Here is a 72089-nt window from a genome sequence, read left to right as displayed (position 1 = left end):
AAATGGCATCTTATTCAGTGGATATGCTGAATGATAAAATTTTATATTACGAGAATGAAATTGCAGATGATGATAGTGCCCTTGTTCAACCATTGTTGAATAAAATTACTCAACTATAGATAGATAAAGCTGTTGTAGAACGCAAGGCATTAAAAAGCAAGAAGTTGGTTCAATCCTTACAGTCTTATTATGATGAAGAAATGATTCATTTAGAAGATATTGTGTTTCAAACTGAGAATTTTTCTAAGTAAATATTGCAAGAAAAGCAAAACCTGGAGTAAGTACAATCCCGACGATTGAACTAACTATGCAGATTGCTGTGATTAGTGCCTTGTAGGGGGGAATGAATTTGATATTAAAACATGAAAGAGTTGTGATACCCACTAATAGGGGGTAGGGGGTTACTAATGTCCCTTGGCTTTATCATCAACTCCGTCAAGTAAATTACTTTGATAGAAGCATGTCTTTACTATCGACGGTGGGACGTTCATCTACACATGTAAATGGTGTGTGTAGTATAAAAAGGGCTTTACCTCATCCTAGTGAAAAGGTTATGGATTTCACAAATTATGGTGATGGGATTGAACCGCCTCTTTTAGGGTATGGACCAGTGACTCCAACTAATTTTATTGAGCTTAAGAGGATTATTCATTATTTAGGTTGTCGTATACAAGGTGAAATAAATGAAAATCTTCATTTGTTGATACTCAAGTTGAAATGCAAGAAACGAAGATGGACTTATCAAGATCAATAGTGTCTTAAACATCATAATCAGATTTTATGATGTTACCGTCAAAAGTTGCATGATAAAAATAAAAATAAGCATATAAGTATACAATATGGATCTAAGGATTGGCAGTTATCCATGGGGGACCACGATGTGTTAGACCATTATATGGTTGAGATTATTGAGTTTACACAATGGGAAGAGTCTTCCAAAGCACTAGTTGTGTATCAAACATCTTTTAAACCTCCATCTCAGAACTTATCATCTGATATTAATGATGGACAACCTAAGGGAGTGAGTAATCGATTAGGTCATGTATCTATGAAGAAATCCGCTAAGGTGCCACTCATTAAACCTAACAAGGTTCAAACAGCTTATGTGCACAATTCTAAAATTGAAATTACCCATTTTGAAGTGGCACCAAATAAGTTTCTCTTATTGGGTAGTCAGTTGCAAGGTGCTGCTTTGGAGAAATTACAGAATGTTCTTAAGAAATATGCACATGTGTTTGCTTGGAGCTATGTGGATTTGAAAGGTATCTAACCTGAATTATGTCAACATTATATTGATATTAAACTAGGTGTCGGACCTATACGTCAGCATCAATGGCGCACAAATCCTAACTATGCAGATAAGGTGCATGCTGAAATTTCTAAATTATTAGACGTGGATTTTATCTATCATGTTGCGTACAGTGACTGGGTTTCACCTATAGTCATTGTTCCCAAAAAGAATTCTAATAAAATTTGCATCTTTGTGGATTATCATGCATTGAATAAGCACACTCGTAAGGATCATTTTCCTTTACCTTTCTCCAATCAATTATTAGATAGAGTGGTAGGACATCAAACTATATTCTTTTATGGATGGGTTTAGCAGTTATAATCAAATTTTGATTAACCTTGAAGATCAGCCCAAAACTACATTTACTACTGAATGGGGGACTTTTGCCTATAAAGTAATGCCATTTGGTTTGTGTAATGCACATGCTACTTTTCAGAGAGCAATGATGGCAATTTTTCAAGATTTTCTAATTAAGTGGATGGAAGTCTTTTTGGATGACTTCTGTGTGCATGGCAATGAAGAAAATATGGCTGATCAATTGGAAGAGATATTCCAGCATTGTGAAAGTACAAGAGTTTCCTTGAATCCAAAAAAATGTGTTTTTGGAGTACCACGGGGTATATTATTAGGTCATATAGTTTTGAGTGATGGTATTGCAATGGATATGGCTAAAGTACAGAAAACTATTGATTTACTTGCACCCCAAAATTTGAAACAATTGTGTGGGTTTTTGGGTCATTTAAATTTTTATCGACGCTTTATTGAATCATTTGTAGTGATGGCTTCTCCCTTGACTGCTTTACTTAAGAAAAATCAACCTTATGATTGGGATTCAGTATGCCAAGCTACATTTGAGAAATTAAAACTTCGGTTGGTGGAAGGACCAACTTTGGTTTCACCAAATTGGTCTAAAGAGTTTCATATTCATGCTGATGCTTCTATAGATACAGTGGGAGTGGTTTTATGCCAAACAGATGATAAGAACATTGATCATCCAATTTATTATGCTAGTCGTAATTTAAGTGACGCCGAGAAAAACTATACCACAACGGAGAAAGAGTGTTTATCGATGGTGTTTGCTATTACCAAGTTTAGGCATTATTTGTTGGGCAATAAGTTTATTTTTTATGTGGATCATGAAGCACTAAAATACTTATTGAATAAACCCGAGATTAGTGGTCGAGTTACTTGGTGGATGTTGCTTTTTCAAGAATTTGATTTTGAAGTTATTACTCGTGCGGGCCGATCCCATGTTCTTGCAGACCATATGTCTCGATTAATTACAGATGATGCAGAAAGGTGTAGATGATGACTTGCCTGATGCTCAATTATTTGACATCTATACTACATTACCTTGGTATGCGGATATTGCTAATTTTCTTAGTACAGCTAAGTGTCCATCGACTGCACCTAAGCATGAACGCTGTCGTATTTTGTTGCAATCACGCTCCTATGTTTAAATGTCAAGTTATTTATATAAATATTTTCCTTGTGAGGAGATATTTTGAAGGTGTGTTCGTGAAGATGAGGTACCACGAATTTTAACTGCATTACATGATGAACCTTGTGGGGGTCATTTTGTAGGAGATCTGACAGCACGGAAAGTCTTATTTGCTGGTTATTGGTGGCCTACCTTATACAAAGATGCATATGAACATTGTCGCAAGTGTGATAAATGCCAACATATTGGGCAACCAACTAAGCGCTCTACCATGCCATTGTCTCCTGTATTGGCCTTGGCACCTTTTGAAAAATGGGGTGTAGATTTTGTTGGTCCCATTGATCCACCTACACAATATTGTTCTAATCGTTATATTTTAGTGTGTATGGACTATGTCACCAAATGGGTGGAGGCGAAAGCACTCAAAACTGATTGAGGCAAGGATGTGGCTCTCTTTCTTTATGAGAATATTATTGGTGGTTTTGGCTACCCACTAGAATTAGTCAATGATCATGGATCCCATTTTTTGAATAATTTCATTTCAGAATTGATGGATCTTTATAAGATTAAGCATCCTAAGTCTACCCCATATTATCCACGTGCTAATGGTGCTGTAGAGGTTACCAATCATGTTGTGATGGCAATTTTAACCAAAACAATCACCGAGAATAGATGGGATTGGGATGAGCGCTTACCAGAAGCACTCTAGGCATATCGAACTGCTTATAAAGTCACAACTAATAACACACCTTTTAGTTTGGTTTATGGGATTGAAGCTGTATTTCTTATCAAACCGGAGGTTCCTACCTTACGCGTGGCATTGCCTAATTGTCTTAGTGAGCGGGAAACTCTTACTACTCGTATGTGCAAGTTAGTTAAATTGGATGAGGATCATATGTTCGCTTTACAACGTATTGAAGCCCTTTATAAACGAAGGAAATCCTAGCATGATAGATGTTTAAAGCTTAAGGATTTTGAGCAAAATGATTTAGTTCTATTGTATGATAGTCATTATTATAAATTTCCAGGGAAACTTTGTATACGATGGTTAGGTCCCTTTCAAGTCAAAGAAGTGTATGATAATGGTTCAGTGGATCTTCACAATTTAAAGGCAGTTCATGCACCTTTTTGTGTTAATGGTCTTCGTTTGAAACCTTTTCTAATTAGTTGAATCGTTTGAGTATGGGTGGATGGTTTCTTAAATTTCTTTCTTATTTTGTTTTGTTTGGATGGGGGACATAATTTTTTATGGCATACAGGTATGGAGATTTTATGGATGGATGCTCTATGCCCTTGTTTTGATGATGATAGTCATGACCCTGCTCATGCAGGTCCTTATAGTATTCCCCAATTTCAAATGCATAACAAGTTCTTATATGCTCTGCGAGGTGAGGCCTGTTGTGGTACATCTTTTGTAGTTGTCTTTTACTTGTAGTATCATCCACCATTTGGTTGTAGGTCTTGTCAGAGGCATATATTTATGCACACTTAGTTATTGTGTTGCAGTGTCCCACATATTTTCGATGCTATGGTATCACTGCCATGCAGGATATGATAGGTTACACTTACTAGTGTCATGATTTTACTAGTGTCTTTTCTCTTGAGCATGGCGCTAGTCAATCCCAGGTGGGTAGAGAGTAGCAGGAATTTGCTCAATATCGATCTATTGTCTACCATTTTACTCCATCTTACCATGATCTACAGATTAGTGTTCCATGTCCATGTTGGGATTATATTTGTTGGTATATGGATGCGACTGAGGGGCATTCGTTAGATGCGTTACCAGTGGCCCTTATGCCTTACTATGATGATGATGCCTCAGTTCCACTCCATGACATATTGGAGACTTCTAGTGATGCGCCTGACAGTGATTCCATGATCTCTGATGTTCCCATATTAGAGGCTATTCAGGAGCATCCTATAGATGGTAGTTTAGGTGATCTATTTGATTTTGATAGTGTTCCTGATTTTGGATTAGGGTTACTATTTGCATTAGAGGATCTTAGGGAGTTTGAGGATTTCAATTTAGGGTTGTTGTTGTCTTCACGAAGTTAGGTAGTTAGTTGCACGCATAGTTGGGGACTTTCCTTCAGTGCTTCAAGTTTACGTTTTGGTTATTTGACTAAGTGCTTGGTCTGAAACGCCCATGTTTTCTTTATTTTTTGCTTGAGCTAATTTGTTAACGGGTTAGTGGTTAGTGTTGGAGTTTGGTGCAGCTTGAGTATGTATTTCACTTTGAAGACCACTACCTACTTATGTCAACTATCTTTTGGCGCTTCATTGTTCGATTGTTATGCTTGGTGGTTTCGTTACTTTTTCTTTATTTATCTTCTTCTTCTTCTATAACACAGTACTTTATGGAGTTATATTGAACTAATTAATTTAGGACTCGAGAAATTAAAAATCAAGTTATTCGTATTCAGAGTGTTTTAATAAGGGGAGTGATGTTTGTGCATAACTTAGTGAATTTCATAATATATGGTGGACTGATTAGGAATCTACTAGAGTATATTCCCTTTCTTTATCACTCTGTAGCGATGTGGAGTAGCTGAGTAACAAGGTTCTCTCCACGAAATTTTGACTAGGAGTCGTGCGGAAGAGAGATGTTGAGCTGGTGAGTCTCTTTGCTTATCATTTGTCCCAACAATGTGACTAGTATTATGCGCTAGATTCGATTTTTCACGTGAAGTTGTTGAGCTGAAATGTTTGACCGTTCAATTAAGTGATGCATTCTTAGCCTTTTAGTTGATTCTTTAAAAAAAAAACCTTAAACTCCAATCCAAATAACAAAGTTCAAAAGAGTCTATATATTTATTCTTCGGAAAGCAAGAAAGAAATAAAGAAGAAGAAAAAAAAAAGCCTTGAGACTGCAGGGTTCTAGAAAGGAAAAAAAAAACCACCAAAAGAAGATAACCATCACCTCTGTGGTCTTGGTAGTATGTAGGGATCTCCTTGACAGGTGCACTGCATCCGATGCCTTACATCTCTTTGGGGCGGGACCTTTTGGGCCGAAGAATCAATCTATATACTCTTCTGACTTTGAGAGAGAAAAAATAAAATTCTTTAAATTAAAAAAACCAACAACAACAACAAACACTTAGGACACTTGGAAGTTAGGGACCATTGATTGGTTGTTCTAGTAAATCATGGAGGGTTAGCAACTAAACCATAAGAGTCCTATTTGGTGTTGTAGTATTAGTTTGCTTTGTTTGAGTCCTTTGTTAGGCATGGACCTTATCCGTAAGGCTATTTCTAAAGCCATATTTTTAGTAGGAAAGTAGTGTTTCAAGAGATTATTGTTGCTTAGCGGCTCTAGCTTGCTTCTTAGTTGGTTTGGTATATGCTTTGGATGCAGCTCAGTTATGCACTTTAATGAGATACGTGAGTTAGAGGGTATGGTTCCATTATTTGTCCTTTTTATCTCTTTAATGGGCATATTTTATTCTCTTTTCGATATCTACTCGTCTTTTGTGTTCTGTTTTGTAGAGTTTGTAGCATTGTTCATGGTCCCAAATGTTTGTGATCCTTGTTGTAGCTGGCAACGAGGACACTCGCAGCTTGGAGGGGGAGAGTAATTGATTTTTCCCATGAGTTGTTGCTATTGAAGATCTTCTTGAAGACTAGAGTAGCTCACAAGAGCTCACTAAAGCCAATGAGGGAGAAATGATAACTCCTTATTTTCTGCCATTTTTACACTATTTTTTTGCAAAACTGAAGAGTTTCGGCTCTATATTATGTATTGTTTTTCATAAATTTTAATTAAATATAGGGATGTAAAGCTGTATTTGAGCAATGCTGGGGGAGGATTTAGAAGTTGAGAATTAGGATATTTTTTTAGTGGAAATTTTAGGAAATGGAAAAATATTAAGTGGTAGAAGACGGATGCGGGGAATTTTTAAGTGGAAAGCGTAGACAAATTGGAGGCGGGTAGAAAGACGAGTATAATTTAGCATGCATACAAAAAATTTCGGGTCAAGAAGCTATGGGGTGGGACAAATTAGGTCCAAAGATTTTAAGAGATGCCAAAAGAAACCGGTTCAAGTGGGAAATGGACAATTTTTGAAAGGAGGTTGATCAAGAAGTTATGTAGGAAGATTCTTGTAAAGAGAGAGGTTGAGGGAAGAGAGGAGAACACCAAAAAATGGGCACCATCATGCAAGAAGATACTGATAATTTCTTTGATTTCTCTTCCTCATTTCCAGCAATGAAAGGCTGCATTTGATTCCCTTCTTGCATCTCCTTCAGCCTCATTCCATTCTTGACAACCATTCTTAAGTATTGAGAGAGAGAATTTCTACAAGATTTAGAGAGGATTAATGAATATTAGTGAGAGGAGTGGAACATTAAGAAGTTTATTGGTTTCTGGAAGTGAAGGGGTTGGAGGAGCAAGCACCATTACTTGGTTAATCAGGTATGCTTGTTTTCATTGAAATTTGATTAAGAAATGGAAAGAATTGATGTTTTGTGATCATATGCATATAGTTTCTGATTTTTGAGGATGAAATGGAATAAAAGAAACAAATTTCTTACATTAGATGCATTAAAATGATAAAGGAATGGCTGAAAACAGGGTAAAACCTACATTTTTTTACTTTAATTAGTAAAAATTAAAAATTGTGCATGATGTTAATGAGAGATGACTAAAAAAAAGTTAAATGTTTTTAAGAAGAACCTAAAAATGAAATCTCATGACTTGAAAATGAGTTTAATGAGTGATATATACATTTTAGTGTTAAAAATGGTTATTTTTTACCTTAATTAGTGATAATTAAGAGTATTAATGAAAGATTAGGGATGAAAACCAAAAATAGAGTTGAATTATATGATAATGCATTCACTCATGAAATATTAGGTGAAATGGATGTCTAAAATTTAAGTTGTTGAATTTTTAAGTGTAGAAATGGCAGTTTTTGGGTATTTTTTAGTGATGATTAGTGAATATTAAGAGGAAATGGAGGAATTTATGGTTGTAAATTGGCATATCAAGTACATGTATCATGATGGATGTATGTTTAATCGTGTTTGATGATTTATGGTCATATATAATTTTTATGAATATTTTTATTTTTTTGGATTGTAATAATAGAAAATTAATGACTCGTGATAATGAAGGAATTAAGAGATGAAGTAAAAAAGACTATAGCTTATTTTCTGTGAAGAACATGCTCCTAGATTTTTATTAAGAATGGATTCCATTTGTAGGTACTTCTTTTGTAAAACGATGTTCAAGACTGAAATGATAATTAGTGGATATTAGAGTTTATATTAAAGGATTAATAGAGATTATAGGTAAAATAAGAGTTTTAAAATAATTTCTTTCTCTAATTTAACTATTGAGTTTATTGAAGTTTATAATCTATGAGTTGTAGTTCAAATTGAGAGGTTAGATGGTAATGATAAAAGGATAGTAAATAAGTAAAGAAAGTTATTCTTGGTTGATAGTTGGATTACAGAGATAAATGAAATGATACTTTTATATGAGTAATTTAAGTGTAAAGAAAACATAATTTTCCATCCTAAAACCTTAATTAATAGAATGGCTTCACACATAGTCATTTTGCCCACATATCTGGGGGTTTCTTAAGGGGCTATCAAACAACAGTGGAGTTATCGAGCTTAACCAAACCTCAACCTCCCACCGCAGGCCTTAGACCCTCCTATAAGTAGAGATCCAACCTTACTTTGGTCTTAGACCTAGCCGCAATACGAGAGATGACCTCGTCACCTGCATCAAATGCTTGGACTCTACCTTCACCACATTTGCTAAAAGCTATGAATGGTTGGATTTAGGCCTCCTCATTGAGCCACTAGCAATGGAAGTACGCTCCTTGCCATGCATAGGAGGAATATGAGTTCATGTTCATCAAGATTCCCGAGGTGGCCAAGGCCTTGATTGCCAATGAGATTTCTCGAGAGCAAGCTTTCAAATAGAGGTTGCTCACCTCCTATAGCAAGAGCAAAGTTTCTACAACCAGCTAGGTACTAGAAGAGCCAAAATGGTTAATCAAGTTTGACTCTTCCTTTCTACAAAAATGGTATGCTCTCCATCTCCAATGGGAACAAGAGGGCTTCCAAATTACGACCAACACCAAGAAGAGATGCACAATCAAAACCTCTAAGTATGATCCAACCTATGTGGCTCCTACCTCATTCAGAGTATTGGCCATCACACGCAATTGACCTTTGGAAGAACATGTTATGGCCCATCCCTATTTGGATCGACTCCTTGCTAAGGAAGAGATGTATGTTGCTAGTAGGATGAACTCTAGAGATCTCCTAACCGACGTCCTAATCTACCTTACATACATAGGCATTAGGCCTCAAAACATGGACCATCATGTCCACTCAGAGTATAACCCACAGTTATATGCTTGGCTCATAAAGAAATAAAGGGCAACAAGCAAGTGCTTCACACTCTTAGCCTTTCACCCTCCAATCCTAGGAAGGATTTTCTGAGGGGGAGGGGGTAAAGCAGAAAAGAAAATATGGCTTGAAATTCAAAACTTCAGACAAACTTCACAAGCAAAATAGGAAAATTAAATGGAACTCGTATTTGGAAAAAATCTTTTATGGAATTCGTGTTTGGAATGTGTGGATTGCTTGAAGTATAAAAAGTTTCCATTCCTTATTGGAACATCGCATAGTCCATAATGTTTGATCTTAAACATTTTCTTTTTCACAAAAGGGACTCTCAAATAAGCTAATTATAAGTTGTGCCATAATAGGAACTCGAGATGGCATGCCAACTTCCATTCTCAGAGGAAGAGCACAATAGGTACCAACGATTGGCCATTGAAATGCAAGTCTACAACCAGCTAAAGTACCATAGCATCAGCTATTTGGGAGAGCTGGTGAACAAGGAAGGCACGATGAGACAAATAGTCGACCAATGCAATCTCCACAAGTACATAGAGAAGGTTGGCCCCAAAAGATTGACCATGGTAGGTGCATAGAGTTCTTGAGAACTTTCAATGCAAGAATAGTGGCACGGTGATTGTCGAAAGGAAGGCTCCCCCAAAAGGATAGAGGTTGTGCTTAGCCCTGAGATAGTGGAAGAGGGATGTTTATGGCATGCTAAAGATGCTGAAGACAAAGGTGCACGCTAACAATGGGATCAATCTAGCAGATATCCTTAACCCCACCGTCTAGTTGCAAGCAAAGATGGTGCATGCCCTATTCTCTAGTTATCGATACAATACCCTCATGGCTCAGATCTCAGTGTCAATGCTTAAAAGTATCACATGAGGGGCCCTAGATGAAATGAATCTGAATGTCTATGTCTACAAAACGATAGAGTCATCAGCCACCAAGGCATTATTCTTGAGTCAAAGGCCTATAAGAGGTGAGTCACTGGCCACCACAATCGAGTTGGACTGGAAAACACTTGCATCAAAAGCATCCCTAATAGGGTTTGGAGGGGTGTTGACTACCATCATCCAAGAAGCCGCAGGAGAAACAGAAAGGAAAGAAGAAGTAGGGGAGACTATGGAGAGATCTCCCATCCAAGAGCAACACCTCTCCCTTGTCCCAAATAGCACATTAGCATCTCCAAAAGCTAGAAAGGTGGGAGATAAAGAAGTGAGCGAGCCACAGAAAGAGAAGATAGAGCAAGCTGCAATGAAGATGGGAACTCAACTCCATGCATAATAGTAATAGAAGGGGTCCAATGAACGAACCATTAGCAAGGAAGGTAGGGAGGATCCAGTCCCATCAAGTTAGGAGGAGTAGAAGAAAACATTGCTCAAAATTGCAAGCAAGAAGAAGAAGCAGGAAGAAGAGGAGGAATGCCTGTGAAAGATAAAAGAAGAATCTTGAAGGATGGAGGAAGAATGAAGGAAGAAGTGACAAGAGGAGGAGGAAAGACCAAGGAGGGAAGAGAATGAACAAATGGCTCTCACTATCAGGATGTCAGCCAAGCACCTCTCACATTGAAGAGCTCGCAAGAAAAAACTTAGAGGACGTGCCTCGAACCAACTCTGCAGTAGCAGAAGTGGCTAGAGAACCCATGGTGGAAGGCAAAGGGAAGGCCTCGTTGGAACCACCCTCGCTTGTCATGGTTGCCACCACTACCACCACCCAAGAGACCATGGATGCGATAATGGACCAAAGCAACATGATGGCCTAGGTACAATACCTAGTCAACATGGTACAACAACTTGGATCATCACCCAATGGAGAAGCCCTCGTACCAAGAACAAAGAGGCCTACTGCTGTGGATGCTGAATCCAAAAAAGACCCAACGAAAGCTAGGGTGGAGGCCTCAACTATGTCCATATCCTTGGCCATTATTAGGGTCAATACAGTATGACGAGTATGTCTGAGAGCTACTAGGCCAACTACTGGAAAGAGTAAAAGAGGAGAGAAAGGTAGCAACTAGTAGAGTTGGAAACTAAAAAAGAAACATTCTCAGCCTACCAACTAAAAATAAACATGCCAAATAGCCACCCAGGAAAGGAAGATGTGCGAGTTGAGGAAAGAGCTAGAAGCCAAATGGGAAATGGAAGAGAAAATGGAGGAGAAGGTTGCAAAAGAGCCCCATGACGAGGGAAGCAAAAAATAGGTGGTATTGGAGGGGGACTTCTCAGTTCTCTTATAGAACTAGTGGATGCAAGAGTACCTTGACCAAAGATGAGCAAAGATGAGCTCATCGAAAGGGTTAGGACCCAAGCCTATGCAGAGTGCACAAAGGAGAAACAACAAAAGGAAGATCTACTCAAGGAGCTGCGTGAGGCTAAGGCACAAAGAGACAAAGTGGCAACCAAAAAATTGACAGAAAAGGAAAACCAACTCTAGGTGGTCCTTTTAGAGCAAGAATGACTGGCAGAGCAGCTGAACTGCCTCAAGCAATAGAAAGAGGAAATGCTCAAAATCTAGAAAGAGCAAGAAATGGTCATGATGTTGTCTTAGTGCTAGAATCAGGGCATAGAGAGGATGGGAAAAAGGGCCACGGCATGGGAGGAACAGACTGTTGGAAGACTTAGAGACCTCGCCAAATGCCTCGCCTTGGCAAAAAGTGAATGAATCATGGCACTAGCAAGGGCAAAAATAGTGGAGGAAGGTCTTAAGGTCCAACATCAGGTCTTTCTGAACACAATCCTACATGTGACCCAAGCTAAGGGTGAAGATACCATGGAAGGGCTGTGGAGGAAGCTAGAACTTACAAGACAATCCCTGAGATATGGTCTCCATGAAAGAGTGCCAAAAGAGAGCACTAGCCTGAGCACAAATCAACAATGACATTACTTGAGGTAGATTGGGCTCTCGATGAGAGAGCTAGAAGAATTAGAGTTTGGTGAGCTAGAATAGATAGCTCAACCACCCATTGTAGCCCCAATGGAACTGCTATAAGCAAAAAAGGGCCAGATTTTGAGTAAGGCTAAGATGAAGAAGACCAGTCGCAAGTGCCAAGCCCCCATAGTAGGTGCAAACTCAAACTAAAGAGTAGGGTAAGGAGGCTACCCTTGAGAGGGTTGTGGAAAGAAAGCGCAGGCAAAGAGAGCAGGTGGAGCTAGCACAAAGGAGACTCCAAGGCCACAACAAGTTCCTGAGATTGAGATTCCACAAAAAGAGGAATGGTACCCTATAAGCTAGGCCCAAAAATTGGTTGTTTGGGAGAAATCGAAAAACCAAAGCCAACCCTTTGAGTTTTCCTCCCACTGCCCTCATTCGTTAGACCGAGTTCTATCTCTAAGGGAGAGTAGGTGATCAAGATCGTGCAAAGGTTGGGGAATAGGTGGACAGAGGAAAGAAGAAGACATCCCACAAGGTGGCAAAGAGAGCCTGCAGATTATTGGCAAAACAAAGTTTGGGAGATTACGAAGATTGTCAGTGGATATAAAGCCCAACCACAATGGCAGCAATGCATCTGGGATACCAACCTTGATGCTTGGATGGCCTTCTACAGCACCATATCAAACGAGCGCAATGACCTTACCTACATGTCATATTTGCGGAGAATAGGGATAGATTACAACCCGAACATGCATGGCATGTATGACTTTCCAAGAATCTACAATGTGAATGTAGAAATCCCAGACGAGTGCCTACTAATCTTCATTGAGCAGGACATCCATACATCCATCATGCACTTCCTTGACTAGATCTCGTCCTACCCTGACCCCGTCTTTATTGCCACATGTAATTATCTTAGGGTACTTGGGATTTTGCTCAAACAAAAGCCCACAGTGGAAGAGGCCCGACTCCCGCTACTATTTTTAAATCTAAATGTAGGAATTGATAGTTGCGCGATGGCCCGTCTAATGATGAGGGCTGCACTCTAGCCTTCTTTTTGCATGGCCATCCTGGAAGATATGAATGATAGCCACTTCACCAGGTGTAGCCACCCCTTTCTATCAATGACCCCTCTGAATGTACGTGTTACATAAAGGGCTACTTGCAGAGTAGACCCTTCCTTACCAAATCCCTTAGGTCCTCCTGTAGTGTAGTCGTCCCTGAAGAGCATAGGGATGACGTCTAGCTATTCCCTCCTCATATATATCATGTCTCAAAAAAAAAAAGAGAGGAAACGAAGCATAGGGAAAAAACAAAAAGCAATTCTCGTGTACCATTAGAGTGTCCTAGACACTGCACCTAGGGACAATTATATCCCTAGCCGCTTTCCCCACTTCACATACTTAGGGCACACCTAGGGAGCTCCCACTCGCCTATGGTTAGACTTGTCTCCTTAAGTCATATCCACAGCACCTCCCCTTGTACATGAACTAGGTCCTCGAGTGTGGGACAACACCATGGGCTTTTGCCTGTGGTTCGACCTGACTCCCAGTTCCACTGGCATGAACACCGTGCACTGTATAGTGAGGTAGACACACCCCCAAGGAGTACACTTCCTTTTCATTTTCAGGTACGTTTGGCAACCCGCAATCAACCACCGATATCGAAGGTCCACATTCCCTACTCAATCTATCCTTGACCTCCACAACCTCTCATTTATTTTGTTATGCTTCTTCTCCATAGCCACTCTCCCCACAATCTATCCTTGACCTCCACAACCTCTCATTTATTTTGTTATGCTTCTTCTCCATAGCCAATCTCCCCAAAGCCCCATCATCGATCCACATGGTAAACCTTCAACCACTCGAGCCCTCACCAACAAGTGCCATGGGACTGGCACTTGGCTAGGAGGGGGTTATGTTAAACCTAGTTCAAATAAGGCAAAATAAAAGAAAGAAAATTAAAAAAGACACAAAGGATAGAGTAGAAAAAGGCGGCCCAATGGAAGAAACAGGAGGAAGAGAGCCAAAAGCACAAGAAGCAAACTCAAAAGTCCAAGGCAAGTGCAAAAAGGGAAATGTGCATTTTAAATATAAAAGCGCACCCTATATCCTTGTAAAATAGCACTAGGCTCCCTCTTGTGCAACTTGTAAATGTAGCAAGGGTAAATGAACCATGTGAATAGGAAGGGAATAGGGAAAGAGGACCTAGGTTACAATGGCCGGTCATGTAAAAAAGGGATGGGTGCCCAAGGAGGAGTAGGGCATGTATAAAAAGGCAAAAAGTGAATGAAGCTCTCTTCTTTTTCCTTTTCTTCTTACTCTTGCTTGTGCTTGTACTTGAGAGAGGGAATGTGAGGGAGTGAGTATGTGAGGGTGAGGGTGAGGGATTGTGGTGGAGAAGCTCTCCATCTTCTCCTCTCTTCTTCTTCTCTCTTCTCTTGTCTCACATCAATGAATCAATGGAAAAATATTCTAAACTAGACCAAAATGGGGATACATATTACTCAACATCAAATGCATATGGGAAAGACAATTGGTGTAAAGATGAGGTCCTTATCTCAAGATGTTGAGAGAATGGCAACAACAACACGAATTTGCTGCAGAAAGGATGTTGATTATAAACAAAATGCACAACAAAAAAGATAAAGAAGCATAGGCATAAGTTGAAAGAGGAAAAGAAAATGAATAAAGGAGAACTATCTAATTTATATGACACGGTTTCCATTTAAACTTTGCAAGTGTAGAAAGGAGCCTTAGGATCCATGTAGGTGCTGCCATTGCTTACCAAAATAGATGTTAGGGTTGGAACTAAGCTTGAGAGAGTGAGGTGCCATTGTAAGGAGAGATAGTTCGAGATACATGGAGAAGGAAGGTGTTGCATTCTAAAATGAAGGACTATTGGTAGTAAGTGCTTCTAAACTTTTCATAGCACCTTCTTTTTCTTTGGTGCTAATGGGGCATTTGTGGGGGAGAGCCTATTTTTTGGGTCCCGACGACCATTAGAGTGGGAAATGTGAATTACTAGTGGGGGCCCAAAACCCCCACATGCATTGGGTGGAAAGGGCTCTTTCATCCCGTTTTATTTGTGCAGAAAGAATGCCACTTATCATTGTATACATACTAGTTTTATTAGAGTGGAGGCTAGTTTTAGTGGCCAACTATCTTTGGAGACTTTATTAATAAAATTTAGCCAAAAGAAACCTCTTTCATGCCTTGCTTTTCAAGGATTTTTCAAAGGTTGCCATGTAGGATTAGCAACCTCCTAAAAATTTGGAGTGTTAGCTTTGGTGCATTCTTGTTAAAATATATAGTCAACGACCTCGAATAATTAATGTGAGAGAGACTAAGAGGGAGTGACTCACAAGTTACATGTGGGCTTGATTTAGATTTTAATATTGATGTATCATTAGACACAAGCCTACCATTGATAGAGGGTTATACGTGCTTACTCCACATGGTTGTTGTGGCAATAAATGCTTTTAATACTTGAGAGTTACGACTAACAATGAATGTTCTCATATGATTAAGGTACCATGTAGTGCCCCATATGGGTAGGCCAACCTTGAGCTGTTGTCCCTAGAGCTTAAACTCATGATCTTGTGAAACTCACACACCTTTGTGGTTGCACCCCATAAGGGTAGGCCAATGTGAGAGGGAGAAAAGAATATCACATATTTTGATAGCTTATATTGAGATGCATAATGATTTGTGCCATTAGTAAGCGAAATCTAAGGTTTGAACTCACATACCCATCGTCGACGACTATGACTCTATTGGCACACTGCAGAAGCACCAATTGCTAGGCTACAACTCTATTGGCACACTCCATTAGCGCCAATAGCTAATGTTGGAGCCTCGCACAAAATTAGTACAAATTCCAAAATCTAAAACATAAAAAGGATGCACATAATTGGTACGAATTCCAAAATCTAACTCAAACATAAAAAAGGATGGCGACGAATTTGGAGACCACAACGTACAATGGCAAGCTGGGGTCATGTCGCGGCCTCTTCTTCCATCATCGTCATCGCCATTCTTTCTTGGTCTCACAGTACTCTAGCCCGGGAGCCAGACCTCGGCTCTCTGCGCGTTGTGTTTCAGGTATGGCATTGACCTTCCTGCTTTCACACCTGACACGATCAACTTCGTCACTGTAGACACGATGATCGACTAAAAGAAAGCTTTCTCCATCCGTGTTCGTGGATCGGAAGGCATAAACCTCAGCAGATGAGTTACATACAGAGGATTCTGAAAGCCTTTTAATGCATACTTCTCTGCCAAAGCCTAGTAAATTATTTCCTTATGTCGACCCTCAGCTGGATGGTAAGGGGTATTAACCGCCAAAGCTATGGCTGCTTCGGTTTAGAGCTTCATTCAGTGGCACTATCATCAAGTTATAGCTCCGGGATGCTTATCATCCTGTCTGGTGTCTACCTGTGGGTCGAAGTCTTGCGTATTTTTTGAGAAGGTGCAGGGAGGTTTTGACAGCTTCTGAAGGTGTCTTTTGCATAATCCCAATGAAAATGCCTTCCTACAGTTTGATTTTCCCTTGCGATTCCCCTGATCGTGGCTTCTTTGGTTAGTTTTAGGAATATGCCTTTTCCATCCTTTGATTTTGCCTTGTGATTGCACTTGGTCATAGTTTGTTTGGGTCACTTTAGGATTTCTCCCCAAGTCTCCCCAATCTTGGTCACTAGGAAAACTAATTGACTTATTGTGAGTGCGCACAATGAAAGAGGAACACGAACATAAAGAGAAAAGGAGAAGGGAGAAGGGAGTAGGAATGAAAGAGAAATCTGCACTGAATGCTGATGATGGAAGCTGATTAGTCCCTACATGCAGCCCAAAGTGTTAGTGAGGACACTGGAGCAGGTTGGGAAATGATGACAGTGCCTGAGACAGTGATGAAGACAGAGTGTGCAGCCAGAAGTCCTCGCAAATGACAAAGAATAATGGCCAAGTTGGAGTATGCCCTTGCAAGAGGAAGAAAAAGAATGAACTGCCCCAAGTTGAAGGCTGGCTATATATAGCCAAAAGATCCTAAAACTATTTGATTTGCCAAAAAGGCCTCCAGATATGTGGTTGAATGGTATAAAAACAGGCCAACCAGCACATATTGCTCATGAAAATGATGATGTGGCATTGAAAAATGATTACCAGGGGTTGGGAAGGTAGATTGCACTATTTAGGGGGTGCATAGGCTGTCTGGAACCTGCACAAGGAAATACACACTAAAATGTTATAAGCGAAACAAATGCATGCTCTAAATAGAGCTTCCTTATTTGTCAAAGCACATAACAGACATGTCATAGCTTCTAATGTTCCCAACCGACTGAGATTTAGGCTCACAAGCAAGAGATGAGAGTGCATGACAAACATGATTGTTAACACATACTCCCAGTTTTGTGTCTACCATTGTATAGAGTATCTCTAAAGGTAGTTGTACTCTCTCCAACATGACTATATCATCCTCTATGTATTGACTTATCATTTGCACACTTTGAGTTGAGTAGCTTTACTTGCATCTTGACTGACAATCTTAGACTCGAATGCCAGTGGTTCTAGATGGGAGGGGATATTTTCCTAGCGAAGATTAGGAACAAGTAAGAACTTGTTGGTCTACCAATGTGTAACTTCTCTTCCTTTTGCTCTCCAATGAACACCTGATTGGTCATGGACTTATATAATGCTGAAGCTTTCTTTCTCCACTATCGAAGAAAGCCTAGATAGGCCAGGGTCCTGGATAAGAAGTTCCAAAATGACTTTGTCATGAGCCTTCTTAAAGCTAGCAAAACAAGTGCATGGCTATTGTGCTTTGCCCACTCAGTGGCCTCAAAGAATGTGAATATGTTGTTCAAGTCCGATCTTGGATAACAAAGCTTGTCTATATATCATATAGGATGTTTCGGAGTAGAAGGTGAAGTTGATGGTTAATCATTTTTGCGAAGGCCTTATGGGCCATTGGTAGAGAGATAGAATAGTAATGGACTACCAAGGTGTAGCTTTGGACTTTTGTACACCTTCCTCTGGGTTGTAGATGTTAATATAGTATGATGGATTGGTATGCACTCATACCATTTCAGAGAGAAAATAGGGTTTGAGTGGAGAAACAGAGTGTGATAGCAAACACTAAGAGAAGAAGAAACTCAGAGGAAACATAGAAGAAGAAGAAGATGATGATGAATGATGAATCATTGAATCATGTAAGTGAATCAAGGTGATACAAGAGCGTCGAAGCTTTAAAGATGATTGCACTAACCTGTTTGATCAAGCGGTGGCGGAGGGATTTTAGTTGAAAGGTCGTATCCACTTGGGATCAGAGATAGAAGGAAGTAGAGAATAGAAGATAGAAGAGAGCAAAAAGAATAGACAAGAGGTACATAAGATAAAGACAAAGCACAATGTATTGATAGAGCCTGAAATTTCTTGTCTGGCACTATTCAAAAGCAATCTCTAAGCATTAGATCCCTCGGAGCTTCCTTGTAGACAAAAAACGTGCATTAAACTCTATCTTCTGTTAGATATGCTCAATGCCCCATCCTCATAAGGTGCCACCAATGATCCATGGTGCTCAAAGTTGTAAGGCCCCCATTATGAGGAGAAGCCATATGTGAGCTCGGACATGGATTGAGTCTTGACTTGTATGTCAGATGAGGTCTATGTGACCGGATGGCAAAAAGGTGACCGTTGTGGATCTAATCTTTGGGTTAGACAGAGTAGTTAAGCTGGTGGCAACTCGAGGCACGTTGCATCGAGTTGCGGGGGGGCCCTTGCCAATGGTAAATGGAATATTCCCTAGAATATTCCTTGGCCAACTAGTGGAGGTGCACATGGAAGGTCAACAGACACGTGCATATGGAAAGGTCAACAGACACATGGGCATATGAAAGGTCAACAGACACAAGTGCATATGGAAGGTCATCCATCATGACCCCCCTTCACAAGCTATAAAAGCTAAACCCCTTCACAGACATCTATTATCCATCTTTCACCCAGTCAGAGTTGTTCCACCTAGCCTTAAGCTCTTCACCTATCTTCTATCTAGATCGCCATCTAAGCTTCATAGTGGAAGTGCACAGGTGGACAGAGCCATCTTTGTATTAGTTGTGTGGAGATAAAGAAATTTTGTTATTCTTCACTTATCTGTTGTGTACTCTCTATCTCTTTTTCAGATTTTGTTTGCTGCGCCGTGTAATTTTTACATGGTATCAGAGCCCAGGGGGCTCTAGGGATCGAAGAGTACGCAAGAGGCAAAGGCTTCAATAGCAAAGAGGAACGATGTCGTCTTTCGGAAGTGGTTCTGGCACATCAGGAAGTGGTGCAGGAGGTGGTGTTGCTGTACCAGCTATTCAAACATTGAGGATTCGTCCACCAACCTTCAACAAAGGCAAGTTAGATGGTACAAACTACACCTTGTGGAAGTTCAAAATTACAACTATCCTTGATTCTTATGAGCTTTTAGAGACTGTGCTGGGGACTGACGCAGAATCACAGTCTACCCCCGACCCATCAAATTCTAGTGTGATGATTCCTCCAAATGCAGATCTTCTACGAGCTTGGAAACAAAGGAATGCAGATGCATTGTGTGCCTTAGTTACAAGCTGTTTTGACAGCGTTCTGACTTTGATTCAGCATACAACCAAAGCACTAGAGGCTTGGAATGTATTGAGGAGTTAGTATGAAACACGAAACCAAACAAGGATTCAAAACTTGAAGAATCAACTAGCAGTGGAGAAGTTTGCTGAAGGAGAGACGGTTGAAGCATTCATCACTCGGATTAAGAATCTGCACGATCAGATGTCTGGCGCTGGGATATAAAAGACTAGCGAAGAGCTAGCTCGGAGGTGTCTTTGGATTTGTCCACAAAAGTTTGATGGACTAGTAACTGCCCTTAATACTCAGGTGTTTTCGGATTTGTCCACAAAAGTTTGATGGACTAGTAACTGCCCTTAATACTCAGGTGTCTTCAGATTTGTCCACAAAAGTTTGATGGACTAGTAATTGCCCTTAATACTCAGGTGAGACCTCAAGCTTTGACTTTTGAGGAGTTTTGTGCATTATTGATGGAGGAGGAGTTGAGGCTGAAAGCCCGAGAAGGAAGCAACAATGGAGATGCTGCATTCTCTGCCAAAGCAAAAGGCAAAGGTGGTTCCTCCACCAAAAGTGATGGGGACAAAAAGAAGAAGGGCGGTAAGAAGAAGTTTCAAGAAGAGTGCTTCTACTGCAAGAAGAAATGACATGCAATCGCAGATTGTCGTGTCAAGAAGGCATATGAAAAGAATGGTACCCTTAAAAGTAAAGGGAAAGAGACAACCAATACGGCTGAAGCAGAGTTGGAGTTATTCATGGCGACCATTGAGGAAGTGTGCTCCTTGGCGTAAGAAGAATCTATCACTGACTCATGGGTGTTGGATAGTGGGGCCTTCCATCACATGACCAATAAGAAATGTCTATATAGTTCTATACAGCCTCTACAAAAATCCATCATTGTGATGGTTGGAAATGATGCAAAATGCCCTGCTGCAGGCACAGGTACTATTTTCTTTGTTGCTGCAAATGGTGAAGTCAAAAAGCTTTCAGATGTGTTGTATGTTCCTAAAATTAGAAGAAATCTATTATCAGTTGCTGTCATAACTGATCTTGGTCATGAATCGAGGTTCAAGAAGACAGGTGCAGAAATTCTTGACAGTGCTGGCAAAATTGTTGGCAAAGGAGAAAGAAAGAACAGCCTGTATGAGCTAAGTGCTCTTACAGCCACCACTGAAGTGGGCACAAGTAAGCTTTGGCATGAAAGGTTTGGACACATCGGATTTGCAGTGTTGAAGGAGATGCAAAAGCAAGGTATGGTTGCTCACCTACCTACAGTGACTGAATTGAAGGAACCATGTGAAGCTTGTATGATGGGCAAGCAACAGAGAAAGGCATTTCCACAGGAAAGCAATAATAGAGCACAGACTCCTCTAGAGTTGGTGCGTGCTAACTTGTGCGGTAAGATGTCTACATAGGCCTTGGGGGGATCTTCTTATTTTATGTTGATTGTCGATGACTACAGTAGGAAGATGTGGGCGTACTTCCTTCGTGATAAGGCTCAAGCTTTTGGTAAGTTTAAAGAATGGCTAAAACTTGTTGAGAATGAAACAAGGAAAAGTGTGAAGAAATTTAGAATAGATGGTAGTGGTGAGTTCAACTCAAAGGAGTTTGAAGACTTTTGCAAGAGCAAAGAGATCAAGCGTCAATTGACGACGCCTCACACACCTCAGCAGAACGCTGTTGTGGAACGCAGGAATCGCATCATTGATGGCAAGATGCATGCTAAAGGGCATGGGATTGCCTAACCATTTTTGGGCTGAAGCTGTTAATACTGCAGTCTACATTCTAAATCGGAGCTACACAAAGGCTCTAAAGAAAAAACACCTCATGAGGCTTACACTGGTAAGAAACCATCTGTCTCACATTTCAGAATTTTTGGATGTGAATGTTATGCATATGTTCCAGATGAGAAGAGAAACAAGTTAAAACCAAAAAGCAGAAAATGTATCTTCTTAGGTTATAGTGATGAGCAGAAGGCTTACAAATTATATGACCAAGAGGTAAAGAAGATCATCACGAGCCGTGATGTGGTGTTCAAGGAGAAGCCGCATACAGTGGAGGAGGAGAAGGCAAGTTCTTCCACTTTATCATCAAGCGAAGAAGTAGTCCACTATGAACCTGTTCTGAGAGCTGTCCCTATCCTTAAGGAGGAGGAAACATCATCTTCAGATGATGAGGAAAAAGTTCATCAACCTGACATCACCCCACCGGAAAAGCCATTGCCGCGTTGGGTGAAGTAGCTCTATGACCACAATAATCCTGTGCCTGCATCTGTTGAGGAGAAGGCAGACGAACCAAGAAAATCTTAGAGAATAGAGGAGCAAAGGAGGGCTTCTGCTCACATAGTCAATATGGCCTTGATGGCTGAGATTATGAGAGAAGTAAAGGAGCCAACTAACTTGGAAGAAACACTTGTAGATCCAGCATGGAAGGCAGCTATGCAAGCCGAGTATGACAGCATAATGAAGAATGACACTTGGGAGCTAGTGGATCGGCCAGCAAAGCGGAAGGTTATTGACACCAAGTGAATCTGGAAGGTAAAGTACAAGGCTGATAGTACCTTAGAAAAGTACAAAGCTAGACTGGTTGCCCAGAGATTTTTATAGGTTGAAGGGTTTGATTTTCAAGAGTCATTTGCCCCAACTAGTAGAATGACTACTATTCGCACAGTACTTGCAGTGGCCGCCCATAAGCAGTGGCCAATTTACCAAATGGATGTTAAATCAGCGTTCTTAAATGGTGACCTCAAGGAGGAGGTGTACGTGGCTCAGCCACCAGGGTTTGAGGCTTCCCATTCTGAGAACAAAGTGTGTAAGCTGAAGAAGGCATTGTATGGGCTAAAACAAACCCCTAGAGCGTGGTACCAACGGATAGATAAGTTCTTTTTAAACTTAAACTTCAAAAGATGTGCCTCAGATGCTAACTTGTATGTTTACAGGGATGGTAAAAAGTCTGTAGTGATTGTCCTATATGTGGACGACCTTCTTATTATAGGTGACTATGAAGATATGATCAACCAAACTCGAAAGGCTTTGAGTTCTGAGTTTGAAATGACAGACTTAGGCTTGATGCACTATTGTTTGGGGATTGAAGTTTGGCAAGAGCCAGGAAGGATTTTCATCTCTCAGAAGAAGTATGTATGGGAGATCTTGAAGGCGTTTGGCATGACCGAGTGCAAGGAGATAGCTACACCTATGGAGGTGAATGCAAAGTTATCCATTGAGGATACATCAGCACTAGTAGACATTGGGAGGTACAGGAGGTTGCTCGGCAGTCTGATCTACTTGTGTAACACCAGACTAGATATCAGTTTTGCTGTTGGTGTTTTGAGCAGGTTCTCAAACAAACCTCATGAGAGTCATTGGAAAGCTGGGATGTGGGTGCTCAGATACTTGAAGGAAACTCTTGACTATGGTATCACATACAATTCCGGAACTTCTCTTGTGGGGAATTGTGACTCAGATTGGGCAGGAGACAATGATTTCAGGAAGTCTATTTCTGGTTATTGTTTCTCTTTAGGTTCAGGAATTTTCTCTTGGATTAGTAAGAAGCAGCCAACAATGGCATTGTCTTCTACTGAAGCAGAGTACAAGGTAGCTTGTTTTGCTGCATGTGAAGCAGTATGGTTGAGAAGGATTCTATGGCATATGGGAGTGCAGGATGAAGAATCAACTGTGCTGAGATGTGACAATAAGAGTTGCATCGCCATTGCCAAAAATCCAGTGTTTCATGCGCGCACCAAACATATAGAGATCCAGTATCACTATGTGCATGATTTGATCGAGGATGGGATAGTGGAACTGGTCTACTGTCCAATAGAGGAGAATGGAGCGGATATCTTCACCAAAGCACTTACGAAGGATTTGCTTCAAGTTCATCTTTAGAGACTTGGCATTGGACCGAGGATATAGTTCACTTGCGGGTGGACATTGAGGGGGGGTGTTAGATATGCTCAATGCCCCACCCTCATAAGGTGTCACCAATGATCCATGGTGCTCAAAGTTGTAAGGCCCCCGTTATGAGGAGAAGCCATATGTGAGCCCGGACATTGGTTGAGTCCTGACTTATATGTTAGATGAGGTCTATGTGACTGGATGGCAAAAAGGTGACCGTTGTGGGTCTAATCTTTGGGTTAGACAGAGTAGTTAAGCTGGTAGCAACTCGAGGCACATTGCATCGAGTTGCAGGGTAAGAGAGTTATCGGGGGCCCTAGCCAATGGTAAAGGGAATATTCCCTAGAATATTCCATGGCCAACTAGTGGAGGTGCACATGGAAGGTCAACAGACACATGGGCACATGGAAGGTCAACAGACACAGGTGCATATGGAAGGTCATCCATCATGACCCCCCTTCACAAGCTATAAAAGCTAAACCCCTTCACAACCATCTATTATCTATCTTTCACCCAGTCACAGTTGTTCCAGCTAGCCTTAAGCTCTTCACCTATCTTCTGTCTAGATCGCCATCTAAGCTTCACAGTGGAAGCGCACGGGTGGACAGAGCCATCTTTGTATTAGTTGTTTGGAGATAAAGAAATTTTGTTATTCTCCTTTTATTTGTTGTGTACTCTCTATCTCTTTCTCAGATTCTGTTTGCTGTGCCGTGTAATTTTTACATCTTCTTCTTTGCTGCTCAAACCGCAAATCTGATAGTTAAAACTCCAGGACACTTGCTCAGAATTCGTCTAGATCACTTCTTATTCTTTTCCCAGTTCGAAGTGTTGTTTACTGCCTGTAAACTGCAATCGTGTGCCACGTGGTTTCGCCAGTCCTTCCTTTTTGCATGAAATCTCTCGAAACTGGTTGAAAAAGTAACTTGCTTTTTGCATGTCACCCTATTCTAAAAGTTTTCTACAGTTTTAAAGGATATTTACAAGAAATAATATCAAAAATATCAAAAATAGGCTAAACTTGTAAAAAAATCTCGTATTTTTTGAACCATCCATACTATGGATACTAACACTAATGACTAATATGACATTGACTCTCTAGATTAATAAGAAAGCTGGATGACGATGCACTCTAGAGTTTTTCACACTGTGGCCGCGTAGCGGCACGATATCATTAGTACTTGAAGGGAATCTGCATTGTAGAGGAAGCGAAACGTAGTCTTGTGGGTAATAGGATATTGAAGGTAATTCTAAATGGTGAAGGAAAGGATACCACTTGTAGAGAGAGCGAAAGCAATCCTTAGAAGCTGCTAGAGATGAAGGATATGTTGAAATCTCTCCAAAATGATGGCTGATATCAAGGCAAGTATTGCATAGCCAGTTGGAGAAGAAAATGCAAGAACGTCTTCTTATAAAGATCTCTTCGTGTAAGTGGTTGTAGATAGACAATTGTTGGGCAGCCCTTTTGGAGTGAAGAAAATACAAAAATGTAGGTATATGATGTAGGGCTTATAAAGAGGGTGTAACTTGATATAGACGGCTTAAAACTGTTGCAAACACAAATCTAATGATGATGCGAGGTGAGGAGGTGAAACTAGCCTTTCTCCTCAAAGAGGGTGGTAATTACTAATGACATGATTACCAACAATTACAGCAAGCATGAAATTCACATAAACTAAAAATGCAAATGTTACCACTTAATCTTGGACTTCGGACATACTATTGGCCCTAAAACTTGGCGTCCCTTGCGATATTTCTTTAACTTGTATGGCAAATGGATGGAGTACAACTGAGATTCTTCAAACTTCTCCACGAATCCAAGTGTCACTTGCTGTCATAAATGACCAGCAAGCCTTCAAATCAAATTGCCCCTTGATTTGCTAGGGGATTGATCTTTAGCCATACTCCTTGAGAAATAAATTAGCCCCAAATTCAATGCTGATTGGTTGGTTTCTTGAATCCTCTTGAAATACATTGATTTCAGCTCTAAAAATTCAAGTTTGAAGCCTTTAAATATGGGCACGCTTCTCGAGGTGGCTACCAAATCCTAATTTCTAATATAAATTAGGGTTTACAACAGAGATTTACCAAAATCTCTAGCTTTAATAGCTAGATTGTTGTAAAGTGGAGCAAAGCTAAGAAATGACCAGAGAAAGAGAGAGAATGCTGTAGAGAGAAAATTTAGAGATTTCTCATGAGAATTTGGTAAAATTGAGCCACTGATCGGGTTTTTCGGTCCAAAATGTATACAGCAACAACAAAGGGAGCATGAGAGGCAGTGATCTTCAGGAGAATGTACATAAGCCGTAATTAATAGCTTCCCTTGGTTAGGAATATGCAAGTGCCTTCACCAAAATGGTCTCCAATGGCTGAGAAATGGCCCCAAAAGCATGCAACAACAGCCCAATTTCTCTTCTCAAAAGCTCCAAAATGCAAAAATGAGATTTTATTTTTTCTTTAGCCCCCAATTTAGCTTTCCCGAACTTGCAATTTCAGCAGTATTCAGCCCATTAAATACATTTTCAAAATATAAATTTTGAAAATTAATCCTAGCTAACTAAGCCAATTTATCACTCGAGTGATCTTGAGCACCCATTAGCTTGGGATTGACATTAATTAATTAATTAATGCCAATTTCCTAGTGTGACCACTAACACTAATGACTAATTAAATGTTCTAGGCCAAGTTTTGACACTTGATACTAGCTAGTAGCTAGTATCTATCAAGTATAACTTATTACAACTTTTGCCTTTGGTATCAACTGATACTCGGGGGCTTGGGTCCCACACATTGAAATAATTGATGTGCACCTCACATTGTTCATCTGATGATTTCACCTTTTTCATCTAATGGTTAACATTACCCCCCTCCTAGACAAGTGCCAGTCCCATGGCACTCACCGTCGTAGGTAGCAGGCTTTGGCCTGCACTAAAGATGTGGGTGGAAGGGACATCGGTGGTTTCCGTGGAGGAGTGTTGGTGGTAGTATGGAGAAAGGTCGTTCGGGGCACGTTGGTGGCCTAGGTAGCTGGTGGTAGGGTTGTTGAAGTTGGTGGTAGGGTTGTTCTCTATTGGGGATTTCACTGATGGCCAGCACAAGTGTTGGTTTGTCGCGGATTCTACACATGACGATTCTTGGCAAGCTTGCAGAATGATAAAGGATAAGAATTCAGAGGTGAGTGTCGATGAAGAGTGCATGACACTTTTGTTGGAGTCTTCAATACCTGCAATTGAAAACCTCTCATATGTGGTCTCTCCCTAGGGGTAGTGCTAGTCTTCTTTATCATGCACAAGACATAGTTCAATAGTGTGCAGTTACATTTGCACATTTGATTAATTTCCAATCAAATGCTAAGCAAAGCAATAAAATTTCACATCCTCATGTTGATAGATCACCCCCTTAAAATCCTTACAATCATCCTCGATTGCACTGCAATGTGCCAAAGCAAAACATATTACACTGGAATTCCCCAAAAGGCATCATAGTGAAAACAACATTGGCCACTGTTGCTTAAACATGCTAATGCCAAATACTTGCTGAAAATTTCGAGCTAGGATAAATAATGTTGGATTTTCCTCATGCCTACGCTTACATAGGAGTGTCAATCATCCACACATAGGACAATGGGGCACTTTTTACTCTCCATAAGAGAGGTTTTTTCCCCCAATCACATTATTTTTCATCTGTGTATTTATGTTACACATTTTGGTCACTTAGCGTACATTACACACATCTGTGTGTGAACACACTTTAAGTCACTTACACAACCCTAAAATCTAAGGGTTGTACCTTGTACTTTGTATCTAACTTTTCAATTAATCAAGTGTTGAGCTGTGACACACACTCTCTCTATTGTCGTGTTCACTCTCTTTGAAGCTGAGCTGCTGTCTGTCAGCTCCAACATTTGGTATTAGAGCCAACTCGGCTGCTGCCCTGCAGTCTGCCGCCACCTTGCAGTCCGCTAGCTTAGCACCAGCTCTGCCACCAGCTCAGCTCTAGTCTGCCAGCTCAGCACCAGCTCTGCCCGCTAGCTCTGTGCTAGATCCGCCTGCCAATTCTGTGACAGCTCTGCTAGCTGTTTCACTAGCTCCACCCTACCACGTCACTCTGGTTCCTGCGCAGTCTCTGCAGCCTGCAGTCTGCAGTCGACTGCCACGTCAGCATCTTTCCGGCTCTGCAATCATTGCCTGTAAATCTGTTGAACAGTCCTAGACTGCAATCTCATCAGCTGCTACAGGTATATTTTATTATTTTATTTAGAATTTCAGAGCCAAAGCAAAAGGCTTTTGCAGGGAAAGGTCAAATTCTGCTTCAGCAAATGTGTTAGTGCACAAATTGCAGAAATTTGTAGGCATTTGGGTCAGCAAATTTGGGGTTTTGTATCTTTGGCAGACATTAGCACATATATTGTGGTTTCAGTCTGGTATTGACTGAAATTACGCACACATTGAACGGTCAAATTTTGGGGCTTTTGTGTTTTTAGTACTGCTGAGCACTCCTATTGCATTGGACAGTGTGTTCCTTGCTGAAATCTGAAAAATTTTGGCACGTTTAGGCAGTAGTGGTCAAGTGGGATATGATTTAGTTGATTATAGCTTCGTATTTGCTGTAATTTCTAGAGATTTGCAGATTTCCAGGTCAGGCCAGCTTTTGTTATCGCACTTGTGCATTTGAAACAGTGACATTTATCATGGCAAATCAAGGATAGAGTATTGTCTTCACGTATGTATCATTGGAGGATAGATTGGTTCTTCATGATGAAGAATGTGCTTGTTGCAAAAAAATCTTTGGGATTATGTTAGTGGGGAAGAAGTATGTCTTGGTGATTTGGCTCTTGCAACTCCTCCACAAGGAGGTTGTGGTCAAAGGCAAGTTGCCGTTCAGCCACCACCCCGAAGAATAGTTGCACAGAAGGCTTGGGACACTAGGGATGCCCAAGCGTTGTCACTTATTGCATTGACAATTTAGTGGTTAATAATCTTGCATATCTGTTCTGTTGCTTCTTCACGAGTAGCATGGCTTACACTTGAGCATATATTTGTTGGAAAAAATGATACTTGCATTTCTTTTTTGAAGAAGGAGCTTGAAAATGTGAAGATGGCTAGCCTGGGGAGCTGTCATCGTAGCATCAGAAGTCGTCGATGTAGGGTCCTCAATGACCGCTAAATGTAGAAAAGCAGCTGATGAGGGTGCAACCACCTCTCCAAAATCCTTCGTATCTTTCTTCTTGGTGTCCTTCTTGTCTTTGTCGGGGCAATCGTTCTTTCAATGACCAGTCTTACCACAAATATGGCAGGGCGATTCCTTCTCCTTGTCCTTCTTGGTTTTGTTGTCCTCCTTCTTCTTTTGGTCCTTCCCCTTCTTCTGAGAGGCTTGACCAACCAAAGCCTCCGATTTGAAAGCATTCTGTCCCTTCAATTGTTCCTCTTGGTCCAAGACCATAGAAACCAACTCTTCCTACCGAAGAGTCGACTCTCGCCCTGATGCAATAAGGGCGGAATAAAAAGTACCGAATTGTGGTGGTAACTGAGACAACAAAGTGATCGCCATGTCTTTGGAGGAAATAGGCTTCCTTGCATTTTGAACCTGTATCTGAAGCTGCTGAAGTTTGCTGATGTGTTCCCGAAGCGAATAAGACTTATTCACAGACAAGGTCCGCATCTGCACCTCCAAAGAAACCCTCTTCATTAGGGTCATCCGGTTGTACATTTGATCAAGCTCGAGCCATATCTCTCAAGCCACCATCAAGTGCTCGATGTGAGCTATCACGGCTGTAGTGCAAGACAGAAACAGAAAAGATCGAATCCTGGCATTCAGTTTGTCGCGATGAGATTGGGCCTTGGTCAACTCCGCACGAGCATTGGAAGAGAGTTTGGACTCATCTCTTATCGATGGCATGTGAATCTCCTCCATCACAAGCTCCACCAGATCATAAGACTCGAGAATGGCCAATATCATCACCTACCAGATGCGGTAATTGTCACCATCAAGCTTCTGATCCGGTGGAAGAGCCAGTAGGACAGGCACCATCCTGTCCATGATCGCGTAGAACTCCAAATTAGTCTCTGTAGACATGTTCACCTGCAATACCTGCACAAACGCAAAATTAGCCCCCTCTGATTGTGTAAACGCAGCCTGTTAGGGCTGGTTCCTCCACTGTCTGAACCTTCTTCACCTGCCAGAGGCGATGAAAAGGTAAAATTTGTAGTAGAAGGCCTAAACCACAGCCTTCCTCCCCTTCGAACAGCAATAACCTGCAACAAACTCACCAGTTGGACTCCTTTCCCGCATGCCCATGCTCGCTTCAGCCTTGATCCGATGCGCAACCCTCCCGCTCACCCTCGAATCCTAGAAACGCAGCCTTGTGTCCGCGTTGAAATCTCCTCTTTAGGTAGGTTCAACCTCAATCAGTCCGTCTTCATTGCTGTGATATCATGTCAGAGTGCAGCGATGTGGAAGTGGACATAGATTGAGAGAGAGAGAGAGAGAGAGAGAGAGAGAGAGAGAGAGAGTGTGTGTGTGTGTGTGTAAATGCAGAAAATCTGCAGTATGCTGTATAAGAGTGTAGAAATATACACTGGGGCAGAGGAAATATCTGCGTGTGTCTCTGACTTGATGACCTTGATCTCCATCGCCCGAGCACAATCAGTCTCAGCCAACAAATCTCAAGATCAGAATCTGAATACTGGAGTGTGCCACAAAATGGCTATAAATAGCCAAAAAATAGGAAATACCAGCACCAAGTCGACTGCATTAAATGCAGTCGGCTGTAGTAAAAACTATCCGACTGCAGACAGTAAACTGTCCGACTGCACTGCTGATGTGGCGCCTGCTGATTTGTCCTCTTCCGTACTGTGCTGACGTGGCACTACCGTACTCTGCTGACATGTCCTACTGCCTGTCCAGGGGATGACTCTACCTCTAACAAGGGCACCTTTTACTCTCCATAAGAGAGGTTTCTTCCCCTAGTCACATTATTTTTCATCTGTGTATTATGCAACACATTTTGGTCACTTACCGCACATTACGCACATTTGTGTGTGAACGCACTTTAAGTCCCTTACACAATCCTAAAGTCCCTAAGGGCTGTACTTTGTTCTTTGTAGCTAACTTTTCAATCAATCAAGTGTCGAGGTGTGATACTTTCTCTCTCTACTGTCACGTTCACTCTCTCTCAAGCTGAGCTGCTGCCCGTCAGCTCCAACAAATAAAACATAAGGCTTGAAAAGAATCCAAGAAGCCTGCCAAGAACCTATAGAATGCATTTCTCATTGGCATATCTTAACTGAAATGCAGCCTGTACATGAAGAGACAGGGCATGTGGCAATAGGCAGCAAGGAACAAGACTCCATGAGCTGTAATGTCCTCTGATTCGGGGTGTAAACAACGGAGAGGTTGAGGAGTGAAGAGAAGAATGATGGATGAAGAGAGTAATCTGATGGATGTAAGTGAGAATGTGTGAGAGTCCATGCCCTATTTATAGGCATTAGGTAGTCTCGGGTGGCACCACAGAATGTGGGTATCCAATCCTTTTTGCGGTTGTAAGTGTGAAACTAGAACGAATTAAGAAAAGAAGTGAACTTAATGAATGGGTTTCTCAATAGATAGTGTTCTTGGCGAAGGAGATAGCTTTGTGGTATCTAGCTATCGTAATGACTTCTCCTTGATGGGCTTTTAGGGCTATTTCATGAAAGCAATCTATGGGCATAAGGGTTCCTCCATGCTTTTATCAGACAATTTGAGGTGAGTATTGGTAGTCCCACTTGCCTTGTTAGGGGTCCTTGCCAAAGGGGGGAGGGATTAGGTAGGCGAATTAGGGGCTCCGATATGACAACTTCATGTTGTATTTACTAATCTTTTGCAAATATTTTCTCATGGGTATATAGATCACTATTTGCATCTTCCTTAAATCTCCTTATGGGCATCCATGATGACTTGCAAGTCCCTTTCCCATCTATCCATAGGTGGAGGATATATACATTATGAGGAAAAGGCAGGTATACCCTACTACTTGGGTGGAGAATAGTTGAGTAGTAGTGCGACCCATGGCACCTAAGAGATTTGTTGGGGTGGAACCGTATGCCTTTGGCTCACTCACATGCAGGCCTTTATGTTTTCTCACTACTTCTTGAAGATCTTGGGAATAGCGCTTAGAGCTTGCTACCCATGCTTTGTAAACACGTTGAAGAAACTGCTTGTATATGCTTTTTTTTTTGGTTGATGCATGGGGGTATCTCCTCTGATAATGTTGACTTGGGATACACCTATAATCTTGCTAATAGTACTATGGGACTTTACAGGTTGGGCAGGCGGTCCTAGCTCATTGGATGTTTTCCTTGCAAGGGATTTCCTTTTTGGGGTGGATAGGGCACCCGCAAATGCACCCCGTGGCAAAGTGGCAAAAGGAACCAAGGGGTTGTCCTTCCATTCTACGCTCATTCCAACAAAAGTAGAGTGGGTAGGGCGGACTTCGCTTGGCCTTCCTAGAGGTGTCATAGTAACGACTTAGTATGTTAATTGAGTGGGAGAAATGAAAGAGGCTTCCTCCTCTTGCCACTCTCTCTTGCTCTCCATTTCTCTTTCAACCAGAGCATGGGCCAGATACTCGATCGTTTTTTAATTATTCATAGTAGACCCTCTTCTACAATATTTGCTATAGAGTTTTCTCTCAAGGTGGTTCCTCCTCTCATTCAAAAGAGGGGGGCGCCCCTCCTTAGTTGCATGGAATCAACTTTGAGACGCAGTCTGGATTGAGGGGGCTCTACAACCCACTCACAAAGAGTCAACTTGATGTACAAAGTTCCACTGGAGCTTAAATAAAGCACCCAATCTAGGTCATTGGTACTGTTGAAACTTGTTGCACAAGAGCTTGCTGCAATGAAGCCTTTTTATCAATGCATCATGTAGGTCACCCTGGTCTTGAAGACTAATGGGTAATTATCTACTAGCTCCTGAGCAACTTCCAGTGTTGGAATTGAAACCATGAAGATGCCCTGCTCTACAAGCATGGCTGCAAGTTGTGACTTTCTATGAGGTGTTGATGAGGAAGGGGGAGTGAAGCTGGACTTTTCTATGCATGGGAGAGTGTCCCACAATGTGTGTGAAGACTGATGTGTTTGAGTACTGTGACACTCACACTGATTGGAGCTAGTTATCCGAGAGTGAAACTGGACTAGTCTGTGCATGGGAGAGTGTCCCACAATGTGTGAAGACTGATGTGTTTGAGTACTGTGGCACTCACACTGATTGGAGCTAGTTATCCAAGAGGACGACACACAAGGTCGTTGTTTGGGGGCATTAGTAGGTTGCTTTGAGGCTGATGGATGGCTTCAATTGTGCTTGGAAGGAACAATTATCTTGCTGTAGTTCAATATTTGTTGAGCGCCAGTCTTTGTCACTCTACCGCCATGCTTCCCAAGGAATCCAACCGTTACAGGTTGCTTGACAAAATATGGGGTATTTTTAATTGTCTAACCCTATCTCAACTTCTACTCTACCAATATGCTATATCTAATGGATCCTATGCCATCATGGCAGTTAAGAGCCTTCTTAACAATCTTTGATTTGTTTAGGACATGAGTAAGTTTCCCATGGATCATTTTTTCCTCTTTGATAGTCCCTTGATATTCTGATATTTAAGTTGATATAGGTCTTACTATTCTAGTCCTCCTTGGATTTGATAGAAGGTTTCTTTTACAAATTACACCTTATTTTTTTCTTGCACTTAAAACTTGGCTTTGCTTTCTGTAAGGATGGCTTCAGCCACAATGTCTACGCTGTTCAGGCTCAAGGGTACCTTGAAGTCTAAGATGATGGAGGACTTTGAATAACCCTTTGATTTGGCAAGTCTTATCTGAAATAACTATACATCGACAATCAGTCGTGCTTCTTCTGAAGCCTTTCTAGCTCCAAACTATGCTGCAATGTTTCCAAATAAGGAAAGTTCGCTACCCTTGTCTTGCCTTCTCTTCAGACAACTGTTAAACATCTGATTAGGCTATCAGCTTATCATAAGCCTCAAATTCCTCTCTCGTACTGTGAATCTTTGAGTCAGAGGGTTCCAATAGATCTCTTCTTGCATAGAGGAATCCTTTACTCTCATCAAGAACAGATGACAAAGACATCTTATTTACGAAAGATGTTGACTGCAATTTATTAATTAGGTCTATTTGATTTATAGCAAGCTTTCAAGCTGAAGCCGCTTGTAACTCATGGCTCTTGTGGTATTTATGCTTAATCTTAGATTTATGCTCAATTAGACAAAAATATGCAACAGTCACTAATATTTTTAAATAAATCTTGTGCTCAGACAAAATTTGGAGACATTGAATTTGGTTTCTTCAACCATATTGCTCCAAAGACAGTTGATCACATAACCAAACTTGTGCGTCTGGGTGCCTACAACTCAAATCATTTCTTCCGGGTGAGCATTTATAAATTATACCTTCAAAGTGTTTTTTACAGCATCCAACATCACAGAAAACAATGATCATGAGGTAAGATAACTGGTAGATTTCTGCAGGTGGACAAAGGTTTTGTGGCTCAAGTTGCTGATGTGGTAAATGGTAGAGAGGCTCCTCTCAATGATGAACAACGAAAAGAAGGGGAAAAAACTATTGTTGGCGAATTTTCAAATGTGAAGCACACAAAGGGGATTTTGTCTATGGGAAGGTTAGAAACTGTTAATTGCCCGAACCCTAACATGCTTGTGCTTGCATAGAGTATGATCACAGACCCTTTTAGCTGATCTGGCATGACTGTGTTTGGGGGGAGTTTGATTATAAGAATAGTAAGGCTAAAGGAATAGGTGTTATTGTAGGTTTTCTAGTATTGTGTGCCATCAAATGAATTAAAAGCTTTCATAGTGAAATGGATAGCATTTTATCTTGGTCACAGCTTTCAGACATCTCCCAAGTCAGTTCGTTTGTCAGTTCTGGTCTCCATCTCTTACCTTTGTTTTTCACTATTCAGCAACACATCTAGAGGAGATGTACATCTGCAAGAAGTGAGGTTGACTGGTTTTGAAGGTTTGTGCAAAATTAATCTGGTAGATGCTATAATTGTGCTGGTGTTCACATTGTTGCTATGATTAAGAACCACTTTTGGCCTTGGAGATCCGGAGTACGTTATATATATGCTCAGTTTTGAAATGACTACGTTATCAGTGTTATTTGAGTTGGATAGGTCATTTAGTTGCAAGGGCTTGGAATAAGCAGTACAAGAAAGATTCAAGAGCCTGAGGAGAAGACGGTAAAGCCAAGATTCCACTTTTTGTTGTTCTCTAGCGATTTACAATCTTTTATTTGACAATGACACATTAAAAAGAATGGCAAGTGAGCATTCCTGGTTAGTCATCCCCTGAGGTAGACCAGCCCATAATAAGATTGTCTACCTTTTCAAGGTCATCTAGGTCTGTCTCCCCAGCCAGTTACCTCACAGTCTAAGATACCTTGCCTACATTATCGGTGTTATTTGAGTTGGATAGCTCTTATAGGGGCAAGGGTTTGGAATAAGCAGTACAAGAAAGATTCAAGAGCCTGAGGAGAAGATGGTAAAGCTAAGCTTCCACTTTTTGTTACTCTATCCATTTACAATCTTTTATCTGACAATCACACATTAAAAACAATGGCAAGTGAGCATTCCTGGTTAGTCATCCCCTGAGGTAGACCAGCCCATAATAAGATTGTCTACCTTCTGAAGGTCATCTAGGTGTCCCCAGCCAGTTCCCTGGCAGTCTAAGATACCTTGCTGCTCTTACTCTATATGTAAATGGGAAACATGATAACTTTTGTACTCTGCATGCCCTGGCCATACATTTATGACTAGGGCTGTGTGTTAGTCAACTTTAGGAGTGGGGTCATTTGCTTGACTTGATGTATAGATGAGTATAACAACACACAAAACCCAATGGTTGACTTCTTTGGATTTGCTCTATCACAATGCACCAAACTTTATTGCAATGTTTATGCACATGGCCAATTAAATTCATACTTATTCCTTTAATTTGCAGTAAACCCTAATTTCTGTTGTGAACTAGGGTATACAGCAGCAAATACTTCTGCCATCCACCTTTAATGGCTGAGATCTGCTAAGAATGGCTGAGAATGAAGAAAAATGCTTAGGAGAGAGAATCCAAAAATTGGTTGTCAGAAATAGTTGGAATTTGCTGTCACTTGATTGATGATAGCATTAAATCCTGTCGCCTGTTGCCAGCATTCTCTAGGATGCTGTCATCCAGCCTTAATTGCTGTCACCAGCTGCTGGGAATGCCTGGGAGGCTGTGACCTGCTGTCCTTGGGCCTTCTGGTGGTTGCTATAGGCCAAAATCACCTCTTGGCTGACTGGAATCTTCTCCCGAACAAACACCTCCAGCAGTAGTAGCCTCTCCTCTCTCCTTCCCACAACCTCCACAGTGTTGGAATGAGGCTCAGCCAGCCCCCCAATAGCCTTAACCCCACTTGCAAGGGAAGGTCTTATGAAATGGCAACCTTCTAATTGAAGATTTTCTCCATTTAATTAATTTTCAGAATTAATAATTTGAAAATTAATTTCAGCCTTTGTCCCTACCCAGAAAGTTCAAAGTGCCCATCCACAATTAAATTGGCTAGGTCATGTTGACTCTGCCACCATTAATATTTAATGCCCTAGGCTAGAACTAACACCAGTCACTAACTAGTAAAACTTACTTATAACTTTTACCTTTGACCCGTTGCAAACTTAGGGTCCTTGGCTTGTCATTATGACTTAACTAGCTTGCATATCATATGTGCACTTCTTATTGCATATTTGATAAATGCCTAAGCCAATTGCTAAGCAAAGCATCAAATACTACACATCTTGATGATATAAAGCGTAGCAATGTCTAGTTTCATAGATGCAATAACTTTATTTTTGTATTTTCAAAGAACTACCCTCAAATATTAGATGATGTAGTTAATAATGTTTTGTAGATGTATGTGTGACTCTCATAGCACCAAAGGTGGACGAGGATATGGAAGGCCATAATGGAGCATCCATATTGGCTTTCATTGGACTAACAATGTATTATATGCTGATTAGCCATATTAAATAGTCCCAAAACAAGCTTAATTAATCAGATTACTAAACTTTCATTAAAAAAAAAAAGCGTTCCTAGAGAGTGTCTATGTCCCATAAGCCAAAGTCTATTTAGGAAGGACCTAGTCAACTTTAAATAGATAGGCTGCCCTCCACTCAGTCTTAATCTTGTTTTTCCATATTGTTGGTGCTCAAACTCTACTTGCCACACCTTGCACGGAGGATATCTCAGTTCAAGTCGCTTCCTACTGTTGTTTGTTGTTGGCACCAGCCTCTAGATACTCCACAGAGCTGTTGGTGATTTCTGTTTGGCACTGTCCAGTCATTGTGATCAATTGGCATCTTGATCTTCTGCTGCTGCTGTTGCTATTGTTTGTATGTGTCCAGTTGACACTAGCTTGTCCACGGCATCATCTCCTTGCCTTTGCTGTTGTACAGAAAACAACAACTTGTGTTTTCACTTTGCAGCGTGTCGCATGCCCTAGACACATCATCAGCTGCTGTGTTTTGTAGTTTATAGTCTACGCCAACCTACCATGTCATCAGTTGATCAGTGTTTTGTTGATTTTGCACTCCATCTACCCATCTCACACTGATCTAGCCCTCACAGAGTTGTGGTTACTGTTGGTAGACACCTTCGGAGACTATTTGTTGCGTTTCAGGATCTTTCAAAGTATGACATACTCTTCAGCTCATACTCTTTGCCCCAGTTCCTAAGATATGAGACTTTGAGGTTCAATATGCTTAGTGTGTTTGTTGCATTGAGCATAGTATTTATTCATTATTCAGAATTTCTTTTATCTTTTGTGTTCATTGGCTTTGTGTTCCGCTAATCCTAACTACGTTTCTTTATAAGTCCATGCATTTATATTGTAGGATTATGTTTGTATTTTGTAGTTGAACATTTCTTTACATGATATTAGAGCTAGGTACTCATTGAAGAAACCTAGGTGCTTGATCAAGAAAGACTGGTCTTCAGAAATAGGAACAAGAGAGGGAAGATGTCATAAAACACTTTTATGCCAACTCAATCTTCAAGGGAGCCTATACCGAGAACTAAGTAGGAGTGGATTTCATTGTTAGAAGTGGATGCATTACTGGAAGCATAGAAGAATGTTGAAATAAACTATTAAACACAAGACAGAAGAGATAAAAGAGAAAATACAAGAATATTGCAAATGAGAGCTCAGAGATATGCTCTGGAAATGGAATCCATATATCAAACAAAAGACAATCATGTACAACAGTGAGTCACTGGCTACGTTGGCATTGACTACGACTTCCTCTCTCCAATAGGATATGCATTGAAATCTGCATGTGATGTATGATAGACTGTGGAGGAAGCCAAAATATAAAGGCAAAAAATATATCAATTATATGATTAGGTCAGCTAGCAATAAATGCCTAAATCACCATCATAATGACAAATTAAAAAAAACTTGAATAATACTAAAATGGCCAGTCCATTGGAACATATGCCTAGACTCATTTATGAACTGATTAGATTGCTAACACCCTCTCTTAGGTCATGGGTGATCTGATACAATATAATGAGATAATGATAATGACTCATCAAGTCCATACAACAAAGAGGACTAGAATAGAACCATGGATATCCAAGGAGTGAGTGATTAAGCTACCATCAAAGTGCCTCTAACAGAACCTATGTCGATGTTGATTGTACCAGCTCGTGAAAATAGCCAAGAACCATAACGATTATCTGTGTCTGTCCTAACAGTGCCTTGTAGTAGTATATATGGTCATCCAGCCAAAAAATGCCTTTAAGCATACGTGACCATGGATTCCCCTTCTTTGGCCAAGACTGTCAAAGTGTCCCCTTATGTGAGTTGGACTAGGTGCCAATCTTGCTATTTGTCAAGTGAATCCATCATACTTGGAAGTTAATCTCCCTAAGATTTTAAAACCTGCTAGACTTCGATCAATGTATTAGGAAAGTCTGTCTTTGGAACCTATGTACTTGTATACTTGTATAGATGAGGCTTACTTGCCCCCACCTCGCCACCCTCTCACACTCCCTCTCTGGCACTAGAGAGTCGTGAGGGATGACCATATCACCTATACTAGAAAGTAGTAGAAGGAGGAGTTGCCAAATCCTTCCCTCGGTTTAAAGAAGATGATTCCTTCCATGCCTTGGCCAGAGGATTCGAGTTGGAGTTAGAGGAGGAGGATGACTTGGTGGAGGAGTCCCTATTTTGTTGCTTCTTCTTCCTCAAAGCCGTTAACTCCTTGCAGTCCTTTTGTAAATATCTCTTCTTACCACAATGATAGCATTGGGCCTTTGACTTCTTCTTCATGTCACCCCTCTCTAAAGTTACAAATGACTTATTGGAGCCACCAGATTGAGTTGAAAGCCTTCTCTATAACCATAAAGATGCCTCATGCTTAAGTAGCATTGAGGACAAATGTGTAAAGCTCACTAGTGTTGATGATGTTTGGGTCCACAAAGCATTAGCTATTCCATTAAACTGTGAAGGGAGCTTGTAGAGTATAGTCCCCACAAGATGACCCTCTCGAGGGGTGGACTGCATGTAATGAAGTTGATCTTGTACCTGTGTAACATGGAGTAAGAATGACTAGATAGTATCCTTTGGCTTAAAATTCATGTGTTAGAGCTATCCATAAAGGGTAATTGCACACATAGTCGAGGGAGCCTCGTACAACATTTGAAGCTTCACCCATATTGCTAAAGCTGTCCTGTAGAAGACTGGTAGAACCCCTTTAGAGATACAACGAAGAAGAGCAAAATATGCACAGGCATCATTGGAATCCCATGCAAGCACAACTTTCTCATGGTCGTCCTTGTCGGAATTAGTCAGAAGATGAGTGGGGCATTGAGGACGCTTAATAGCTCCAAAAACAAGGTACCACAATTGCTTCTACACAAACTGGGCTTTTATAATAGCACTTCATGTTAGGTAGTCAGGGCCGTGAAGTTTGTCATCACTAGAATAGCAGGGAGGAGCCGTCGGGAGAGGATAGGAAGAGAAGATAAGGAATAGAGAGAGATAGGGAGTACAGCCAAACACAACACAAATTGAATAGTCAGGAGTTCACATGTAGTGTCAAGGGTAACTGATTACGAAATCAGCAAAAATTGGGAAGAACCAGCCAATCAAAGACGGATGGAGGCTGAAAACCCCATTGCCCAGCCTACAGGAGCAGAAGAGGCTGTGTACACAAATGCTACATGTCAAAACGCAGACAAAGAAGCATTAAATGCAGTTGCTAGCATTAGAATAATGCAGAAAATCAGAAAATGCAGGCAGCAACAGCATTAAATGCAGGCAATGCATTCTGGAAGGTGATTGCAGCAGCCAAATGCAGAAATTGGGAGGCTGAAAAGTCTCACAAACTACCAGCTGTAGTAGACAAATGATTAGTAATCAACAACAGACAACAATGCAAGTGTAGATTGTGAAATCTGATACCATGTTAGAAGTGGATGTAGCAATGGAAGCATAGAAGAATGCTGAAATAAATTGCTGAACACAAGATAGAAGAAAGAGAAAATAGAAAACACAAGAACAGAACTCAAAGATATACTCGAGAAGTGGAATCCATATACCATAGTCACATATAACAATGCGTCATTGGGTGCGTAGGCATTGGCACTGGCTCCCTCTATCCAGCAAGTTATGCACTAGAACCTGCAAGTAATGAATGAAAGGCTGCGAAGGAGTGAGCCAAAATATAATGGCCAAAAATATGCCAATTTTTTTATGCTTAAAATTTTTGTATATGTACTATACTGCACATATTCGTGTACTGAACGTATTGTACTAAACATACAAAACCACCCTGACAATGCCATTCCTATTGGCAAGCCACAATCTGGGTATTGTTGTATCTTCAAGGCACCCATCCCCAATGATTCTTTATGGGAGAAGGGGCCACCCTTTCTGGTTGGTTAGATTCAACTTGGGTCAGTGACATTGATATCCAAAGGTCTTCTATAGGTTTTGTTTTAACTTTTCACCCTTGTATCAGATGCAGTTTCTTGGAGGAGCAAGTAGTAGCCTACCGTTACTCGCTTAGGAGGTTTGGCTTCGAAGGATGTTTGCAGAGATTGGGTTTTCTCAATGACAACCTACTTTTCTTTGGTGTGACAAATAGAGTCCTTTGGCCCTATCCAAGAACCCTATGTTTCATGCTCATACAAACCACATTGATATTTAATATCATTATGTTTGGGAGTGTCTCTTGGACAGTGAGCTGATCTGGAGTATTGTCCTACAAGGGACTTTGTTGTTGATATCTTCATGATGGCTCTTTCTTTGCCTTTGATGCTTTATCATATGTGTGTTTTGGGCATTCAGCCACTCCTAGGATCTGAGAGAGGGGGCATTAGCATCATGTCTTATTCATGCCCTATGTGTGTGTTCATCTCCTGGTTGTGAGCCTCAATGTAAGTCAGAAAGGCTCTGGCATTGTTTGTTTTAGTCTTGTGTGCTTTTGTCCAGCCAGGCCTTAGCACCAGTCATACCTGACTTCACAGAGGTGTCCAACTACTTTCCCCTTGTCATAGAGCATTTATTGTAGTCAGTAAGTTTTACTGCACTGGTACGACTTGCATTTATGGTCAGACTAGTACAGCATTTCCTCCTATTTTAGTCGGTTTCTGGACAATTTCATCACTCACGTTGCAGTCCTTCTCAGTAATTTTCCTCTTCATTCAGTCATCATCATTTTTCATATTGCTGTTCTGTCGAGTGCCCTTACTGCCCTGTCCTTCAGACATGCATGCAAGGGCTTATTCCATTGTATTCTTTCCTTCATTTTCTGCGGCTATTCAAGTTTCATTCTCTTCTTTCCCTCCTCTCTTTCTCTCTCTCATTTGTGTTTGGCTTTCTGCATGTGCATTTGCAGATTGCCACCCAAAAAATTTCTCAAGGGTAATCTCCATCAAACAAGATCCATGCCACAACATCTCTAGTCCCATGTCATTTGCACAATGCAGGTCCCCCACAATGTGTAGATGCTGGTGCAAAGAAGATACATCCTGGACTGAAGCTCTCAATCAGTGCTTTCCAACTATGGCAACTGTTGGTTCCTACTAATGATGCCACAACCATCAATATGTAGCCTAAGGAGTTTGAACTCAGTGTTACTGTCTTGTTCGTGATTTGGATCTGATGTTATGTCATCCACAATCTCAAACTAACCCATTTGTTGTATTCTCACTCTGCTGCCTTCGTTGAGGTCATTTGTTGTATTCTCAGTCTGCTGCCTTCGTTGAGGTCATTTGTGCCATAGGCAACATCTCCTCATGTCTAAGCTAATGTATGAAAGGTATAGCCCCCCTTGTTGTGAGTGCTGTGTGTGAATGCACCCTTGGGTTAAAAAAAAAACCCGTAAACCCTGAAGTATAAATACATTCTTTATCTTTGTGTACCAACACATTGTTGGTACACATAAATCGTGTTTACTCTCTCTCTCTCTCTCTCTCTACTGTCGACTTCTCTCTTGTACTTCACGTTTGCACATCCTTCACGTTTGCTGTTGCCATTTCTTCGCTTCCGCCTTCAACTCCCCTTCAACTGGTATCAGAGCGCACGTTTGAGAGGCAGCTGGTTGCGAGCGTGCATCCTGAGGCAGCTGTTTGTGGACTGCAGCAGCAGCAAACTGTTCATGAGGAGCTGCACACACATCGAGGTGACATTTTTCAGGTCAGATTGTCAGTTTTTCCACGTCTGTGTGTGTGCACAGCAGCTGGGGACTGCTTACTCTAGCAACAGCAGCAGACGACTGCATTTATTGCAGCATCAGTAGTCATTCTGACTGCGTGGGATCAGCCGACAGCAGAAACTGGTCTGCGTGAAGTTTAGAGCTCCCAATGCATGAAGTAATCATAATGGTGCTTCCTTATAGGGTTTTTGGGTTTTGTTTTCAAAATCCTTCAAAATGAGATCACCCTTATGTATGTGTTCTTGGTCATGTTACAGGTACAGTGACCCTGACAGTGCTTCCTCATCTTTCTCCATTCTTCTTGGAGACGCCCCACATTTGGATGGGCAGGTGGTTATTTCTAAAGTGACACTTACTCTCTGGAGGATCTAGCATTGCATAAATATCAGGCTCATCTAATGAAAGTCAATGGCAAAATGATTTGCATGTTATTCTGATTTGTGGATGATGTGCCACAGTATGCAGTATTTGGTAAGGTGACAAAGGGCTATGAGACATTAGCAAGGCTGGAAGAATTACCAACCAGACAGGAGGGTATATTTGTGATGGTAAGGAGATAACTGCTTCACAATTATCTTCCTGGTCTCCATGTCATATAATTACTGCAAGATAGAAAACAAAGTACAGGTTCTAAATGTCTTAAAGCGATCTAAAAGCTTGTTCCGTCTGGGCAGCCTTTGGAGCGCATAAGCATTCTTTCAACTTACTACTATGGTAAGCTTCAAGTAATTTAGCCTTGCATTTGTGTCAATTCTATATGTTTTTTGCATTGTTTGCAACAATACCAGAGGTTTTAAAAAATTTATTTCTGCTGAGCTGTCTTTGATGTCAACAAACATACAGACACTGCAAGAGTGATATCTCAGGTTACTTGTGAGGAGGAGGTTATGCTACTGAGGCAGCGGCTTATACAGTCAGCTGAGAACATCGAAAAGGAGGTACTTTCAGTGCATGAGTGTCTTTTGAGGCCTTTGATGCATGTTGACTCTAGATAAATCTAATGGATGACTGCACAAGTGTATGTAGTGTTGATTGTGTTCTTCTGTATGGCTTTAGGAGAGGTGCTGGTTGTATGGCATTGTGTAATAAGTGTGTAAATTGTGATTAGCTTCCACTCTTGAAGTAGTGAAGCTTTTCTGCCCTAGTTCATTTTATCAGAAAAGGATGGCTGTTTGTGCAGCGGCTGAGATGTCTTCCTTGAAAGGCTATGCAGTTCAAAGATTTACCTGCTGATGTGTTCCAAGCCTACTTTGGTGAAAAAAGTACATTTCCTTGGAGGGGTAAATAAATTTGCAAGTGGTGTACTTTTTGAATCCAAGTGTTTATATCTTCCTTAATTTACCTTTTTAAGAATCTTCCTTAATTTGTGTTGCTTATCTTTGTTGAATGGCTATTGACATCTCATCTAAGAATGTCCAGATGATTTCTCTTTTTTAAGTTTACTATCTATTTAATGTGGGCATATTTTCTTATGGTTATTTATCATTTATGGAGTTTGATTTTTTGTCATTTATGGAGTTCGATTTTGAAAGGTAAGGTCGGGCAATGATCTCACACATAGGAAGGATTTGAGATTGTTAACAAACACTGTGCTTGTATCTCAATGCTTCTAACATCAAGGAAGCCCTTGGCTACTTAGAAGCTCTGACAAGGTATAACAACTCATGCCTTGGTTTTGCTCCAACAATTAGATCTTGTACTTAACACAAAGTCTGTGTGCAAGACCAATGCATAGCTGCCATCTGCTTTATTTTGGGGAAGCTTGATATCAGACTTTTCACCATATACCAGTAGTTCTGGGTAGAAGAGAAGGTAGCATAAGATGAAAGCTCCATTTGCCTCTGAAATTTGCACACGACAGATATTCCCTCATATGCTATCCATAAATGTATGCCGGTCTCGTAAATCTTTTTTGAATATAGAAAGACTGGGAAATAAGAGGATATGGAGGTGGATTTTGCAAGAAAATCATTGATAGTCTGGCTCTTCAAGGAGCATGAAATGATGACGTTTTGAAGTCTAGGATCTTTTCAGTTATTATATGCGCAAAACACTTGCAAAATCTAAGAAAAACCTACAAATTGTCCAAGTTGACGGTTTTTATATTGCCCATAAGAGTTTTTTGTGAACAGTTGCCTATTGGACTTCAAAGGTGTATTCACCTCAATGGCACCCCTTGATTTTAAAGAGGAGCTCAAATAGGTAGAACCTTTCCCATTATGCATCTAGATAAGGTGCAAGTGCTTGTAATAGTATTCATCACAACTAAACATAAAAATAATTCCCTTTCCAAAAGAACAATAGGTTGAGCCTCCCCCACTATCCATTTGAATAAGTTGCAAATGCTAATAGTATATCCATGACAAGCGAATTGATGCTTGATCCCTTTACTCTTGCAAAAGCCCTCAAAATCCTCAAGTTGTACTCATCATCGGCAGATTTGATTTGGGTTTGTTTACTTTCCTTATTTCATTTTTAATAAGTTGTAGCCATCCTTTGACTTATCAAAACCTTGTCTTACCTTGAATGAAGTACATCTATATCTTCTTGTTGAAGTCATTGATGATTAACATAGATTCCCCCAAGGCTTGAATAGGCATCTCACCCCATAAGTTAGTATGTGGCAACTCTAAAGAAGCCCTTGCTTTGCTCTTGTTTTCTTGTAGAAATATCTTTCTTTGTTGCTTGTCCATTAGAAGCTTCACATGGTTCCTTCATTTGTCATTATAGGAAGGTGAGCAACCATACCTTGCTTGTGCATTTTCTTTAATACCGCAAGTCCAATATGGACAATCTTTTAGGCCAAAGCTCGTACTCACTCTATCAATGGTTGTAAGAGAACCTTACTTGTATAACTTGTTTCTCTTTCTCCTTTGCTAGCAATCTTGCCAAAAATATCAAGACTTTTTTGCACTTGTCTTTGTGAATCATATTTATGGCCAAGATTAGTTATAGAAGCAATTGATAATAAAATTCTCTTAATCTTTGAAGCATATAACATGCTTCAAAGCTTTTTGACTTTACCATTTGTAACACCAAAGAAAATAGTAAAAATGCCCTTAATAGGGTATTTTCTATTGTCACCAACCATCCCAATGACGGGTTTGCAAAGATTGTACAAAATTACATAGATATTTCTTATTGGTCATGAGTTAGTTGTTGATGCTTCTTGAGTTGAGCATACTTCCTTGATGGTGGCCAATAATATCACCAACTTCACTTGGAGAGTATTGGTTGTCTTCTTCCATATCATTACTTTCATCTACCTTTTTGATATGATGAGGTGTGATTGCATGTTCCCTCTTTGTAATATAAGCACTCTCCTTAAGACTTCTTGCTACTTTTTTTCTTTTACCATCACTTTTAATAGAGAAATCATCTTTCTCTTTTGCATTGGTAGAAAATATAGCATCTTTGATATTGCTTTATTCTTAGGCTTAGGTGCTATCCCTCCACCACTGATAATGTATAAAATTATTCAAATATCAATGCTTGAGATCTCACTTGAGTGTTAAGGTTTGTTACCAATCCATTGAACTTTGGTGAATAAATTCAAAGACACCATCGAGCTACTTTTTGTCTATCCAAGTGCTAGTCATTTGGTTGTATCAATCTTGATTTAGGTGTTGAATGCTTTTGTTATTTTTTTAACCAAATTTTTTTGTTGCTAGCTAATTCTTTACGTTTTGGATCCTGTTTTGGTTTCACATTTTGTATTGATTGTCCAATTCTTTCCAAGCCTTTGATACCTTAGTTGCATGTTGAATTAATGCCAAAAATGTAACTAGAAGTGTTTACAATTATTGGACTTAGCATTATAAGAATGGACACGTAAAACTTATAGAAGGAGCTTGAGAGCTCATAATAAAATTTTTATTGAGGTTTCATTTAAGAAGATTTACAAGACTATATATATCCTTTTTGTGTGTGTTGTGTATAATGCTCGGGAAAAAGATCTCCTAGAGAAAAAAAAGGGCTTTAGTAGTCCTAAGTGTGACTATACATATCACTACCAAAATATGGTAAAAAATTCCCTTGGGAGTGATGTAGTAAACAAACTTGGCATTCATGTATAGAGAAGCTTAGCCCATCATACTCCAATCAATCCACAAAGGCGAGTAAGCCCAAAGCTTTGAATCTCTCATAAGTCAAAGTTCTTGTGAAAATATCTACAAGGTTATCTTGTGTTGGTACATAAGCCAAGTTGCTCTCTCCTAACAAAGTGTCCCTTACATAATGATGATGTACCTTAGTGCACTTAGTACAAGCATGGAACACTTGATTCCATGCAATTGTCAATGTGCTTCGATTACCATATAGATGGTGGTAGTAAATAACTTTCCATTATCTAAATTAGCCAAAATACATCTAAGCTAAACATACTTAATTGCTACCATGTACTTAGCTATATAACTAGGAGTGGTCATAGTGGAAACAAGGAGTGGCCATAGTAGATTAATTGCTTCTTGCTCAACCATAACATACATAAGGTGCTGAGCAAACAACCTAGTCAAAATTTGAAGAATGCAAGTTTGGTGGCACTAATCTTTCCTTGGGAAAAAACAACCCAAGGTACTAAGTATTGCTCAAATAGAAAAAATAGGCTTTATTGCGTGCCATTGCATGGTGGTTTGGCTATGCATAAAATTGCTTACATGTGAGATTGCAAATTGAATGTTAGGTCTCATAATGCATACACAAATCATGCATCCAATAGCTTACTAATAGAGAAAGACATCAAAGCTGTCTTTGGTACCATGAAGGCTAAACATTGTCAAGTGTTTTTTTGAAAATTGAAAACCCATAGAGAGACTGTAGTTAGGTTTGGTTTTTGCTAGCTTAAATGTTTGTGTGACTTTGTTTTATCGTTTCATAGTTGGATTTTTTGTGGTGGTCTAGCTAAGGATTTGTTTGTCAATTTGTTTGATTTTTTGAGTGTGGAAACTTGATGGCCTTGGTCGAGTTTAGTATTTTTTTGGATAGTTTGGAGCCAGAGTTCGCTAGTAGTTGCCGAACATTGTGGAATAGGTATGTTTTCTTGTCGAGACTCTTGCACATCACGGGGATAATGGGTTCACGAGCACTTTATATAGCACTTGTCTAATGCATTGCACTCGGGGGTCGTCTCTTAATCTTTTCAAATACTTACATGCCATGGATTGGAATTATGCATGTTTTGTGCCATCGTTGAGTACTAGCACGACATGAGGTCCGTTGTAGCTATATGCAGTAAATCTTAGTCGCACGCGCACTTGAGAGAGCACCATTCAATGAGCAGGCACTGTCTCTTGCACCCATGAGAGTTGAAAAATTCACCACCGAGTTAGAAATATCTGGTTGTGTGGGGGTAAGGTGGATGGGTGAGATAGAGGGTCGTGAAGGACATCGCCAGTTGTGAGATGGGATGTTTTTTTGGTCAACATCTTGAGGACCATTATTTTTTTTAAGGGACAGTGAGATTATGGGTGGGTGGAGTGGAGTATGACATTTTCTTGCTAAGCATTGAAAGGTGAGGATAAGGATATTAAATAATTAAGGAAATGTGTTTGCATTTTGCATGATGCACGAGCACATGTAGATAGGTTAGACACAATTTCTTCAGTGCATATATTATTTTTGTGTGGAGCATTATTTGTTTGATTGCATAGTATGGATTAGTCATTGCATATTTCTCAAATCATGAATGATTGAGCACGAACTTCTATTTGAAAGCATATTCTTGTTAGGGCACATTACATGAAAAAACATGTTCAAATGAAGAGGTATTTGGGTTCTCAAAGTTACAAGCTTTGTTGAAGAATCTAAAATATGATGGAATTTGATACGATTCTAAGAAGGGAGGTCATGGGGGAATTCATTTGAATGAGAGCACCTTTATCAATAATACCTTGATGGTCTTCGGCCAATGCCTAGAGCCTTACAAGAACATCAAACGAACTCGTAGAAAGCACTGTAAAAGCATTTTAGGTATTCGATGCTTACAAGATACCTCAAAACATATTTGGAAGTCAAAGGGGAAGTAGGCTCGACTACCCATTCTGTCAAAGCTAAGCTCAAAGTACCATAAAAAACTATTCGGTCGTGCAAAATTTCCATGGTAGTTACTACCAAGGCATGGAACCATTGTTGCTGATGCAAATTGTTACCCTTATGGGACACACATGTTGAAGATAGAGGCAGTTCAATAGAGGGACCAAAACGAATTGATCTCTTCCACAGGGCACACAAAGATGTATTGATGTGGAAACAAAGGTCAAGATGAATCTTTAGGTTGACGAGTGCATAGGTCAAAGGTTTTAGGGGAATGTATAAAGGTTTTAGGGGAATTTGTAAAGTATTGCAGGAGCATAGATAGTGTGTTGCTATGGAGGATATTTCATCACCAATCGTGACTCAGGGAGCATTAACAAAATAATGAAAAGAATTATAAGCCTAAGTTTTAGAATTCGACAATGATTGGCGGCTGCCATTGATGATATTAATGACCATGATGATGGCAGCATATGCAGTGATGATGGGCTGGCTGGATGGCGACTATTGTTGATGATGCAGAATGACGACTTGTTATAAAACGTAGGCATTACGAATGACAAACATTACGACGTTCATGCAACAGATACGCAGGGCGGCGAAAGCTGAAATATTGGACAGCTTTTGATTGAAAAGCCTTAAGGCTAATCAATAGATTAAATCCTTTTAGGCTTTTAGTGTTTTTTCTTAATGTTATAGCTTTTAGCCTTAGAGAAAGCAAAAACATAAAAGCTTCATTCTTTTTCAAAAGTAAACTCGTGTGGAGGTGTGTATTAAGAGAAAAACTATATAAGTAAGGGAAGAAGAGAGCCCTTGCCTTGTCCTACTCCTCATAAACTTCTTGTAACTTGAGTGAGGAGAGTGGAGGGTCGCATGTGAGGGTGTGGACTCTTGTCGTGCCAATTAGGAAGTTGGAGAATTTGGAAGCTGAAGTGCTGAGTGTCGGCTCAAGGTTTATCAAGGTGTGAAAATTTAGTTTAGTTGGATTTGTCTTCGAAGTTTGTGTCTGTTTCGAACTTTGTGCAAGGTTGTGTGTGATACTCTATCCAAAGTGAGTTTTTTTGTTGTTTCTGATCGATAAGAGGTATTGAGTATTGTTTGGTTTCGTGTGTGGTTCATGTGGAGTTTGTCGAAATATTTAAATTTTTTGTGTTGTGTTGTTCATTTGACAAAGTCAATTATTCTAACCAATACTCCTTAACATCTCGTTATCGGGTTGTGAGTGAGACTTGTCTTGATCACTACTCGTGTAACAACGTGAGGCCTCTCTACATGGGAGTAGCAATAGGCTTGCAATCCTCAATATCAAATCTCTACAGTAATGTTTCAATATACTTTTTGTGATAGAAAGCAATATTTCCATCATACTACTTGAATTGAATACCCAATAATAATACAATATGTCCAAAATTAACATGTCAAATCCGAATTCAACTTCAACTTAAAAAATCAACAATATGTGTCTCAATAGGGCTAGCTAGGGAGCATATCATCAACATTAGTATATCGATTAGAGGTACATTGATATATAAGATACTCTTAGTTGAACTATTATGAAAACCACATCTAGTCATGCATGTATCTTCTCATACTACAAAGCTTAAGGTGTTTACTTTAGATTATACAAATGTCCTTTTCAATCTACATTGTTTTTTGTCCCTTTTGATCAAAACCACGAGGTTAAAAAGCCTATCTACTCATGTAAATCACTATTTAGAAATGCAATACTAATGTCCAATATATGTTAATTCGAATCAATATGAGCTACTAATGCACAAATACTATAAATTGCTATCATAGGATAAGTGGAAGAAAAGGTTTCATCAAAATCATGTGGCAAAGCTTGACTTTTGATTATACCCGTATCATCTCTATAAGAGATTGATTCTTCTCTCAGCTACAACATTTTGTTGTGGTGTATAGAATCTAAACATTGGTATTTTATTTCACATTCAACTAGAGGCGCATTAACTCTTTAGATATATATTTTTCCATTCAATAAAAATAGAGAGTATCCCCTTTAGATCTTGGTAAATTTTCAACCTTATATACAGATAATTTAAAGCGTAAAAACACTTTAGACTTAGCTTTCAGGGTATATACACATTCATGTTTGGAGTAATCATCAATAAAAGTCACGAATGTCATGAAGTACATATAATTTTCAAAGGATGATATTTGCATTTGTGTATTTTACTCTATATGTAGCTCTCATAAATATGTCTTAGAAGTGCCTCAAGAGTAGGTAATAAAAAGACCATATCAAATTTATATGGACACAACAAACTTGTAAAATTAAGATGATTGTAACATGCATGTAAGAGTTTTGTATCTGAAATAGCTTGTGAATTTGCAATCGCATAGACATTTACTATTATTATTGAGCTTGTACATTCCAAACCATAGTAAACAAAATGCAATAATCGTATCATCCCATGAGAGCTCATGAATTGTACAATATATCATCCATATATTTGACAATCAAGCCAATCTTGGTAAGCATAAAAATTGATAGCAAATTAAAAAAAAATCTTTGGCACATATAAAGGCATTTGTAAGTGTGAAAATACTACCATTAGGAGCAACCAACACAAATTTTCCAACAACTTTAAAAGGATAAGGTGAGTTATTGGTATTTGTGATAGTATTGACTTTAGAAATAAGCTTAAGAGAAGTGAACAAATGGTATTAAGAAGTAATATGCCTAGTGGTACCATTGTCAAAGTACCACATATCCAAATCCACAAAAGGTATGCAAGAATGATATAACGAAGGGTCACAACTAATTTGTATCTTGCGTAATGTTTGTAGATTTTGAATTAGAAGGAGAGATATCTATAACATGGATACTAATTTCTTTCTTTTTAACACTATTCTTATAGCAAAAAAGTCACTTTTGTGAAAATTTGGACTCTCTGTAAAAATTCTAATTTTTGCTCAATCATAAAGACTAAAAAAAAGGCTTTAAGGAAATGTAAGCATATATGATAGTAGTTGAAAAAAAAAAGGTGTTAAAACAAGCTAGTAAGTGTATATTTCTTTATCCATCTTTGAGAACTTTCATATAGAAAATCGAAAAAATTTAGTACTTCCAATCAAAACCATCTTAATAATTTCTTAATGAGGCTAAAACTTTCATGAAAAATACTTTAATGTATATGAAATCCATTCTAATAACATAATTATAATTAAATTAAAAATGTCAACTTTTTCAATCTCTTTCCTAAAGGCCCTATCAAAAGTGCTATGTGCAACCACCATCACCTTGAATGCCACAAGATCATTCTTATTAAAGGAGCTGATCAAGCATGTATTTGGTATACGCCTACATGAAAGGATATTGCAAGCCATTGGGATCAGCAACTAGCCATGCCGCCATATGGGAGAGTGTCAAGGTAGGGTTTTTGTTAGAAGTCATGATGAGATGGAAGCATGGCCATGAGAAAATTAAGCACTTAAAGATGGCCTAAAACTTGTAATGACCACTAGGATTCTAGGCATAGTCATGTAAAGAAAAATCCCTTTGTACTTTGCACTATAATACAAACATATTTTTATTGCAATCTACCTCTCAAGCATATTGTCTATTTTTTAGCATTATAAGATTGATGGATTTTACGAACCGATGTTATGTAATATCGATGTGCATATTTATGCAAAAATACGATTAAAAAATTATCAGTGAAAAATTAATAGTTTGATAGACTAATTGGCTAAGTTTTGGTCCAAAATGATAAAAAATGGCATCAAAAATTTGATTTGAGCTGTCTAGCAAGGCATGGATGCTCCTATACTACCATCTTGCCCATTCACACGTTGTAGCTAGCTTGATAGTAGCAGGATAGTGCAAACTAGCTTGGTGGTAGGACATGTGCCCTTTGGAAGAGCACTAAGCTCCCTCGATCGACGAGCCCAAGTCAAGTGTTGACTTGACTAAACGCTCGTAGGTTGTCGTCAACGTCGAGCAAGAGGTAAGTGTATCGATAATCTATCTAGACACTTTATTTTATTGTGTATACTATTTTGAGCTAATTTCATGTCAATGTAGGTTGTGGTCAACATCCATGATTTTGCAAGTTGCCAAAAGGGCCGGGGAGTATTTAGGAAGGATGCCTCCATAGGGCACTACATTGGTAGGATCTCCATTGCTAAAATAGCCATTGTCCATACCACCTTTACCCTAGATGGACGAGCTTAGCTCTCTATCCTGAAGCCCCCTATCAAAAGTGCTATGTGCAACCACCATCACCTCAAATGTGCATAAGATCATTCTTATTAAAAAGTTGGTGAAGCATGTGTTTGGTATACACCTATGTGGAAGGATAGTGCAAGCCGTGGGGATTGGTAAAGCCATAGGAACCAGCCATGCCACCACATAGGAGAGTATCAAGGTAGGGTTTCTACTAGAGGCCAAGAATAGATGAAAGCAGGCCCATGTGAAAATCAGGCGTTTGAAGATGGCTTGAAACTTGTACTAAGCTCTAGGATTCTAAGCATAGTCATGTAAAGAAAAAGCCCTTTATACTTTGCACTATAATACAAACATATTTTTATTCCAATCTATCTCTCAAGCATATTGTCTATTTTTTAGCATTCAAATGTGATAAGATTGATGGATTTTACAAACCAACGTTATGTAATATCGGTGTGCATATTTTTAGAGCATATAGATGTGCAAAAATACTATTAAAAATTTGTTAATAAAAAATTAATGGTTTTACATGCCAATTGTCTTAATTTTGGCTCAAAATGATAAAAAATGACATAAAAAATTTGATTTGAGCTATCAAGGAACCTTGGATGCTATGGCGCATGAATGGTATGGATAGCCTCCATTGCAATCCCTTGCATGTGAATTTGATATCCATAAGAGTGAAGGATTTCCTTCACTAAGCGTGCAAAGGGTACTTTCCTGATCATTAGGTTTGTGCTCTTTTGGTACTTGTCGATCTCCCTAAGAGCTACTAGGTAATAGTTATTCCTTTGCTTTAGCCTTTGCCTTGGGACTCGTCTAGCTGGGCCTCGCCATCGTTACCATCATTGTGCTTGGGGTTGGGGATCGAGTGGGGGTTGGTGGCTGGTAGGGGCTGGTTTTGGAGTAGTCCACCTATTGAGTGTCCCTAGTTGCATTGCTACTAGACTCTGGCCATTCTAAGCTATCCTGGGGCCTATTGATGTTATCGTTAATGTTGCCCTCATCATCATTGTTTCCACCTTCCTCATTTGTAGAGGTATCTCCCTCATTATTCTCTATCTCATTGTTGTTAGCTTCCACATCCTCGCTTGCTTCTTCCTCTTTAAAAGAATCTTCTTGATCGTGAACTATTTTCAAAAACTCCAAGGCCAATTGAGGCAGGGTCTTTGAGCCTTTGGATGGAACTACTGGGGGGGGGGGGGGGGGGGAGAAGGGGAGGGAAGGAAATGGGGATGATGAGGTTGCACTAGTATTAGAGTCATCTCGTCGGGTAAAATTGGAGATCTCTTTGCCTTGCCATGGTGGAGAAGTGAAAACTTGTCCTTGGCCTTGGCCTTGTAGTGGATGCCATCGCATAGTTTGCTTGGTGCGGTCTATGAGATGGATTAGAAGAGAAGACAATAATAGAAGTATGAAATAGGAAATGAACCAAAAGAGCTTTATTTATATGAAACTTAGTATTAGGGTTTAAGAGGGGTTCACACATGGATTTATATGTGCCCATTTTGACCCTTTCCTTCGCCTTGTCATGCACTATCTTGCATGTGTATTCACCACAGATGTGTTTTGTCACTTTTCCTTATTACGCACATGGATTTGTTTTCCGAGAGATTTAGCAAATACAATAGCCTTAGCATCCTCCAATGTGATAGAGCGACCAAAGATGTATCTATAAAACTAATCAAACATTTCTATAAGATAGCTTTTCTAAACGCAACCACCTCCATGAGAAGTGTTCCTGAAATATACACCACAAGCTTGGTAATGAGACTTTTTCATACCTTGGGTGCTTCACATTTTCAAAGACCTATATTTCTTTAAAAAATATGATCCATGAGCATATAAAATGTGCTACAAAGGTATGGAGCATTGATATTAGATTTTGGAGCATTAACGTATCCAATATTAAAGAACATGCAAGTAGTAGAGTTGAAGGTGTACCATGTAGTGGGTGATGTTGGTTTCTCCCCATGCATTGATAATTAGCTTTGTAAAATCATTGACCATTGTATGAAATTCAACTTGAGTGGAACGGTTTGTTGATGGTTTTAGCATTATACACACTAGCTTATCAAAAGAATGCCAATTGGGCATCATTAAGACTAGGGTCTCTTTCCAAATTTGTATTGCATTTATATAAATCTTTTCATAGCCCTCACTTTAACTTTGATGGCTTGCCAGTCCTATTACTTAGGAATCCCCTATTTGCCTTCATTCCACTCATTAATATTTTTTGTGCTATGTCATAAGTTAGGTCTAATGTTTTTTGGCTCTTTTTAATCTTTACCTTGTCTCCATGTACACCTAATGAATTTAATAGCTCCTTGACTTCCTCAATAGCTACTTCACGTCTAGAGAAAGGCTTCATTGTGTATACATAATTGATATGTAACTTCAATAACTTGTTAAATATGCGCATGAGGCAATGCAAAGTGCAAAAATGGATATTTTCAATGTTAATTGGAAATATGGTTTTCAAATTCTCGTCAAGATCTAACCTATTTGGTGGTGTCTTTTTATTGTAGGCCAGTGGTCCTCCCTTCCACGTAACTTTATCTACGACCTTAGGATAATTATTCGTTTTCATGCAAAATGGACAAGGCAATGATGCTGATGCCTTAGTATCACACTTGAACATACACTTTAGAGTCTTAAGATCACCACCCAAGTGCCGATTAATCATCGAACCTTAATGCTTGCATAGGTCTTTTTTGTGTTCCACCATTCAAGGATAGTGATAGCATTGGAATTAATCCACATTTTCTTTCCTTCTAACCAATGGGAGTTTGCTTGCATCTTTGCAAATTTGCTTCTACAATGTTATTATCCTTCTCCATTTTCTCAAAAAACGATTTTAATGAAGCATTCTCCGCCTCTAAGGTTGAATTTCTTTGTGTATTCATCGTTGCTACGTCTTGTCCCTTGTCTTTGTATTGCTTCAATTCTTCTTCAAGCTTCTACACATTGATTTGTTGATCTTGTAGGGCCTTTTGTAACACATTTAAAGAGCCTTGGGATTGTAACAAAGATATTGATTGATAATATTGCATATGAATATTTCCATCTAAGTGTTTGCAATAACCTAGTAGACCATATTCACCATCTCTGAAAATTGTAAGCAACGAAGAAGTGGAATTGAAAGGTGGATTTAGCCTAGTACTAAGATCATTAGGATACAAGGAACCATCCACCCAAAGATCAATATTTTCTTTCCCTCTAAACAATATTCAGAAGCAATTGTTGTATCTAGCCCATGCCTGCTATAAGGGGACTTTGCAATAGCATACTCTTTATCTACATGAACATGCAAATCCACCTTTCTCTTACGATTGCTTATGTCCCTGAGTAGTTCCATTAGAGTAGGAGAGGAAATGAAGTAGATTAAGTTTTCATGGGATAATATTGATTTCGAATGGCTAGAGTGAAAAAGAGAGCATGAAAAATGCTTTGATGAATATATAATAGGGTTGTGCACCACTAGAGATGGAAAAGACCATGTTTTGAGAAGGGAGGAAAAAAGTCACTTTTTGGGGTCAAAATTAGTCCACACTACTGATGTGGCAATTAGGAGGAGTAGCGGAGCATAACATAGGTATGGAACTACCTTTGCAAGATCTCAGGTATCACATGTGTGGGTATTTAAAAATGTAAGTTGATTTTGCGGGCCTTCAATGCCAAAAAGTGTATAGAACATGAGTATTTAAACTTGCAATATGATTGGGTGCCTTTTGAGAAAAAGAAACCTATTTTTATGAAAAATTTTAAAAATTCATTTTTTGGGACGTCACCACAAACAGAGACTAAAACATGTATCGGATTCAAAGTTGGTGTTAGAGATTATTGATTGACCTATTACACTCTCGATTATGAAACAAAAGACATTAATATCTTAGCAACTTTTGGAATGACCCCACAACCCAGAGTACCTCCCGAAGAAGCTGGAGTTGCAATAGTTGTAGAATCTTCCACATGTACATGGACCACAGTTTGGACCGATGAGCCCACTAGTCTTGATTATTATAGAGGTAGATGCTACAATATTGAACCCATTGTTTGGGGAGGAAATCAATACATAGCATATGTAGATTATCCTTTGGATTTATTTGAAGAAGGTTTCGTTACTAATATGCTCACCTCCATTGTAGGTAATGTACTATAATTCAAAGTCTTATGGGCCTTACGATTAGAAGATATGAGAATCTCGCCTACTTATTTGAAAACCTTCTTAGGTTTGCCTCATGGTCTCCAAGTCAAAAGTGAAAAATTGAACAAATATGGTTGACCCTTATTATGATGTACAATTAAGCCCAAGTTGGGACTATTTGCCAAAAATTATGGTAGAGAAATCTATGAATGCCTCCATGGTAGATTGGATTTCACCAAGGATGATGAAAATGTTAATTCCCAACTGTTTATGTGTTGGAGGGGTTGTTTCTTGTTCATGGTAGAAGCTATTTTCAAGTCTCAGGTTGAAACTAGCAAAATTAAGGGGCATTATTTAAATGCTACTACAAGAACTTGCGAGGAAAAATACTAGTTTGGCTTGTTACTATAGAGATAATGGGTTGCTTTTACACATTCAATGTGCAGTGCATGCTGTTATCAACAAACAAAAAAACCATGGTATGCATTTTTGCATATTGGCTAAAGCTCTACGTATGTCTAGTGGGGATCATATCCATGCAAGAACTGTAGTTAGAAAACTTGAAAGAGAATGGGAAGTTACTTTGGGATTTGTCGATTTGCTTCATGAGACGATTGTGTCGAGAAAGATTGGGGCCATGGTATCTACTTTACCTAGGATTGGGTATCCATGCCAAAGAAAAACGTATCTCATTCAAATTGAAATATATACTAGATTCCCTGATCTATTAATTGAAGAATGAAGTTTAGGAGTTGATCAATTAAAGATTGATATAGGAAAATTGTTAATTTATGATAAATAATTCGAGTAAACTTGAAAAGTATTGATCAACCCTATGGGAACCAAAAATCCTGGCAGAGTTCATTGCATCACAACCAACCAAAAAATAGAGTGGCTTTTCAAAGGACTATGAAAAAAGCTATTGAATTGATTGGCGGAACTATTAACAAGGGTGTCAAAATACAAATTATGGGACGTTTGAATGGTAGCGAAATGGCTCATATAGAATAGACTAGAGAAGATAGGGTCCCACTACAAACCCTCGGGGCCTGTATTGATTATTGTAACTACCCAACTCAAACGATTTATGGAGTTTTAGGAATAAAGGTATGGTTATTTCGAGATGTGAGATGATTCCTCCTCCTGGACCCTTCTTTCTCCTTATGGAATCACTTCAAATTTTTTTCAACCTATGAAATTTCTTGATATATAAATATATATTGAACGATTTGAATTTTTAGGGAATCCAAAAACCTATCTTGTATTCCATTTCTTTTCTCTTAAAAAAAAAGAATACTAAAGGGAATTCTCATTATGCTTAGTGCACAGCTTGCCAAAGTAGGTTCTTTTTACCCAACTAAGGAATCCAATTTATAATTTTATTAATACTCAATTTATTGCTCACAAGGGAGGAAAGAAACAAAAAAAGTTGATTAATGTTTCCGTTTAATTGTAGGGTTAACAATTCAACCCTTATAAGGTGATGTGTTACAGCATGATAACAAGAATGGAATACTAAAACCATCAATTAATACAGTTTCATGTTATTAATGAAAAACTGCGAGTTGGTGAACAACGATAAAAATGACTCAATAAATAAAGTATTAATAAGCTTCATTGTAGAGAGAGAACCTAAACGTTAGTAACAAAAGAGTACAAAAATGATAGGACTTACAAATTGGTTGGTATTATCTATTGCTGACCTATGGGCGGGATAGCGAAAGAAACTTATGCTCAATTGAATAGAATTTTGAAAAAGAAAAAAATTGTTTTTTCTTGATTCGACTAGAAAAAATGAGATAGAGTTCATTTTTTCTTATGAAATTTTCTTTTCACTTTCAAATAATGAGGAATTTGCCAATATATTGAAGTACCAAAAAATTTAGGAAAACAAATGGTTAAATAATTTTTCTTTCTTACTACAATACCCATTTATCAAAACATAAAAATAATTTGTTGTGGTTATTTGGTAAGAAAGTAAAATAGGGACCATGAGTAGTTGTATGGTAGGAAATTTCAATGTTTGGTTTTGCATTAGGGATGAGACGATTTAGTTGCCGTCGACTGTAACCCCAGGAGAACCAAATGTTGTAAATAGCATTGAGGAATATTGAAAGGATCTTCTAGCTACCACAATATTGTATTTGAAAAATTCACTCTCCAAGCTCTTGAACCTACATGGATCACATCTCAAGGATAGGTAGAAGCAGGTAGGAGAGCAATCACTTATTATGATCAACATGGCGGGAAATTGTGGATACAAATATATCCTGATAAACCAATCACCATGAGACATGCCAAAATATATCCTGATAAACCAATCACCATGAGACATGCCAAAATTCGTATGGGATCTGGTAAAGGATCTCCGGAGTGGGGTCTCTGTGGTAAAGTCGGGATGAATACTTCATGAGATTGGAGGAGTATTCACAAATGTGGTCAAAGCCATGATGATAATCACTTCCTATAAGATACCTATACGTACACAAATAGTTATTAGGTCAGAATTATGATGACCAACACATAGTTGACTTGATCTTTGTCATTATCTAAAGAGTTTGGAGATTGAACCACTTGGCCATCCCTCCCAAATGAACATATTGAATATTTGGAATACACATTGAAATAGTGATTGAATTGATACAAAATTCTCTCGACATACATATATATGTATATATAGCATTGATATTCATCCGTGTTCTCCGAGGAACAGTGTAGGTAGATGCAATAATGTGAGAGAGCGGATGCACTGTAGGTCTATGCATACCTAGTGGGTCTGTGGTGCATGATGGGTTTGTGCATTCCTAAGGTATGTGTAGATGGTTGCATAATGTAGATATGTAGATGGATTCATGGTACACTGTGGATGCACTATGGGGGTGGATAAGAGTGGATGCTTAGTGTGGATACACTAAGTGTATGTTGGTGCACTAATGTATTTTGGTTGAATACATAGTGCACTAAGGTTGAGCTATATAATATGTGTGCACGTGTGTCACTACGTAGGCTAATGTGGATATGGATGCACTATTTGTTACTATGGGTGCACTAAGTAATGAGGATATATGCAAGGATCACATGGATGCATGAGTGTCATACCAATGTGTCACCAAGGTACCCTCTTCTTTTCTGACTTCATGCTATCCTCCCTTCTAGTAGGTTGGATCTAGGTAGTGGAGAAGGACAAGGGGCTATTGATGTGCACTAGTGCGAGAGGTGCCCACATGTGTTATGTGCTTGCAAGTTCAAAGTATGTGCATTAGTGTGTGTGTTTAGGCCGATGCACTATGTGAGTAGGTGGGATCATAGTGTTGTGTATTTGTGGTACTGTGTGGGGATGAGTGCACAGTGTGTGAGTGGGATGCACAGATGCATACACATAGGTGTGTCTCCAAGGTTCTTACCTCCTTTCTCACTTCCCATTATCCTTCCTACCTAGTTGGTTGGATTTGGGTTATAAAAAGGGGGGTGAGGCTCCTTGGTCTACACTTGTGTGTGCTGTGTCTAGGTGCATCAATGTGCTTGTGTGTATGTGTGACAGTGGATGCACAATGTGTAATAGGAGGTGGAGACCCTATAGATGACAGATGGATGCACTATGCAATGGTGGATGGATGCACTATATATAGGTGGATGCACAGTGCAATGGGTATGTGGGGTGTGCAACATAGGTGCTATGCAGGGTTCCCTCTTCTTGCCTCATTTCCCCTACAATATTTCCTTCTAGTAGATTGGATGTTGATTTGTGGGGGAGGAGAAGGGTCCCCAAACACACTTGGGTACCTATGTGCTTCTATGTGTGCAACAATATGTTGTAATACAATTATGTATATATGTGTGTATGGATGTGTAGTGCAATGTGTGTCAAAATGGGATGCATCATTTAGAGCACGTAGAGTGTATCATTGCGTGTGTGTTTGTGTAACCAGTGTACACAAGGTGTTTAGTGTATTGTGTGCCAACATTAACATGGAGATCGAGACACATCATTGTGAGGCATGTATGCTCACATACACATACGTGTGACAATGGTGCATTAGAGCCTCATCTTTTCTTACCACTCTTACTAATCCTTCCTCCAAGTGGATTGGATGGCCAAGTGTGCAAGAAGGTGAGTTCTATGTTCACATAGCCACACTTGGATGCATATATGTGCATATAGCAAGTGCTCACAATAAAGATAAATTATCAATTTCCTAATTAAAACAGAAGAGATACATAGAGAAATACACCAACAACTGCACCAAACAAAGTTGGATGTAGGCGCATTAAATCCTTCCTTTTCTATGTATGTACCTAGATCCTAACTGCTTCACATGCTGCACTTAATAGCCCCCCATGTGTAATGCATAGATTGTTAGGGACCTCTCCTTCTTCCCATAATGCACTCCCTTCCCACCAAGAGGGGAGAGAATCGTGTGTGGGTTATTGGGGGCCCCTTTTGTCAACATCATGTGCACCACCTACTCAATATAATCAATGCCCCGTGAGGTGGTTCTAGTGCATACTTATTGTTGTGTAGTAGCCATGGTACTTGTGATAGGGAAGCTCCTCTTGTTTTTGATAGAGGCTCCTCCTTCTCCATGGAAGATCTTCCTTTTTTGGAAGTGGCTTGCAATGGTGTGTGGTGGATCTAACACAAGGATGAAGAGGAAGAAGATAATGGTGATGTCAGAGATGGAGGTAGTCCGGATGATGGAGGTGATGAAGAGAACTGACGAAGGAAGAGGATAATTGTGGTGTCAAAGATGGAGGCAGTCCAGACAATGGCAATGATGAAGATAATAACAAAGGATGAAGACAATAAAGTAAAAGAATAAAGCAATAGGGACGATGAAGAAAAGGATGATGATGATGATGTTGATGTTGATGGTAATGCTTATTGTAGGTTGTGAACATGATGCTAATGATGAAGACAAAGATGATGATGATGGTCATGCTATTGATAATGATGATGGCCGATTAAAGGCAACAGTGAATAATAGTTGACAATGATGAATGATGAAAACAACGTTGATGCTGGTCATGTTGATACTCACGCTATTGATGGTACCTTTGAGGACAACAAGCACAAATTGAGTTGAGCAAGAGATGATAATGATGTTGATGCAGATGATGTCCATGTGCTACCCGTTATTATGCAAGCACCATGTAGACAATAGGTGGTCTTCTTTGATAAGAGGAAGTCGATGGGCATCAAACGATGATGAACATGATGCTAATTACAAATATTAGCAAGCACAAATTTGATGCAAACAAAGATGATGATTATGCTATCCAATGAATAGTAGAAGTAGGTGCAATTGATGCAGGAGATGATGATGATCACTAATGCCATGATCAACAACATCATGTGTAACTTGTACTAGAGATGATGGCCCTGATGTTGTCCATGATTATCAACAGTAGGAGGCACAAATTATGCTAGCTAGGATTTGGCAGATGGCCCCTTGTAGGTAGTAGGTGACCAACTCTGATTAACAGAGAAAGTTGATGTCAGGTAGCAATAATGATGAAGAATATGCTATTACAAGTAGAAGAGGAAGAAGAAGATGATGATAATGACCGCAAGGTTAAAGATATAGAGAATTGTGCTAAACAGGGAGGAGGGGTGCTAAAAGCAATTATCGTTTTTTTTCTCCGCTAATTTTTCTCTCTTATTTTCCTTTAGTATTTTTTTCATAAACACAAAAGTAGGAAAGCTAAGCTTTTTGATCCTTAATATGTGCAAGGTGCCTTTCTTATTTATCACACTCTTAAGTGACTAATTATGGCTACGATTACCACTTATAATCTTGAAATCAAAGATTAGTGAACCACCATCCTACTATAATTCCAATCATTAACTCATGAATCCAAAATCTCAATCATAGAACATAATGTATGTTTGAACATGAAAACATAGATCTAACTACTAGGAAGTGTTTTAGAGTTGGAGCAAGCATCCTCTCAAATTTTGCAACTAGAGAATATGTAAGTAACTTTGAAGTCGAGGTGTACTCTTTGGTTTCCGCAATAGAACCAAAATGTTGGGTGTATGTGCTCAACATGATGGGACATTTGGACTCAAGAGCTTTGACCACTTAGTCAACGACTACCTCTCATGTAGCCTTTTGCACATGAATATGAGATCCATTTGTAGTGAATGTGCTAAGTAAGCATACCATCAACAATGAGGGCACTCGTAACACACTCCATGATCCAAGATGCACCTCCTAGATTCTCAAACTCTCTACAGACTTTGTCATGCTAGAAGAGAGTATGGTAAGGCAAAAAAGTGTACAAGAAGAGATGGAGGCTTCATCCTCTCGGTCCCTCACTCTCACTCTCACTCTCATTCTCACTCTCACTCTCATTCTCACACTCACTCTCACTCTCTTGCCCTCAAACTCTCTGTCTCTCGCAAGAAGGCAAGAGCCAAAAGTTGGCTATATAATAATAGTATTTTCCATTCTTTTTCAACCCTTTTATATAAAAAAAGTAGGGTTAGGGTTTTCCCATTACCCTTGGGTATCCTACCCATCTTTTGGACTAAAGAGTGGTCTTCACTCCTTGCATATATTTAGATCCATATTCCTATATTGAGTGCCACCAATTTTATTCACAATTTGCACAGGAGGAAGCCCATCTCTTATTTATAACAATTGATTTATTTTTCCAAAGCATAATAATTTCAAAAAATTTGTGGCTTCCATGTTTTTCTCTTTTTTCATATCTTCATGTCTTCATGTCTTCAAGTTGGTCAACATGAATAAAATGCATTAAATAAAGATATTTTATGGAACATATAAGTGAAGCATTTACATATCCTTCATCTTATAACTTGAAGCTCAAAATCCATCCTTTCTTGTGAAAGTTGGCATGATCTCTTGTGTGTTTAATGAACTTGTGAGGATGTTTGTAAGAGGGGATCATTCTTGTCCAATTGTGGACCTTGTAGATTTTGGATGGTATGCATCATTCCATCTTGTATTTTGCCTTGTGTATATTTGTATCAAGCTATATGGTTTCCTAGAAAAAGCAATGGAAGAAGTTTGAGATATTGAAAAGAAATGAGACACACTAAAACTAAAATAAAAATATTCTCGAAGTTAGTTTACAAGCTTAGTAGAACAAAAAAAACTAAAATAAAAAGACACATATTAGACATTAACCTTCTTAAAAGGTAAATTTATTACATCACATTAAAGTAAACAGTATTATTGCATAAAAATGCCAAGTGAAGTTCCTTCATAGATTACATGTGTTACATGTTTGCATGCCATTCTTAATCCTATAACTAGAATCTCAAAATTTATCATTTGTAGTGAAATCTCATATTTGCTCTTTTCTATTTGTTAATCTTATGAGGATCTTTATAATAAGAGAAAAGCCTTGTTATTCGATTGTACAACTTGTACATTATTGGATACCATATATCATCCTCTCTTATATTGTAGCATTACATGTTTGTATAGAGTTATATTCTTACCAAGAAGAAGCTATGGAAGAAAAAGTCTCAAGTGTTGATGAGAAATGGGATTAGAATAGACAGCACAACATACACACCCAATATCAACATTTAAAGTAGTGGAATTATTTATGAAAAAAATTACCCCTATCATCGTTATTCGTGTAGGTATTAATGACGTGATAGATCCGTCACTATATGTGCCGCTATTAGTGTTTTTAGTGTAAATTAGTAATGCAAATAATGATACATATAGCGATGCTAATATTGACATATATAGCAACTCTAATAACGATGGTTAGAAAGTAAAATTTTGACGCAAATAGCGAAGGTTACAATGGGGAAAGAAAAGGTGGTAGGGCATGTAGCCTTGTCACCCTAGCTATATACACTGAATATTCATGCATAATTTATTTACCAATGTAATGTACACCTGACATCTGAAAATTATATATTAGATTTTTTAAAATCAAGGAATCCTCTAATTGCAAAAGCTAGATATAATCAATTTGAAAAGTATTAATCAAGGAGCTTTTTCATCACTTGCTTAGGCTTGAGAAAAAGGAGCTAGTGATTGCAAAAGCTAAATATAATAAATTTGAACAATTATTATTCAAGGATCTTTTTCATCACATGCTTAGGCTCGAGAAGAAGAGCTTCACTTCAAGCTTTCATGGCAGTTAGACCATGAAGTATGAATAAATCCCATTGATCTTTTGCTCATTCTAGCTTATTCCAAACTTATTTAAGTCTTTTCGGGGGAGCGTTTGGGCATTTGTAAGAGTTATAACATGGCACTGGAGCCAAAAACACCTATATAGGGAGTAGTAGTGACTCTGAGCTCTACTTCTTCCTTCTTGTTTTTACCCGAGTCTAAGTCATCTTCTATCTCTTCTTCCTTGGCCTTCATGCCTTGATCTAATTTTTCTCATTTCCCATTGATCTTTTGCTCACTCTAGCTTATTCCAAACTTATTTAAGTCTTTTTGGGGGAGTGTTTGGGCATTTGTAAGAGTTATAACATGGCACTGGAGCCAAAAACACCTATATAGGGAGTAGTAGTGACTCTGAGCTCTGCTTCTTCCTTTTTTTTTAAACCCGAGTCTAAGTCATCTTCTATCTCTTCTTCCTTGGCCTTATGCCTTGATCTAATTTTTCTAGCTCTTCTTGTTCTAGCCTATTTTCTTCCTTTGGCTTCCTAGCTCTCCACACTCATTTTTCCAGCTTGGCTCCTCTGCCTCTTTCTACTTGCTCAATCTTTTTCCTAACTTTCATCTTATTGTTTTCTTCTACTTATTTCTGCATATTTTGCTCTAGCTCTTCTTTCTCTTCTAGCTTCTTCTAGCTAACTCTACTTATTTTCCTATCTCTCTTTTTCTCTTTCTTCTTTCATCTTTTCCTTAATCTTCTCTATGACTCCATCTAGTAAGCATTTTTCTACTTCTTCCCTATCATCTTCTTCTATCTCCTTCCATATTTTCATGATTTTCTCCTTCAACTCTCTTTCTATCCTATTATGATTGAATCTTGTAGTTTTATTGGCTATTGGGGTTGGGGTTATTGAGGTCAAGGTGTTCCAAGATCTACGGTGAGCTTCTCTTTGCCCTTCTCTTCTTCCTTGGGTTATTGGGGTAGAGTTGTTCCAAGATCTGGTCTGAGCTCATCCTCTTCCTTTTCTTCTTCTTTGTCTTCTAACTCTCCATTTTTATCTTCTCCTTCACCTATCTTATAATCTAAAGTAGAAGTGTTGGATCCACGTAGCGGATGCCTTGCCCAAGGTACTTTGGCCCTTCCATTCTCATATTCTAAGTCTATTTCCTCATCTACTTCTTTGTCATCCTCTTTATCAAAGGCATTCCGTGCCTCATAAGAGGGCGCCAACTTGGCCTCACCCTCAATCTCAATGGGTGGAGGTGTTCCAAGATTAGGATCAAGCTCATCCTCCCCCTTCTCAAATTGCATTTCTTGAGCTGCAACCTGTGAGTGCAAGGATTCATCCTTCTGATATGTCCACCTATCTTTGTCTTCTTTCTTGTATCCTTACTCCATCATAATACTTTCTAAATTTGAATGCGCATCCATTCTCCATCCTTCTCCCTTCACATAATACTCCATCATTTCTTTCTCTTCTTAGACTCCTTCAGCCTTGGCATTCTCTTCGAGATAGGGGTAGTCAGTGTAGAGGTATTCTTCTTCTGGGTGGTAGTCAATGGAGAAATCTTTGGGGTAGTGGTATCGATCTCCTTTAGGAGGGTATTCATTGTAGAGGTATTGGTCTTCAGGGTATTCTTCTTTCTTGGTAGTAGTCTTCAGGGTAGTAGTTGAGGTAGTAGCAATCGACTCTTTCTTATTGGGAATGAGGTGTTCCAAGATCTAGGCTGAGCTCATCCTCTCTCTTTTCTCATTCATCATCTTCATTTGACTAGAACTCTTCTTTTTATTTCACCTACCTTTTTTTTTCTTAGCTCCTTAGTTCTTCTTTGGTCGGTTTTATTTAATTCTTCAACTCTTAGACTCTTTTGACTCTCATATGCTTCAAGTATGGTTCAATCCACTCTTTGGCTTCTTCGGATTTAGAGGCAGTCTCCCAAATCTACCTCAGTATGATTTCTTCTTATAGCTCTGTGTCGAGGTCTCGAGCCATCTTCACTTGCCATAGCGTGCCTCACTCTTTCTCTCTCTCCCTCTCCCTTTCTCCCTCTCTCTATTTTTATCTCTCCCTCTCTCTCCTTATTTTTCTGTCTCCCTCCCCCCCTCTCTCTCTCTCTCTCTCTCTCTCTCTCTTATTTCTCTCCTTCTTTCCCTCCCTCTCTCTCTCCCTTGCTCCCTCTCTCTGTCTATATATATATATCTCTCTATTCCTCCCTCTCTCCATTTTTTCTTCTTCCCTTTATTTTTCTCTCTCCCTCTCCCTCTCCCTCCCTCCCTCCCTCCCTCTCTCTTTCTCTCCCTCTCTCTCTCTCTCTCTCTCTATTTATTATATATATATATATATATATATATATATATATATATATATATATATATATATATATATATATATATATATATATATATGATGCCAGGAGGCATATTCCATGGTGGATTCCGTGAGGTTTTGCGGTGGATTCCGTATGGGGACACCTATCCTTTTCGGGCGTTTTGTTAATTTAATGTGTAAGCGGGTGATTCCGTAAAATACATATTTAAATTAATAAACGTTTATGAGTTTAGAGTGCACACTCGTAATAAATTAAGGTTAGGATTGATTTCTAACCAATTTATTTTTGCAGCTGAAGACTGCTAGGTATTCAATTTTTTCGATTTAATTGTATTATTTTTCTAACAATTGCGAATGCTTCAGTTGATGTGTAGAGCAAGCAATGGTGGCATTGGGAAGCATTGGAGGATACCGTGTATTTAAATTATCATCAATTTTTGATGGGCGCGTATCTTAGGCATGGCTCCATATTTTGACGCGCTTATTTATCAAAGCACTTGATATTTATTTATTATTTTTGTATGCGCATGGACGCACGATTTAAATATTTGTATTGGACATTATATTTGGGTACCGCCTGACTTCTTGGGTGCCCAATAGCTTTAATTCTTTAGTGGCACAAAAGCAAACACAAAAGCTAAAGCGTGCTAATTGTAAATTGGGCTATTTCTTGAGCTTGAAGATGAATAATATATAAAATACATGCTTTGTGGAGCGCTCACACAAGGCATGGGGGGAGATTGCACCCAACTGGTCTCTTGTTCATGTCGTGCAAGCTTTCTTCATTGGTTTTTGTGTAAAAAGTAGAGTTATTTTATTCTTGGGAACATTTAGACGTTCACTACGCGCGCATACGATGACCGATCTGTGCACCAGTGGTATCAGAGCGAAGCTGAGATCGAGAGCTTCCAATCGCTTACCATCTCGCGCGAAGGCGGAGCTCTTGGAACGATCGAGCTCTACAATTAGTCTCGTGGCAAACGGTCGATACTAGCATATTCTTGGTAGTCAAGAATCCCCTGCTGTACACTCAGATCGCGAGGGACCGGCCTCTGCAGGTGGAGGACCACGTGGGAAGATCCTTGAAGAAGTCGTTGGTTTTTCTTCACAGATAAGAAATCTCAGCCATATCTCTCAAAGCTTTAAGGATTAGTTACTAAGCTTTACAAGAAGCTTATTAAAAAGCTTCCCTAATTGCATTCATTAAACGGCAGCGGCGGCATAAACTGATCGACGCCAAATTTGGCGAAAAGATATTGAGGTCCTCAAAATCACGATTAGTCTTTTACACTAAAGACTCTAAGTTCTCCAAGTTCCTCAAGTCACTAAGGTCATCAAAGTCATCTTCAACAACTACTTTAGAGGCAGTTGATACTCAGCAATATACGACTCAATTTACTACTCTCTGGAAGTCCCTGTTTACACTTGCAGTCTTGCTGAACCAGTTTCAACAAAAGTAGAAGTTCACACGCAGAGTATACACAGTCTATGCGCAAAGTTATTTTCTTGGAAGACAATTGAGACATCGAATTTCGCAATCGTAAAGGAAAAATACTACAAAAGCCAAACTAAAATATATATATACAAGCCTTGTAAACCTGTCTTTGAGCTACGCTCATCCCGCTAACAAGGTTTCGAGTGTGTGAGGTTCTTTGGAATTTTGCAGGATGACTGATCAAAACATACAAGATTTTATGGTTGAAGGTGATCTACCCGAACCAACAATGGAGCAAAGTTGGATTTGATTATGATGCAGCTATAAGAGGAACGAAGAGCATGACAAGCTTTGCAAGCTCAATTGGCCAATCTACAACGATCTACCACCGACCAAGATGGATCGCAACCTGAAGATCTTATACGACGTACCATCGATGCAACACTTGAAGCCCAATCTCTTTGCAAAGAAACAAAGATAAGTAAAAGAAACTTCAAATTTCGTACTTTCAATTGATCACACGATGGAAAGACTATTCTTGCTTTTATAAGTCAATTTGATGATTACTTCCATGAAGAAACATATGCTGAGAAAGACAAAATTAAATGTGTCACTAACCATTTAGTTGACCGAGCATCCTTATGGTGGACTGTGGTCCGCAAAAGCGTTGATTGTTCCACTACCTGGGAGACTTTCCAAAAGAAATTTTTGCAGAATTTTCTTCCTCCCCAATTCCACGAAAAAAGCCATCAAGCAATGGGATCTTCTACAACAAAGGGATCGCGAACCTATTTCCCAATACACTGAACGTTTCTGGAATGCTCTATTGCAACTACGTATGCTCGAAGATGTACCTGAAGCAACTCATAAACGCAAGTTTATGTCTGGCCTACTTGGACATTTCTATGGGAAAGTCAATATGTTCAAGCTAACAACCCTTGAAGATGCAATTTCCTTGGCCCATGACACTGAAGACAAAATTCGTGGACGAGACAAGCGACCACAATAATTTCCAACTAATGGTAACTTTGGTTCGAAACAATTCAATTCAAATTTTCGAAGATTCAATCAAAGTCGTTTCCTTCCATCTTCATTCCGTAAATCTTGGACACGACCACCTACCTTGCCATCAAAACCCTAAGCCATCCCCACAGTCAAATCCCAACATTCCTAAACTTCCTGTCATTACCAATAATGTATCTAAAGCAAAACCCATAGTTTGTTATAAATGCCATCAACCTGGACATCTAGCAGCCAATTGTCAATCCAAAAAGCCATCCGTCCATATTAATTATCTGGGAGCAATAGAAGATGAAGAACGTGAGGAAATGCCAGACTTTACGGAAGAGGATGACGACATTGGTACTACTTCAGATACTTTTCCAAGTATGCCAACTCCCCATTCCTTATTAACGATGAAATGCTTTGTGCATGGTAAAGAAAAGATTATTTTACATGATGATGGCAGTACACATGACTTTATTTCCACAAAATTAGTCAAAGAATTGAATTTACAAACTGTTTCTACACATTATCGCATCAAGGCTGCATTCTTAGGTACGAGATATAATGGAATACAAGAGGTGCATAATTTAGAAATTAAAATTGGCGATTATACTGAACGAAGAAATTTCTTAGTTGTACCTTTGCAGTCTAGTGACATTATCTTAGGAATGCCCTGGCGTCATTAATACAATCCTGATATATATTATTCTATACATTCAATTAACATTTATTTTCAAGAAAAACAAATCACACTGCATGGTATGCACACTTCCAATAATTTTCCATTGCTTACTCATACTCAGGCTAAACGTGCAATACGTAAAAGTAGCAAATCCTATTTAATATGGGTGAATGAAATTCAAGCTAAAGAAAAACAAATGCATCCTAGGCATACACAATTTCTTGCCCAATTTCAAGATTGTTTTGCTGCTAATTTACCACCTGGATTACCACCTTCACGTCCTGAAGATCATAAGATAGATTTAATACATGGAACACAACCACCATGTAAAGCACCATATAGACATAACCAAATTGAACAGAAAGAAATTCAAAACCAAATAGAAGAATTGCTTAACAGAGGATTAATTAGACCTAGTAGTTCTCCATTTAGTGCACTTGTCTTATTAGTGAAAAAGAAAAATAATACTTATCGCATGTGCATTGATTATCATGCCCTAAATAAAATTATTGTTAAGAATAGATACCCGATTCCTAGGGTAGATGATCTTATGGATAAGCTACAAGGATCTGCCATATTTAGTAAGATAGATCTTAAATCTAGATATCATCAAGTAAGATTGGACAAATCTGATATATTCAAAACTGCATTTAGAACACAATTTGGACACTATGAATTTCTGGTTATGCCTTTCGGTTTAACTAATGCACTAGTCACATTCAGTTGTATGATGAATCGCATATTTTTGAGACATCAGTATTGTGTCATTGTTTTCTTTGATGACATATTAGTTTTCAGTAAAAATGAGAATGAGCATTATGAACATTTGTCTTTAGTTTTTAAGTTATTAAAAGATAATCAATTATATGCTAATCCAGAAAAGAGTGAATTCTTCCAAACAGAAATTGAATATCTAGGACATATTATTTCATCAGAAGGTATTAGAGTCGACCCGAAAAAGATAGAAGTAATTTTAAATTGGCCGATACCCAAAAATGTGCATGAATTACATTTTTTTCTAGGTCTTGCTAGCTTTTACAGAAAATTTGTGAGGAATTTCTCATTACTTGTATTACCATTGACAAAACTTTTAATTTTTAATTTTTGGGTATAATTGGTATGACAATCAACAAAAGTCCTTTGATTTGTTGAAACATGCTTTAACTCATGCTCCTGTATTACAATTACCTGATTTCAATAGACCATTCTTCTTACTGATGCTAGTGGATCTGGAATAGGAGCAGTCCTTATGCAAGATTCTCATCCCATAGCTTATTCTAGTTGTAAACTCAAATCATCTGAACTTAAATATTCTACCTATGACAATGAATTGTTAGCCGTAGTACAAGCCTTACGTCAATGGAAACATTATTTAATGGGATCTGAATTCATGATCAAAACTGACCAACAAAGCATTAGATATCTCCTTAGTCAACCACAAATATCTGACCGATGTTGAGATATCGAGCTCCACTCGTGATACACCAGGGTGACCGTTGTGTACTTATGTCACCGACTTGTCAGTTGCAGATGCGGTTGGTACACCGCCCCTGAATAATAGCTACATGATAGCTATCCTTATCTACTCTAGTTCGTGGCTCAGTTAGTATGCCACCTTAGTTAGTTGAGTTTGGTTTGAGACCCATATCTAGGGTTCTTCTATTTCTTTGTACTTGAGTTCTTTTGGCTTACATAACTAAGAAGAGGAAAACTGTTTTCAGCCTCCACCCTTGTGTGTCTTCCCCCATTGTGCAAGCAAGAAAGCTTCAAGCGAGACTCCGTCCTTCTCTCCCACAATCTTGACATGGTATCAGAGCCTTGTTCGTGGTAAGGAGCTCAAGAAAGCAAGCCAAGCTCGCGGTGGTCTGGTAAGAGGAGCAGTGTTGCTTTCATTTTCTGTTTTGGGAGCAGATCTCTGCAGGTAGCACAGCCGGAAATTGCAGGAGTGCATTGTCTCAGGTT

The 72089-nt window shown here is 39.3% G+C and overlaps 1 protein-coding gene across 1 annotated transcript; it reads left to right on the top strand.

Moving 5' to 3' along the window:
- The first annotated feature begins 15909 nt into the window (after positions 1-15909).
- Positions 15910-43583, top strand: LOC148014134 (Cyclophilin-like peptidyl-prolyl cis-trans isomerase family protein). Its single transcript, XM_087666642.1, has 8 exons — positions 15910-16066; positions 33755-33868; positions 33968-34116; positions 42465-42537; positions 42666-42755; positions 42882-42921; positions 43051-43145; positions 43388-43583. The coding sequence occupies exons 1-8, from the start codon at positions 15947-15949 to the stop codon at positions 43406-43408; spliced, it is 702 nt and encodes a 233-aa protein (XP_087522768.1). The 5' UTR covers positions 15910-15946; the 3' UTR covers positions 43409-43583.
- The last annotated feature ends 28506 nt before the right edge of the window (positions 43584-72089 follow it).

The sequence above is a fragment of the Lygodium microphyllum genome, chromosome 25 (assembly GCF_053477565.2).
Source record: "Lygodium microphyllum isolate KBCC chromosome 25, Lygodium_microphyllum_v1.1.10, whole genome shotgun sequence".
In the NCBI taxonomy this organism is placed as follows: Eukaryota; Viridiplantae; Streptophyta; class Polypodiopsida; order Schizaeales; family Lygodiaceae; genus Lygodium; species Lygodium microphyllum.
The sequence above is the reverse complement of the archived record's forward strand: the minus strand, read 5'-3'. Positions and strand labels throughout refer to the sequence as shown.

Excerpts from the sequence above, each read along its gene's own strand:
- LOC148014134 (XM_087666642.1), top strand. The coding sequence starts at position 15,947 with ATGGCAAGCTGGGGTCATGTCGCGGCCTCTTCTTCCATCATCGTCATC. Across the intron at positions 42,756-42,881 it reads AGGAGGGTATATTTGTGATG|CCTTTGGAGCGCATAAGCAT; the intron begins GTAAGGAGATAA and ends CCGTCTGGGCAG. Across the intron at positions 42,922-43,050 it reads TCTTTCAACTTACTACTATG|ACACTGCAAGAGTGATATCT; the intron begins GTAAGCTTCAAG and ends ACAAACATACAG.